The 61,828-nt window shown below is 37.3% G+C and overlaps 1 long non-coding RNA gene across 1 annotated transcript; it reads right to left on the bottom strand.

Annotated features, from left to right (window-relative positions):
* Positions 1 to 54,032: 54,032 nt before the first annotated feature.
* Positions 54,033 to 60,360, bottom strand: LOC118346104. Its single transcript, XR_004799483.1, has 3 exons — positions 60,325 to 60,360; positions 54,380 to 54,383; positions 54,033 to 54,146 (listed from the first exon to the last, which is right to left on the bottom strand). It is a non-coding gene; the product is annotated as an uncharacterized LOC118346104 (long non-coding RNA).
* Between the last annotated feature and the right edge of the window lie 1,468 nt (positions 60,361 to 61,828).

Genomic DNA, 61,828 nt, shown 5'->3' on the forward strand with positions numbered 1-61,828 from the left:
GTTACGTCGATGCATGCTCATGTCAAGGGGGCACATATGATGTATGACCCACTCCTCCGACTGGAGTGGCACTCTCCGAGCAAGTAATAGCCGGCTGATGATGACACCGTATGAGAGGTTGTTCATGGAGACGATGCTAACCTCGTAACAAATCCTCTCAAAGATGCGCAGTGACAAATCGATGTGATCTCCACGTGTCACTCGTATCCAAATTTGGAAATTTTTCGCTCGATTTCCTCAACTCTGTTATGATCTGAAACGTTCGAACATTAAAATTTTTTGTTCGAATGTTAATTGATGAAATTTACTGGAAAATTTATAAACGTTCAAACATTAAATTTTTGCACGTTCGAACATGAAAATTAAAGTGCCAGAAATTTCTCGCTAGATTACGGGCTTTGTCATAGGAAGATACGTTCGAACATGTATATTTAACGTCCGAACATTATCTGCCAAAAATTTAGATGAAATTTTTTAACGTTCGAATGTTTCATCTAAAAATTAGACAGGATATTTTAACGTTCAAACGTTCCATCTAATGATTTGGTTTTTGCATGAATACACGCAAGGGAGGAAGCAGACTCATTTCTGTTGCTTCTCCCGTGCACAAAAATAACCTTCAGAGACTAGAAGGAAAGAATACGCAGTGAAGTTCAAGAGCAAGTGCAACGGGAGATGATGGTACAAATGGAGCGTGTTATGTCGTTGCAATAAAATTTCATCCGGCGACAAACGAAGAAGAAATGAATTTTACCTATGTATATAACTAATTTGAATATCTAATTTTGAAATTTTATAGGACATTGTTAGTTGTTAATTGATGGTGTGTAATATGATACAATTTGTATGTTTTTTAATTTTATGAAATTAGTATTTCTAATCTGTACATTCGAATATAAATAAATAAATGTTCGAATATTGGTTCATGTTCGAACCTTGGTTCGAACGTAAATACACAAAATTATATAATAACATTCGAGCGTAGGCCTCAATGTTTGAACGTACGCACCCTCAAACGAACACAACGTTTGAATGATTAAATGATTAACGTTCGAACAAACTTCTGAACGTACCACTTGCATTCGAACGCTTCTTCCTTAACATTCGAAATAACGTCCGAACGTTAAACCCGTTACGTTTGAACATTGGTTCGTTAAAGTTCGAACGGAAATTCGAACGTTTATTGCAATTAATGTTCGGACGCATAAACGTTTGAATGTAAATATGATACGTTCGAACTAGAATCAACGAACGACAACTTCTGTCATTCAAACGCCACTCGGTCGGGTTGACGTTCGAACGTTCAATTGGATGTCTGAACGTTACTTTCTGTGACGAATCTCAGCCGTCACTAAAAAAGGGAACATTCAAACGTTACACCAAACGGAACACATCCAACCACCATCGCCAATTGTTTTCTGTGATGCACATTAGGTGATGGTCATGGTGACGGTTTCACATATCTTTATAACATTTTGGTTATTTTTGGTGACAATTTGCTCTGTCACAAAAGACAAATTGTGTTGTAGTGACATTTCCTTTAGCCATATAACGTCTCACTCAAAATCATTTTCATCAGTTATCTATAATTACTAAATAAATCAATATAGATTTAGCTACCTACAGACTTGTCAACTATGGGAATAAGTGACTGCAACACTTTAGCCACATTGAACTTGATGTTGGGAACCTTGAAAGATACAATTGTCAGCACTCCAGTCCAAGTTATTGTAAACCATTAGAAAGATATTCAGAACCACAATTCACACATAGAACCCATCAACTTTACCTATCTTTTGATGCATTTATGACCACAGGTAGAAGTTTGGAACAAGTAATTTCTGGGGCACAATGAAATGAAAACAACAATGAAAAGTATAAGTAAAGAAAAAATCAATGACAAAGTCAAATCTAGATAGACATCATGACCTGATCACTTGACTATGGAGCTTGGTTGGCAAAGAACCTTACATCAAGATCTGAATTCTCACTAAGTTCGACCAGACAAGGACGAATTGTCTTCTCCACCACTTGCATTGTTCAAAAATAATCCCAAACAATACTCAAATCATTATTAGACAAGGCAAGTAGGATAATGAAGTCATTTCAGTGGACTGCCTTAGTTATCCATGTCTCCATTGCCAAATGGGAAGGATATGGGAGTATTGGTAAAGAAGACATCCCTACTCTAATTCCAAGTGCGTCTGACCATAAGATACAAATTGTCCCGACAGCTTAAACCAGAAGGAAGGGATGAATTTAACCATTTGGTTAATATTGTAATATTGCTCCTTATGTGTTGGCCATATTTCCTCTTAATAAATGGGCCCAACACAGAAAAATTATTTTGACGTGAGGGTATAAACTCATAAAATGTCTCTAGTATCATGTTAAATCACCAATTGTCTAAAAAACTGTGTAGTAGAAATAGGTGAATTTTATCTGATGTTAGAAGAAAAATGCTATCTAAACTTACAATTTTACTCTTATAATCATACGTGCTAATGTGTCAGCTATTGAAATAGTGAAGATTTCGAAATTCAAATAATAATAATAAAAAAATAATAAAACGGGACTGCCACACAATATATTTAAGATTGTACATAAAGTTATGCATACTTGTAGCACTACGTACTCATGTTAGAATAACATTAGTTCTAAATTCAAAACAAACTACAACATAATTACTTTTTAGTGACGGTTGGAAAATTGTGACAACCCCCAAACTGTCACTAAAAAGAATTTTATGTGCCGATTTTTGGAAACCGTCATTGAAGACAGATGACATTTTGTTTACGTTCGAACGGAGAGCAAAATTATGTTCTAACATCACATATACGTTCGAACATTGTGGCTACCTACGTGCAAACGTGAAATGCTAATTTGCCACCAACATTCAACGTTAGTAACTAACGTTCGAACGTTAATTGTAAATTTAAATTAAATATGACTCTAATTTAAAAATTATGTAGCTTTTATAGTACTTAATTTGTGAACAAGTCTAAAAAATTCTAATATATATTTACATACACACAATTTGTAAAAAATAAATATATAATTATATATATAAATTTATATTTGGGTTTATATATATTTGAAGTGCAATGATTTAGTATTAAAGTTGAAAAATCTAACATTAAAAAAGATTGAGAATTGAAATAAAAAAAACAATAGATATATTAAAATAATATTGTTTCTTACATGTATTAAAAGCAAAATACAAAATATGATAGAATTTCGTCAACAACACTCAGACAAATGAGTTGTTCACAAAATTTGTACCCCACATCTCCTCAGTCAAGCTATCAACCATCTCGTTGAGGATACCTAAACGATGGGTTATCTCGGCGACAGACTCCTCTACAACCATGATTTATCAATCGATATGTGCAGACAACTGTGAGATCACCGCATCCACCCAAGTAGGCCGCACATCTCCCAAAGATGTACTAGTCGGTTGTTGACTACTACTCACCACATCAGGCCCGGGCTGCTTCGAAGGAGTTAGATCCGCTACAGGGGGTGGCTGACTTCGAGGATACCCCATCGCCTGTCCAATGTTACGTCGATGCAGCTCATGTCAAGGGGGCACATTTGATCTGTGACCCACTCCTCCGATTAGAGTGGCACTCTCCGAGCAAGTAATAGCCGACTGATGATGACACCGTATGAGAGGTTGTTCATGGAGACGATGCTAGCCTTGTAACAGATCCTCTCAAAGATGCACATTGGCAAATCGATGGGATCTCCACGTGCCACTCGTATCAAAATTCGGGAAATTTTTCGCTCTATTTCCTCACCTCTGTTATAATCTGAAACATTCGAACGTTAATCAATGAAATTTACTGGGAAATTTATAAATGTTCAAACGTTAAATTTTCGTACGTTCGAACATGAAAATTAAAGTGCTGGAAACTTCTCGCTAGATTACAGGCTCTGTCATAGGAAGATACGTTCGAACATGTATATTTAAAGTCCGAACGTTATCTGCCAAAAATTTAGATGAGATTTTTTAACGTTCGAACGTTTCATCTAAAAATTTGGCGGAATATTTTAACATTCAAACATTCCATCTAATTATTTAGTTTTTGCATGAATACATGCACAGGAGGAAGCAGACTCATTTTTGCTGCTTCGTGCACAAAAATAAACGAGAGAGAGAGACGGTAAGAGAGGATCGTGGGTTAGAGAGAGAGAGAGGGTTAGAGTGAGAGAGAGTTGAGTGAGAGAGGGTTAATATTTTAGAACTCTAGCTCCATTGATTTTGGTCTTTTTATTTTTTATTCTTTTGAATTTTATGATATTTTTCTTGTGTTTGTTTATATATATATATATATATATATATGTCTTTAACAAGTTAGTGTTGTATTTTTTTTGAAAGATTGATTGTTTTAGCACGTTGAAAGCTTTTGATTTGTAAGAAGATATTGTGAGTGCTAGGTATATTTCTAAACTTTAGCAATATTTTTATACATTTTGTTGTGATTTTATTGTGGATAGTGGTGAATATGGGATGTGTATAATGCGAGTTTTTTGAAGAACTTTGTGAATTTGATATGGGTAGAGTATTTTGAGTTGAGTAGTGAATTTTGATTGAATATATACATAGTGAATGTGTATCAATTGGGTATTGATGAATTAGAAGGAATTAAATTGTTTATATTGATGAATTAGAAGGAAATCTTTGTGATATGGATTGTGTAATATGATGAATTAATATGGAAAATTGTGTTGTGTTTATGCTTACTCTTGAAATATTGTGATTATTGTTTGTGAATTTTGTGAATATTTTGTGAGTTTATGATGTTCATTGATGAATTAATATGTTTAGAAATATTGTTGTGGGAGTATTGTGAATATGTTGTGATATGGATTTGAAATATTGTGATTATTGTTTGTGAATTTTTATTGAAAATGTTTATATAGTTAGAAATATATTGTGTTTAGTTTGTAGATTTATGTGAATTTTTTGATATAATATGTTTTGATGTTTTTTGAATTTGTTCTTTAACATGAAAATTATAAGTTTAGGAACTTAATTTAAGTTAAAATTAAAAACATTTAATATGAGAATTAATATTTAATATTTAATAAGTATATATAATATATTCATACTAATATAGTTAGAATATGATTATTATTCAAATTATAAGTATAATATATAACTTAATTTAAAAAAAAAAGTATATAACTTAACTATATAAAGTATAATATACATATAATAACTATAATTAATAATAACTATATAAAGTAAAATACTCTTCAAGAAAAAAGTCTCGAACCTACCAAATAAGTAGAGAGTTAATACCAATGCTCTAAGAGATTCAATATGCACCTAATGACGTTTTTACCCTTTTCTCTCTAAAGAATAGGGTTTCTTGCTGCCGCTGTGTCTGGCCTTACGTAAGGCTGCATGGCAGCCGTTGATGGTAGCTCCGGTCGGCCTTCTCTTGCCGATTTGGTGGCTGCAGTCCCTCAACCTATACCTGAGATGGTTCTTGCTCCCAGACCTCCGAAGATGGTGGAAGGAGAGGTTTATTTTCAATTCACTAAAGAGGAGATCGCACGTTCGGCAGAGCCTTTCCGCTATTCGGTAGTGCTGAAGTTTCTGAAGAACAGACCTTCATTGGATGCAGTGAGGGCCTTTATTCACAGTCGCTGGGGTCTTACAGCCATTCCTGTTGTATCATCCATGAGAAGGCCTCGTAATGTATTTGTCCGAATGGCTAATGAAGTTGATTTCACCAAGGCTTTATCCCGGGAAGTTTGTGAGATAAATGGAGTATTTTACCGTGCTTTCAGATGGTCACCAGAATTTAATGAGGATGCAAAGCCTTCTAGGGTCCCGGTATGGGTTACCTTGCCGGGTCTTCCTCCAAATTTCTATCAAGAAGCGTTCTTGAACATATTTATGGCACCTATTGGCAATTTCATCCGCCGTGACAACCCGACTCGATGTGCAACAAGAACGGATGGTGCTCGCCTCTGTGTTGAAGTGGATGCTGCGAAACCACCGCTGTCTCATTTTTGGATTGGAGCGCCTGGGCTTCCTTCAAGTCGTAGGCAGGAAGTTATCTATGAAACACTCCCGGCATATTGCTCTTCTTGTAATATGCAGGGGCATAATGAAAGGACTTGTAATCCGGGGAAAGTTGGTAAGATTGGGGGAAGAAAAGTGTTTAAAAAAGTGCATCCAGAGACAAAGATTCTGGTAGATGATCAGGGGGTGGAGCAATCTGTTGATAATGTGGATGTTCCTTCGCTGGTTGTTGTGGATAATATTGTTCATGCAGAAAATAGTAGGAGGCTGGAGCTGGAAACAGAGGATGCTGGGGTGAGTAAGGAATCGGAGAGAGTTGATATAGATCAGGTGCAGTTGGTGCCTGAGACGGAAGTGTCCTTGCAGTTGGGAGATCAAATGGTGCAATTGATTCCTGAGAAGGAGGAACAATCGATACACAGGATTGATTCTATTACTCCTATGAATAACAGTGTGGTGCAAGTATTGTATCCTGAGGAAACAGAGGCGAATACTGAAGAAGTATTAGATGATGTTGATCTGAATGGTGCTGGGAAGATTATGGGGATGGGTTATGTGGTGAATTCTATGGATGCAAATCATGAGTTGCATGCGGAAAGGATTGATAATGCTGGTCTGGAGCAGAATAAGTCAGCGGTGGAAGAGAAATCTGATGAGGAAGATGCAGAAAAAATTCTATTGGATGAAAATTGTGTTTCGGAACCGGAATTAGAAATGCAACCAGAGGTATTCTCACAAGTGAAAGATTATTTTACTGAATCTGAGGTGAATGAAGGTAAAAAGAGGTACAACAAAAAGAAATTTATAAAAATGCGTAGCTCTTCTCGGGTGCTAGCCCGAAATTCTAACATTGATTAATGATTGATTCCATCTTGGTATGGAATATTAGAGGGGTTGGTACCTCTAGAATCAGATTAAAGAAGTTAGTGGGAAGATATAAACCGAAAATTGTTGCTCTTTTAGAACCTTTTCAAAATTTAGAGGGTGCCCGTAAGTTGGCTACAAGTCTAAATTTTGATAAGATTATTTCTAATGAGATGGAAGGGGGGAAAATATGGATTTTGTGGAGTAGTTTGTATAAAGTGCAAGTTGTCAGGATGGGAATGCAATTTATTTCAGTTATGATAGAGAATGGTATGGAGAAATTTTTTCTTCATGTGATTTATGCCAAATGTTCCTGGATGGAGAGACGCTATCTGTGGGAAGAACTCAACATTAATCAGTTGGGTTTAGATCCTTGTGTTGTTGTAGGGGATTTTAATATTATCCGGAATGATTCGGAAAGGAGAAGAGGAAGGCCTAGACCGATTGTGGCTATGGATGATTTTAATGATTGGATTCATCAAGGGGGTCTTATGGAAATGGCTAAAAAAGGGAGTAGTTTCTCTTGGTGTAATGGGCAATCGGGTTTGGCTCGTTCATGGGCTCGGCTTGATCGTGCTCTAATGGATAGTTCTTTTAATATGTTGTTCCCTAATTCTATTTGCTCTTATTTGTCTAGATCGACATCAGATCATGCTCCCATGGTTATTGAGTTCAAGAAAGATCCTTTTTCTTATGGGCCGTCTCCATTTCGGTTTCAACAAATGTGGGTGGATCATCCGGATTTTCTGGATTGTGTTCGAGCTGCTTGGAATTTACAAATGGAAGGTTCTTCGATCTTGCGTTTAAGTAAGAAATTAAAACTTACTAAGGTGTAACGCCCCAATAGAAGACCCAAACTACATAGCCTATACTCCAAAAGGACTAGTCAATGATACAATTAGAGCTCCATTGGAACTTTATAAAGAGCAAGAACTTTTCATTTCCAAGCAATGTGGGATCCCATACACCACCTACCCTCATCCATATCATATGGGGTATCACAATCTACCCCCTCTTAAATTCCCGACGTCCTCGTCGGGCCTGTGCATTGTAGGTGGCACGGCTCAGGTCCCACATTTCTGGTTGGGATAGGCTCTGATACCATTTGTAACGCCCCAATGGAAGGCCCAAACCACATGACCTATGCTCCAAAAGGACTAGTCAATGATACAATTGGAGCCCCATTGGAACCTTATAAAGAGCAAGAACTTCTCCTTCCCAAGCAATGTGGGATCCCATACACCACCTACCCTTATCCATATCATATGGGGTATCACAATCTACCCCCCTTAAATTCCCGACGTCCTCGTCGGGCCTGTCCATTATAGGTGGCACGGCTCAAGTCCCACATTTCTAGTTGGGATAGGCTCTGATACCATTTGTAACGCCCCAATAGAAGACCCAAACTACATAGCCTATACTCCAAAAGGACTAGTCAATGATACAATTAGAGCTCCATTGGAACTTTATAAAGAGCAAGAACTTTCATTTCCAAGCAATGTGGGATCCCATACACCACCTACCCTCATCCATATCATATGGGGTATCACATAAGGTGATGCTTCGGGAATGGAATAAAAGAGTATTTGGTCACACACAAGGGTGTATTGAGGCCCTTGAAAATCAGGTGGAGGAGATTGAGATTCAGTTTCAATCTAATTGGGAGATGAACTTGGAGAGTGCTCTTAATGAAGCGGTTTCAAATCTAGCTGGTTGGAGAAAGCGGGAAGAGATGAGATTGGCTCAAATGGCTAAGCTTAAATGGCAGTTGGAGGGGGATAGTAATTCTAAATTTTTTCATGCTTGTCTTGCCAATAAGAGAAGGAAGAGGGTGCTTGAAATGAGTTCTAATGGGGTCAATTATGAGAGTCCGGAGGCTATACACCTAGGGGCGGTGGAGTTTTTTCATAATTCGCTTCGTGGAGAACCTCCTTTAGAGCAATCTAATCTGGAAGGTCTTATTGATCCGGTTATTATTGAGGAGGAGAATGAGTTTTTGCTTAGACCACCCACGTTAGAGGAAGTGTTTGAGGCGTTATCTTCCATTCCTAATCAAAGCTCTCCAGGTCCTGATGGGTTTGGATCGGGCTTCTATAAAAATTGTTGGGAGGTGGTGAAGGTTGATGTTTGGATGGCTGTTGTGGAATTTTTTATGACCAAGAATCTTCCCAAATTTTTCACAGCTTCATTTTTGGTTCTTATACCAAAGTTGGAGTCTCCTACAGGTTTTGATAAGTTCCGTCCTATCAGTCTTTGTTCTGTTTTTTATAAAATTTGCTCCAAGATTATTGTTTCTCGATTAACTGGTTTTTTACCTCGCCTAATTTCTTCTGAGCAAGGTGCCTTTATTCCTGGAAGAAGTATATTTGAGAACATTAGTCTCACTCAGGAGTTGGTGCAGTCGATCAATAATAGAATTCATGGGGGTAATATTTTGTTAAAAGTGGATATGGCGAAAGCTTATGATCGGGTGGATTGGGGTTTTTTGATATCGATTTTGCAAAGGTTTGGATTCTCCTCTTAGTTTTGCACATTGATTTATTCTTGTATTTCTAGCCCTTGGTATTCTGTCATGATGAACGGCACTATTAAGGGTTTTTTTCCGGGTGGTCGTGGTCTTCGCCAAGGTGATCCTTTATCTCCTTATTTGTTTATTATTCAACAAGAGGTCCTTTCCCGTTTGATTCATAGGAGTGTGCAAGGAAATCAGTTTGGCCTTTTCTCTCAGGCCCGGGGTACGCCTATTATTTCTCATTTAATGTATGCTGATGATATTATGGTTTTTTCTAATGGAAGCCAAAGAGCTGTGCGGGTTCTTCAACAAATTTTGAAGCAATATGAGAGGTGGTCGGGTCAAAATATTAATGTTCAAAAATCTGCTTTGTATTGTTCTACTAAAATTCCACATCGGCGTAAGCAATGGATTTTACGACAAACGGGTTTTATGGAAGGGTCTTTTCCTTTCAAATACCTAGGTGTGCCAATCATTCAAGGGCGGTTGACTCAGGCTCATTTAGAAGATATGGTGAATAAAGTGAGGCAAAAGATTAGTGGATGGAAGATGAGGCTTCTTTCTTCGGGTGGAAAATTGGTTCTCTTAAGACATGTTATTTCTAGTATGCATATTCATCTTCTTGCTATTTTACAGGTGCCTCAAGTTACTATTGCCAAAATTCATAGATTGATGAGCTCTTTTTTTTGGGGAGAAACTGATGGGCGGGAAAAAAAAAATGGTTGGGTTGGAATAAGATTTGTAAGCCTGTGGAAGAAGGAGGTCTTGGGTTACGAAGCCTTGGTGACATTCAGAAAGCCTTGCATATGCGTTTTGCTTGGAGCCTTTTTCAAGGTAATTCTTTATGGGCTAATTTTTTTAAAGCCCAATATGTTGGAAACCGTCCGTGGTCGCTTATTGGTAATAATAAAGGTTCTCGTTTTTGGAGAATGATTGCTAATTGTATTCCGTTATTGTTAAACAATTCTAAACGGAAGATTAAAGAGGGTGATCTTTTTTTCTGGTATGACAATTGGAGGGATAATGGTCCTTTAATTAATGAGATGGATATTATGGGTCTTCCTTTCTTGAAAGTAAAAGATTGTAGACTTTCGGAATTTTGGGATGTGGAGTTATTGGAGGAGATGGTAGGGCAGGATAAGGTGGATGAGATTGCATTGATTTAGCTGGCTTGAAGAATGGAAAGGATGTTTTAATTTGGACTCCAACGGATTCAGGTACTTTCTCTACTAAATCTGCATGGAATTGTATTCGTGTGAGAGGTGATGTTATGGATTGGCATGCATGGATATGGCATAAAACTCTACCTTTAAAAATGTCTATCCATTTTTGGAGGTCATGGTTTATGGCCTTGAGTGTGGATGATAGATTACGTCGCATTCGTATCCCGCTTGTATCTAAATGTGATTGTTGCAATCGTGGTCATATAGAAGATATTAATCATGTGCTTTTTGAGGGTGAATTTCCTCATAGAGTGTGGTCTTTTTTTGGTTCTCTTATTGGAATACCTCTTGGTAGGACTTGGAAACAAAATGCTGAGGTTTGGTTTAGACGTGCTAGCTCTTCCTCACAGGTGGGTGTTATTGTTGGCATTATTCCCATAATTATTACTTGGCGTCTTTGGAGGAGGAGATGTCTTGCTAGAATGGAAGGAATCTTGGAATCTCATAATACTGTTGTTCATTCTATTTGTGGGTGGTTAGGGTCTCTTTCTCAGGTGGCTAAGCAAAAGAACAAGTTATCTCGTCGTGATGGCTTGTTATTGGAAGCCTTACGGATTATTCCGGTGATTCCGAAAGCTCCATGTTGTAGGGTGGTGAGGTGGGAGAAACCGCCTTTGGGGTGGTTTAAACTGAATACTGATGGTAGTAGTATTGGTAATCCTGGTTTTTGTGGCATTGGTGGGGTTATTCGGGATGATTCTGGTGGGATGGTTCAGGCTTATGCTTCTCATATTGGTTTTGGTTCGAATAATAAGGCGGAGCTTGTAGCTCTCTTGCATGGATTGAGAAAATGCAAATCTTTGAATATTTCAAATGTGATTGTTGAAATGGATTCTATGGTAATTATTTCTTGGTGGCTAAGAGGAAGATGTGTAGTGTGGTACCTTGAGGATTTCTGGGAGGAAATTGTTGAGTTAACTTGCTCGGTTCAATGTCAGTTTCAGCATGTCTTTCGTGAAGGTAATAGGGTGGCGGATTGGCTAGCTAAGGAAGGGGCTTCGGGTTCTGATTGGGATTTTTTTAATTTTTATAATTTGCCTCGGGTTCTTCGAGGATTGTGTCGTTTGGATTCTTTGGGTTTTCCTTCGTTAAGATGTTAGTTTTGGGTTTTGTTTTCGTCTTTGTTTTTGTTTGGGTTTCTGTTGGGTTGTGTTTTTTGTTAATTGGTTTGATTAGGTTTTGGGCCATGTTTATGGTATTTTCTTGTTTCCACGGTATTCCTCCGCCATAAGTGAGGGTATTTTTAATAAATTTTGGAAGGGGTCACTATTGGACATGTGACTGCCTGCTTTTCATTAAAAAAAAAAAAAAAAAAAAGTAGAGAGTTGGAATAAATAAATATACTTATTTAAAATAAAATAGAGAATAAAAAAATAAGGATCAAGCAAATGCTTATTTAGAAATTATGTTGTTATTGTCTGTATAAATAAATAAATCACTCAATTAAGTATAACAATTAAAATTATAATTTAGGAATGACAATAATTAAAATTATATAATAACCTTTAAAATTATATAATAACAATTAAAATTACATAGGTATCAATTAACAATGTCCTAAGATATATAATAACAATTAAAATTATACTTTAAGAATAATAATAGTAAATGATCTTGACTAAATTTTAATCTAATTGTGTAACTGTCGTAGTCTCTCCAACCTTGAGAGTTGTCAAGGCCGGAGAGTTTGTGACAGTTAAGTAATTTGACTAAAATTTAGACATTTCTTCAAGATCATTCTCCCTCGTTACCTACTAATGATAGAAAACTTGTGAACATATTCTTACATCTCTCTCTTGTTTAACAATATAACATTACTATTTGTTTGACATTGTTAATTCAAACAACATGAAGATATTGTTTGTAGTGTTTTTTGATAGATATTGTGTGACATTGCATAAATAACCTTAGACCCATTTGGGAATTAGTGTAAATTTATGTGTCAATTAATTTCTGAACTGTCCAGTGTGGACAGTTTAAGATTATATTATCTGTATTGTACATTTTTGTTACTCATACTCTACACGCTTAATATGAAGTTTCGGTATCTTCCTTTACTATTCTTCGAGTATACTGTTCTTAGGTCACAATCCCTCTATGTGAACATGTATACTTAGAGAACCATGGCGAGATGCTGTCGAAATTTCTACTAACATGGAAAGTAGTAGAGTGACGAGATTTGTGCAATATGGATAATATATTCTCGAATGGGATAGGACCAGCTACCTTATCAAAAAAGCAATGAGAATTGGAGCATGACATGCATGTAAATTTTCTATGTACGTGTTATTAACAGATAAATGTTTTTAGAAATGGTCAAAAGTTGGATGCATCTGAGCGATAGACTTGGAAAGGATTACGTTCCCTATGCGCGTGGAGTAAGAACCTTAATTGATTTTGTATGGGCCTCTACTGATAGTCGTGGTTACATTAAGTGTCCATATCGGGGGTGTAAAAATTTGTGTACGATAGGGTTGGATGAAGTTGAAAGTCATATATTTTTGAATGGTATGGATCTGGGGTATACCCGATGGGTACTGCATGGTGAACCGTATAAACAGTCAGCAGATGTATTGATTGATCATCTAAATTATTTGCGGCACATGGATGATGATTATGAGCAGGATGAGATGGAGGAGATGTTGGGTGACATTGGAGCTGGGATGTTTATGGCCGAGGGACGGATTGTGAAAATTTCGCTGCAATGTGAGAAGATGCAAAGCGTGAGATTTATCCAGGCTGTACAAAACATTCCAAAATGTCGTTTATTGTGTGGTTGCTTCACATTAAGTCATTGTGTGGAATGTCGACGAAAGCAATAAACATGGTATTGGACTTATTTAACGAGGTGCTTCCGAAGGATCTGCATTGCTGAAGAACTTTTATGAAGCGAAACAATTGAGAAATGGATTAGGATTTGAGTACAAGTCCATACATGCATGCAAGAATGATTTTTTTTTTTTTTGTTTTGGAAGGAGAACGAGGAGAAACTAGCATGTCCTGTATGCGGAGAGTCGAGCTGAAAGGGTAAGAAAAATATGCTGGTTAAGGTGTTGTGGTATTTTCCCTTGAGAAATAGGTTGCAAAGACTATATATGTGTAAGAAAACAGCTCATGATATGAGGTGACATGAGGAGAAAAGAATTAAGGATGATGCATATATGCGGCACCCAGTTGACTCACTTGCGTGGGAATCTTTCGATAATCAATACCCAGAGTTTGGGATAGAAGTTCGGAACGTGCGCCTAGGACTCACAACCGATGGATTCAACCCTTTGGGAAATATGAGTACAAGTTATAACACTTGGCCCGTAGTGTTGATTCCGTACAATCATCCACCATAGAGGTGCATGAAGGCGCCCAACTTTTTGTTAACTTTACTTATCATCGGCCCAAGATCACCTGGGAATGATATTAACGTATTCATGCAGCCGTTGATTGAAGACCTGAAATAGTTATGGGAAACAGGCATCACAACTTATGATGCATCCACGTCGACATCTTTTCAGATGCATGTTGCTGTAATGTAGATGATAAATGACTTTCCGGCATATGGAAATCTTTCCTGCTGGAATACGAAAGGGAAGATAGCGTGTCCGACGTGTAATAAAGAAACTACTAGTGAGTGGTTAAAATATTCTCCAAAGTTGTGGTTCATGGGTCATCGATGTTATCTACCAGCAAATCATGCATGGAGAGGAGAATGTGCTAAGTTTGATGGAGAATAGAGGACAAAATTGCACCGAATGAGTTGTTTGGAGAAGAGATAGTGGAACAATTGGTGCATGTTAGATCGAACAATTTTGACAAAGGTTGAGGAAAGAACAAGAGAAAACAAGGTGCAACAGAATTGAATTGGACAAAGCATAGTATTTTTTTTGACTTACCGTATTGGTATTCCTACATGTTGTGACATAGTTTGGATGTAATACACATAGAGAAGAATATATGTGATAATATACTGGGTACATTGATGAGTATTAACAAAAAGACGAAGGACACGATCAAGACAAGGAAAAATCTTGAAAGAATGGGAATTAAACATAATCTACATTTGCGGGTGGAAGGCAATAGGGTGGTCATGTTGCATGCATGCTTTATGATGATGAGGGAGGAGAAAATGAACTTCTGCAAATAGTTGTAAGGTGTGAAGTTGCCAGATGGTTATGCTTCAAATATCGGTAAATGCGTGAGCCCTGATGACTGGAAAATCAGTGGATTGAAAAGTTATGACTGTCACGCATTTTTGCAGAAGTTAATACCTGTGGGAATTCGTGGGAAGCTAACATCTAATGGTCGTGTCGCCATATCTGAATTTTGTATTTTTTTAAGGATCTGTGCGCTCGGGTAGTAAATCGAGATATGTTGCAGAAACTGGAACAATATATTGCTACTATACTATGTAAATTCGAGCAGATCTTTCCATCATCATTTTTTGATGTCATGGTCCATTTAGCAATACATTGATCTAGAGAGGTACTGTTGGGTGGACCAGTGCAGTTCCGTTGGATATATCCAGTTGAAAGATATTTGGGTCGACTGAAGCACATTGTTGGGAAAAAAAGCCAGAGCTAAGGGTTCAATAGCAGAGGCCTATATACACGATAAATGGTTAACATTTTGCTCTCTATATTTTCGTGGTGTTGAGACAATTTAATCGTCAAGAGCGAAATGCTGATCTTGCTACTCCGCCTCCTCGTGAGCTATTAGTGTTTTCGTAGAATGTACGACCATTGGGTGCACAAACGGGTTACGATTTGATTGATGGAGAGTTGGATAAAATTCGGTGGTATGTGTTAAATAATTGCCGGGAGATTGATGACTATCTCAGGTATGTCGTTTCATGCTTCGAATAATTCTAGTTTCTTGAAGTTTAACTATAATTGTTGTGCTTGTGATCCCGGATTAATTTCTCCTGAATTGTATGCATTGGCTCGTGGTCCCTCAAATAGAGCACTTTGATACACTACATGCACGGTTCGAGGTTATAGATACTCTGGACCGTGAACGTTATAGAAAGATTCAAAATTTTGGTGTGTTGGTCGAGGGGAGTCATGGAACAGATGATATTGACTATTATGGTGTCATACGTGATATTATCGGATTGAAATATCTGGGTGGGATTGAGTTAACACGCAAGAGAACGACAACCAGTCGACACCTACCAATAAGGAAATGTCGTTGATAATTAATTATATAGTTAATACTTTTGTCTCAATAACTATATAACTATAATTATACTATTATCATATAGTTGATGCATCTGCTCGTCGCGATCATGGCTATATACGTGGTATCTCTCTTTAAAAAAATAGAAGGCACAGAAAACTCAAGATTACTATTCTTGATAATTCCACTGGAGGAGTGGATGATGGTGCAGCAGTGCTTTCTTCCTATATTGGCACAGTAGTTCGTTTGGTCCATTTTATGTGCGCTCATGGCGAGATGTTCTGAATGAAATTAAGGAGTACATTCAAAGTCATGTGCTGGTGAGTTTTCTTTGAGAGTATATTTTTTCACCTAGATTAGTATATCATATTTTTTATCTAATTCACTCATTAGGATGAATTCGACCTCAATTTTGGCCGTAGGGAGGATTTGAGAACTATGAATGAGTTGATGGCTACACTATTCTGACTTCACAAGGGGCGATGTCATGACCGCTTCAAGAAGTTGGAGACGTTGGAAGAGGCTGCACAATCCCCTTTCCAGTAGAGGAAGTTAGATGATTGGAGAAAGTGTTGTGATCTTTTCGCATCTCTAGATTATCAGGTATTCTACATTTATATCCTTTAATTATTTACATTTATATTCGTTCTATATATTATATGTATATATATTACAATTAACATTCTTAATTAATTTTGTAGCACTTAAGTTCTACAAATGCACAAAATAGATCCGCTCTGACTGTCCACCATCGTGTCGATTCAAGGTCATTCCACCGTCTTGTTGAAAAAATGGTAATTAAAAAATTATAGAATTAATTTACTTTTCTGATATTCTTTTATTTAAGTACTAATATTATCTTTTTAAAATTGTTAATGTCATTTTGTTAGAAATGTGTTGATCCTGAAAACTTTTTCCTCATTCATATCTATGTTACTGCTCACACTAATGAGCATAGTGAGTGGATGGATCCTGCCGTTGCAGATAATTATGTAAGCAGTGTTAATTTTATAAAATAAATTATACAACTTGTGAATAATTTATTTTTTATTTGTATTTCTTTTAATATGTTACTTATTGTGCTTTTTCTTTCAAATTATAGGAAAAAATGATGGAGATGTAGTAAGCTTCTGGGGAATCCTCTCCTAGTAACATAGACATATTCACGCAAGTGCTCGGACCGCAGTCTAGTATGACAAGAGGTATGGGAGGATCTTTCAAGTATAGATGTTCATCCTCCCCAACCTCATCGACTTTACAAATTAATAATCTTACTAAAGATTTAGAAGCTGCATGGCGCGGTAATGAGTATATGAGGTCAAGACAGCAAGAGTTAGAGTCTCTCTTAGAGTGACAGTCTCATTTAGAGATGCATTTGCAGGACCAACAAAGAGACTAGAAGGAAAGAATACGCAGTGAAGTCCAAGAGCAAATGCAGCGGGAGATGATGGTACAAATGAAGCGTTTTATGTCGTTGCAATAGAATTGCGTTGAGCGAGGAAAGAAGAAGAAATGAATTTTATTAATTTTATCTATGTATATAACTAATTTTAATAATATCTAATTTTGAAATTTTATAGGACATTGTTAGTTGTTAATTGATGGTGTGTAATATGATACAATTGATATGTTTTTTAATTTTATGAAATTAGTATTTCTGATTGGTACGTTCGAATATAAATAAAAAAACATTTGGACATTGGTTCACATTCAAACCAAGGTACAAATGTGAATACACAAAATTATATAATAACATTCAAATGTAGGCCTCAACGTTTGAACGTACTCACCCTCAAACGAACACAATGTTTGAATGATTAAATGATTAACGTTTGAACAAACTTCCGAACATACCATTTGCGTTTGAACGCTTCTTCGTTAACATTCAAAATAACGTACGAACGTTAAACCCGTTATGTTTGAACTTTGGTTCGTTAAAGTTTGAATGGAAATTCGAACATTTATTGCAATTAACGCTCGGGCACATAAACGTTCAAACGTAAATATGATACGTTCGAACTAGAATCAACGAACGACAACTTCTGTCATTCAAACGCCAATTGGTCAGGTTGACGTCCAAACGTTCAATTGGATGTCTGAACGTTACTTTCTGTGACAAATCTCAACCGTCACTAAAAAAGGGAACATTCAAACGTTACACCAAACGGAACACGTCCAACCACCGTCACCAATTGTTTTCTGTGATGCACATTAGGTGACGGTTTCAAACTGTCACCAAATATCTTTAGTAATGTTTTGGTTATTTTTGGTGACAATTTCCTCTATCACAAAAGATAAATTGTGTTGTAGTGACATTTCCTTTAGCCATGTAACGTCTCACTCAAAATCATTTTCATCAGTTATCTATAATTATTAAATAAATCAATATAGATTTAGCAACTTACAGACTAGTCAACTATGGGAATAAGTGACTGCAGCACTTTAGCTACATTGAACTTGATGTTGGGAACCTTGAAAGATACAATTGTCAACACTCCAGTCCAAGTAATGGTAAACCATTAGAAAGATATTCAGAACCACAATTCACACATAGAACCCATCAACTTTACCTATCTTTTGATTCATTTATGACCACAGGCAGAAGTTTGGAACGAGTAATTTCTAGGGCACCCATCATGAGAGCTGTGACGCCTCGACTCCCACGTATAAGGACGCGAGAATCGTGACGTCGGGATGATGACAACATGGGTCACGCATCCCAACAAAATGTGCCCAACTATGTGCAACATGCAAAAGTGCACGACAAAAATCGTAGTGGATAATAAAATAAGTCAACTAAGTACTAGAAATTTAAATACAGGTATCCAAAATAATTTACTTTTAAAAAGTTATACAGTTATCCCAAATATATTAAAAAAGATAAATACATAAAAAAATAGGATAATAAATCTCGATACACGAGAGCGATCCCAGATCGCTCTTCCAACGGAGCCAAAGTCTAAGGCTCGTCATCCTCATCTGCATCAAAATCTGCGATACCATAAAACGGTAGCGCATGTAAGTAATAATCCAAACAACCCTCGAGATAAAAACGCATTAAAGCAACCAACTAACAGATCCCAAAACCTCATTTTCCCCGAAAGTGAATATTTTCCAACACACGCTAAAAATCCCATTTTTAGCCAAAACATATAATCCAGCATTTTTCCAGAAAATAATTTACACAAAACTCAACAATTCATCGGACACTGTAGGCGGGAATCACAGGCGGGACTATACCACCATCCCTGTTTACCACCATCCCTACCGCGTGCTCCGTAGGCGGGAATCACAGGCGGGACACAACCACCATCCCTGCTTACCACCATCCCTACCGCATGCACCGTAGGCGGGAATCACAGGCGGGACTCTACCACCATCCCTGCTTACCACCATCCCTACAGTTCCTTTCCACACAATGGTCATAAACTTTCTTCACGTCCAGCTTTAATAGAATGCATGGCACTCTAGTTTTAAATCTACTCTCCAAACATTCGTTTGCTATGAACACCCCAAGGTTCTAGCCAATAGTATGAGTACGGTCATGGAGAAAAGAATCTCAAAGTCTCAAAATGCATTTATTAAGGGAGACAAAGGCATTTTCTTCCCAACAAATTCTTCCCTTCCCTTCTTCTCTCTCCAGTGTCTCACACCCCAACACCTCTCTCTCCCATTTTCTTCTTCCCGCACGCCATCCACACGTCGATGCCATCATCATTCGTCGCTGAAGCCACCGTCAACATGTTACTATTGGACTTTGAGCTCGGGTTATAGAACCATCAAACCCCCTAGCTGGTTCTCTCTCCCTCTTTAATGATTTGTGTTTTGACGACCTCTACCCAACACAGTGTCAAACCCTCTGTGTCAAGCGCCACCTCCCCCACCATCTCGCACCTCTAATCGTAGCCTTCGTTTCATCTATTGTGCCCTAGCTCCATGGCCCATAAATAGGCCGGATCTCTACCCTTCAAAACCCATCCTAAGCCACACTTGCTCTCAATCTCATCCTCCATCACTGATCTCTTAAGCTCTGCCTCTCTAGTTCTCGTTTTTGTGAATTAGGAAAATTTCTCCCTAACCTCCACCACGAGCCGCAACGGGCCACCCCCTTCCAGCAGCTTCGCACTGGTCGTCCGACTCCTCTGCCTCTGCTAGACCTCTTTCCCTCTAAGATCCACTCAACTCGAGTCTAGATCCTCCTTTATTGTTTTGTGCCGCCGCCTACCACCACCCTCTATCGCGACTCCCTCCAAATCACGTGTTGTAACGCCCCGTTTCCGGAGGTCCGGAGAGTTAGCTCTTGTAACCCAAATCCAACTTACATAACATATTTAAATACTCCAATATTTCCTAAAAGTACAAATCCATTTATTCAAAATTCAAAAATCATAAACCTACTCAATAAGACTCTCCAATAAACTTGTACCATCAAGCACTTATTCTACTACAATCATAATACCTTGCTAAAACTTCTTACTCTTGTTCTCCAGCTGAACCATCAAAATTATCTGAAACATATTTGGAGATAAGGGGTGAGTTATCAACAACTCAGTAAGTAGATGATATATACTAGTGTGTAAACATGAGCATTTACAGATATCAGAATGCAGAATAAAACATTTTCATTTTCAAAGTGCGGAAGCAGAACATGTTATCAAAATATCAGAGCGAAGATTCAGAAATAAATTCATTCAAAAATATCCATTGGCATAGCATAAATGATGATCATCATCATCAGAACATAAGCCATGTATAACCCCCGTGGTAGGCTTGTGCATCTACGGATAGCCAAGCAGAACATAAATCACTCTGTCACCAAGATGTGTACTCAAAATAGAGACTACTACTATAACCCGTGGCAGGGCTATATCCACTATTATAACCCGTTGTTGGGTCGTATCCACTATTATTACCCGTGGTTGGGCCGTATCCACTATTGTAACCCGTGGTTGGGCCATATGCTACTATTATCACCTGTGGTAGGGCCATTTGCTAGCATGATCTCTTTGCTAGCCATAGCATTGGTTATTCCAAAGCGAGGAACTTTTGAGGAAGAACAGGCAATAATTTGGCGTTTGTTTGATGGGCAATAGCGTGACTTTTTTATGAACATCGGAAGCGGAGAATAAGGGTGAGAAGTAGTAGAGAGTAATTGGGGAGTTGTACTGTATGCTTTCAAATTAACTAGCATCATCATCTTGATCATGTTGGTGGCCATAGATATTATAATTGTCTATTACGTACAAAACGATAGACGTTATAAGAAACTTGAAAGGTTTGGGGGAAGATCAATTGATCAGAAAATAATAAAATTGTCTACGTAGTTGGTTGTGCAATATATAATGGAGTGGCGTCTTGTACGTTGTGCAAATATCATCTTTAATGAATACAACAAATTATTGGTTGGTATTTGTTAAAATGAATATATTATATGACTCTTAAACAATGAAAATTTTAAGTGTCAGAATATTGCAATATTGGTAATGATACCGGCCTTACACCTCCTTAATTTACTATTGTTTTATACAGTCTTGATTAAAAATCTTAGAGCACGACTTTATTGTATAATTTATAAGAAAATAAATTTTATTTTATTAAAATTGACCTTCTTTTGCATTTGAGTTAATTTTTATAAAATTAAATTTATTTTAAAATAGTTTATATGATTACGTTAGTTGATTAAATTTAGTTTCTTCTAAATTAAGCAAGAAGATCATATTTATGAGATTTTTAATCTAGATTCAAATAGCAAAAGGAAAAAAAATAACTGGATAATAAAATAGTAGTAAAGATTGTATATTTTTACTGTTTACAAGTCTCATGTATTTGCTTTGAAAAACAAAAAGTATTTGCTTTGAAAAATAATAAGATCCACCATCAACAAGTCAATTTCTTTTATATTAATCTCATATTTTTTTATCTTTAAAGTGTGGAAGTTTATACACCCAAAGATTATACACTTATATTTTTTTTTTGGAAAACGGACTTTCCCTGGCTTGTTTTAAATAGGCTTCGAGATTTTGCTAATTAAACATTTGATTTCTACATGTCAGATTTTTTTATTTAATAGAGGGAGTTATTATATAAAGTTGTAGAGTACGTAAATAAGATGTAATTTTTTAAAAAAAGAGTAGAATTTATATTCAAAAATTAATTTTTTTCATAAAATTTTATATTTATTTGCTTTTTCGTAAAGAGATTGCACTTATGCTCTACAAATATCATTATTTCTCTTTAAAGAATATAACAAATTATTGGTTGGTAGTTGTGAAAATGAATATGACTATTAAACAAAAATGAATATGACTATCGCGTGGTTATGTCAATATCCACCGTCCATTAATGTCAACGTTTGCATCTAAATCAACGTCCATTTCAGATGTGCAAATTGCATATATTCTTTTAAAAAAAATAGAGAAGCCTGCTATGAAAAAGTAGATTTTTAACAGTAGGAGCGTATTTGCAGCAATTGGAAATACTGTAATCCTTTGCCGACATTGTAGTAATACTCTAATGTTAGAAATTTCCTTCCCTCTTCCATTAACAAACAAATTAACAAAAACAAAAAAAGATTACTAGAACAATAAACAGTAAAATTAAATGTGATGATCACTTACTGTAGTAAAAATGAAAACTATATATCTTTTTACATGATCCAACAAAATTGTTCTTTAGATTAGTCATTTAACATATAAATGCAAATTAAATGACTAACCCATCACTCTTAGAAATAAATTGTTTGGCTATGGGGAAAAAAATATTATTAACTATAATACATTTATCATTATATTCGCTCGAATATTGGACAGGATAACAATATTGAAAAATAGAAGAAAAATCTAATGACAAGTTAAATCTAGGTAGACATCTTGTCCTGATCAGATGACTGTAGTGCTTGGTTGGCGAAGAAACTCACATCAACGTCTGGATGCCCACTGAATTTGACCCAACTAGAACGAGTTGTCATATCAAATTTACGTAGACACCATGACGTGATCCTTGATGGAAGAGCATGGTTAGAAAAGAACCCCCCATCAACATCACGTGGGATCCTCGTTGAGTTCGACTACACAGGCACGAATTATCTTCTTAACTACTTGTTGTAATGTCGAAAAATCGTCTAAATCAGTGGTCAGTCTTTATTAGAAAAGGTAAGTGGGATAATGAAGTCATATCAAGGGACCACCTATCTATTGATGCATTAATGGGCACAGACAAGTGTTTGGAACTAGTAATTTATTAGCCCATCCTAAGAGCAAGCGTAGAAATTGCATGTAAAATGGTGATTTAAAATAGATCATCTCGAAGATTCGGCTGAGAATTTTCAAGTTGTTGAAAAGAATTGCAGCAGAGAAAAAGTAAATAAATAAATCAAATGCAATAAAAATTTGGAATGAGTTACTGCCTCCGTTTTTCATAGAGCTTGTAATAATAATAAAAATTTAAAATATCAAACTGATTAAAAGAGTTATAGTTCTGTTGAATATTTTTCTTTTTGGTATATTTTCTTTACTAGCTTATAGATCTCTTTCTGTAGACAACATCTCCAGATCACATGACTGTAGAACTTGGTTCCCGAAGAACCTCACATCAACGTCTGGATCCCTATTGAGTTCGACCCAACTCGAATGAGTTGTCATATCAAATCTACATAGACACCGTGACGTGATCATTGATTGTAGAGCATGATTAGCAAAGAAACCCACATCAACATCATGCAGGATCCTGTGGACCAAGCGTAGAAATTGCATTTAAAGTGGTGATTTGATATAAATCATGTCCAAGATTCAGCAAAGAATTTTTAAGTTGTTTAAAAGAATTGCAGCAGAGAAAAAGTAAAAAATAAATCAAATGCAATAAAAATTTGGAATGAGTTACTGCCTCCGTTTTTCATAGAGCTTGTAATAATAATAATAAATAATTAAAATAACAAATTGATTAAAAGAGTTATAGTTTTGTTGAATATTTTTCTTTTTGGTATATTTTCTTTACTAGCTTATAGATCTCTTTCTATAGACAACATCTCCTGATCACATGACAACTCATTCGAGTTAGGTCGAACTCAATGGGGATCCAGACGTTGATGTGAGATTCTGATTGTAGAGCATGATTAGCAAAGAACCCCACATCAACATCATGTAGGATCCTCGCTGAGTTCGAGCAGATAGGGACGAATTATCTTCTTGACTAATTGTATTGTTGATAAATTGTCTAAATCAGTGGTCAGTCTTTATTAAAGAAGGTAAGTGGGATAATGAAGTCATATCTGTGGACCACCTATCTATTGATGCATTAATGGGCACAGATAAGTGTTTGGAACCAGTAATTTACTAGTCCATCCTAAGAGCAAGTGTAGAAATTACATTTAAAATGGTGATTTGATATAGATCATGTTGAAGATTCGGCTGAGAATTTTCAAGTTATTCAAAAGAATTGCAGCAGAGAAAAAGTAAAAAATAAATCAAATGCAATAAAAATTTGGAATGAGTTACTGCCTCCGTTTTTCATAGAGCTTGTAATAATAATAAATAATTAAAATAACAAATTAACAAAAAGAGTTACAGTTTTGTTGAATATTTTTCTTTTTGGTATATTTTCTTTACTAGCTTATAGATCTCTTTCTGTAGACAACATCTCCTGATCACATGACTGTAGAACTTGGTTCTCGAAGAACCTCACATCAACGTCTGGATCCCTGTTGAGTTCGACCCAACTCGAATGAGTTGTCATATCAAATCTACGTAGACACCATGACGCGATCCTTGATTGTAGAGCATGGTTAGCAAAGAATCCCACATCAACATCATGCAGGATCCTCGCTGAGTTCGAGCAGACAAGGACGAATTATATTCTTGACTAATTGTATTGTTGAAAAATTGTCTAAATCAGTGGGATAATGAAGTCATATGATAGGAACCAAGGTGGGCCTACTCTTAAAGATCCTTTGCAAGTTCCAGATGAGCCAATTATAAGATCAAGGGCCAAGAAGATCACGGAAGCAATGCAAGGATTGGTGCAATCCACTTGGGATGAAGCCAGCAAGAGCCCAACACTGAAGATGGGTCTGAAAGAAGAAGAACCAGCTTTGATCCACTTTATTCAAGTTGTGGAAGACATGACTTAGAGATACGGCCTATTGTTATTAGAGGCTTCCAATTTGGTTAAATGATTTATTTTATTAGTTTAGAATAAGTGGGCTTGAAGATGCTTGGCTCACATGTCTTATTTCTTTTTTAACTATGTTTTTGGGAAGGCCTTGTATTTTGGCCAACGGCTTATTTGGAAAGTTACATTTTAGGAACTAGGGTTTCATTAATTTATTGTAGGGGTTACTGTAGCCGCGCGTACTATAGCCGGTACTGTTCATCAAGGGTTTTTTTGGGTAAAAGGGGCTTTATTTTGGCTAGAGTTTTGATTAGGTTTGGCTTTAAAAACTCTTTGTAGCCTCATTTGAGAGATTAGACAATATTGAATTTTATTTGTGAGTTGAGTTTTCTCCTCTTGTTCTTGATTGAACTCTTGAACTTATCAAAGGTAAATCACAACTTTTGTGGCGTTCCTCCTTTATAATCTGGGTTCTTGAGAAGGGTTCTTCAACGGTTCTAGATTTTAATATAATCTAGGTTCTTGAAACGAGTTTTCATTGGGTCTAGATTCTCCATCCTTGACTTGATTTTTGGCTTTCTTGGGGAGTTTTCAAATTGATTGTGGGTTCAAGAGAATTCATTCCCATGGGTTCATATCATTTGGTATTCAGAGCAAGGTTTCCAATCAGGTCTTGATTCTATCTTTTATTTCATTCCGTATTTAATTCTAGGGCTTCATTGTTCTAGGATTGATTACAAAAAAAAAAAATAGTGGTGGCTAGCAGATTTCTTCACTATTGTTAGGGTTGCTGAAATTCATTGTTCTAGGGTTTGTGTTGGCTGAAATCTCTTGTTCTAGGGGCTGCCGTATATCACTTGCCCTAGGGTTTTTGAGTTATTGTTAGGGTTTTCTCAATGCTTATTCTTGATTGTGATCAAATCAGTTGGTGAAAGGAAAAGAAAAGAAAAAAAAAGAAAAAAAAAATCGAAAAAGAAAAAAAAAATCGTGAAAAAAAAAAAAATCCCGAGATTTTTTCTTCAGCCTTATCATCAAAAGGGGTGATTCTAGTTGGTATCTTGTCTTATAGTTACTGTTTCATTCATATAATTTCCTTGATTCACGTGCCATTTTTTTTTCATTCCTTCCGTGTTTCTCTTGTTCTTGTTTCTTGGACCTAATTACTAGTTGGGATAAAACAAGGTTGCTTTGTCTTGATTGAGTCAATTAGTTCTTAAAGAACTTGAGTGGGAAAACTCTTGAGGTAAAAGGCAAGAGAGTGTGAGACTATTATCGAAAAAAAGCCAATTAAGAGTGAAACACGAGTGGAGTGTCATTATTCGAGTGTAAACACGTAAGGGAGTGTGTGAGGTTTACATTTTTTTTTTGCCACTAACATTCTTTTGTGTAGCACCTGATAATGTCTCATCGGAGTAGCGCATCACCAAGGGGGAGAGCAGATAACTCATCCTTTGTGTTGCAAGCCATGCAACAACAGTTTGAGCGGTTGAACTTGGTGTTGGGTGAAGTGAGGGATAGGATGGATCATCAAGAAGCAGCGATTAGAAATCTACAAGGTAGGAGGGATAGGAGGCGACGTGAGCATAGAGTTGAAAATCAGTATGAGAATGAAGGAGATGGTGAGGAAGAGGAAGATTTAGCATCTGACGTTGGGTCGGGTAGAAATAGAGGAGTTAGGCATGAAAGAGGACTTGAGGGGAATCTAAGGGGTCGGGATGGTGTAGATAGAGACCTTAGTAGCATCAAAATGAAAATACCATCTTTCCAAGGTAGAACTGACCCTGAGGTTTATCTAGAGTGGGAGAAAAAAATAGAGTTGGTGTTTGATTGCCATAATTACTCTGAGGAGAAAAAAGTGAAGTTGGCGGTAATTGAGTTCACTGATTATGCTATTATTTGGTGGGATCAATTAGTGACCAATAGGAGAAGGAATTATGATAGGCCTATAGAGACATGGGGAGAGTTGAAAGCTCTCATGAGGTGGAGATTTGTTCCTAGCCATTACTATAGAGACCTTTACCAGAAATTACAAAATTTTACACAGGGGTCTAGGAGTGTGGAGGATTACCATAAGGAGATGGAGGTGGCGATGATTCGGGCTAATGTAGAGGAGGACCGAGAGGCCACCATGGCTAGATTTTTGAGTGGGTTGAATAGGGACATAGCCAATGTAATTGAATTGCAGCATTATGTGGAGATAGAGGATATGGTGCACATGGCTATGAAGGTGGAGAGGCAATTAAAGGGAAAAGGGACAGCAAGGTACACTTCGGTTTCTAGCACTACTTGGAAATCAAAATGGGATAGGAATGATCCAACTGAAGCAAAGAGAAAGACCGAACCACCTAAGGGAAAAGATGAGGGAACTAGCAACAAACCCAAGGTAGAATCCCAACCTTCACGGAATAGAGATATCAAATGTTTTAAGTGTTTGGGTTCAGGGCACATTGCTTCTCAATGTCCAAATAGGAGGGTGATGATTATGCGTGACAATGGGGAGGTGATGACTGAGAGTGAGGATGATAGTGATGAGGTGCCCGAGTTGGATGATGGAGTGGTATACCCTGTGACAGGTGAGTCTCTTGTTGCTAGGCGTGCTCTTAATGCACACATTAAGGTGGATGATGCAGAGCAACAGAGAGGGAACATTTTTCATACTAGATGCCATGTCAACAATAAGGTATGTAGTATGATCATTGATGGAGGGAGTTGTACTAATGTGGCTAGCACTACTTTGATTGAGAAATTGAATTTACCAACCTTAAAAAACTCTAGACCATACAAATTGCAGTGGTTGAATGATTGTGGAGAGGTTAGGGTGGATAAACAAGTGTGGATAAACAAGTGTTAGTTACTTTTTCTATTGGGAAGTATCAGGATGAAGTGCTTTGTGATGTTGTGCCTATGCATGCGGGCCATATTTTGTTGGGGAGGCCGTGGCAATATGATAGGAGAGTGACACATGATGGGTTCAAGAACATATACAGCTTTGAAAATGAGGGCAAAACAATTAAGCTTGCTCCTTTAACTCCAAGCCAGGTTTATGAGGACCAACTCAAATTGAAAAGTGAGGTTGCTCAAAAAAGAAAGAGTGAAAATGAGAGTGATCAGAAGAGAAAGAGTGTAAATGAGAGTGATCAAAAAATGAAGAGTGAAAAAGAGATTGAGCAAAAAAGAAAGAGTGAAAAAGAAAGTAGAGAGGTGGCTGAGAGTAAAGAAAAAAGAGTGGAGCCACGAGAGAAAAAAAGAAAGAGAGTCTTTTGAGAGAAAAGGAAAGGCAAAAGTGAGTTTCTATGCTAGAGAGAGTGAGGTTAAGAGGGCTTTCTTCGCAGATCGCCCTATGATTTTTCTTGTCTATAAAGTCTTATCTTACTCTTAATGAAACTAACCAGTCTCTTCCTAGTTTGGCTGTTTCTTTGTTGCAGGAGTTTGAGGATGTATTCCCGGAGGTGATGCCAAATGAGTTGCCACCCATTAGAGGCATTGAGCACCAGATTGATTTTGTGCCCGGGACTGCTATTCCAAACCGACTAGCCTATAGGAGTAATCCAGAGGAGACAAAGGAGCTTCAGAGGCAAGTTGAGGATTTGATGAACAAGGGGTACGTGAGGAAGAGCATGAGCCCTTGTGCAGTACCAGTGGTACTAGTGCCAAAGAAGGATGGGACGTGGAGGATGTGCATTGATTGCAGGGCGGTCAACAATATCACGGTAAAGTATCGCCATCATATTCCTAGATTGGATGATATGCTTGATGAATTACATGGCTCATGTATTTTTAGTAAAATTGATCTTAAAAGTGGGTACCATCAAATTAGAATGAAAGAGGGTGATGAATGGAAAACTGCTTTTAAGGCTAAATATGGGCTTTATGAATGGTTGGTTATGCCATTTGAACTTACAAATGCGCCCAGTACTTTCATGAGATTAATGAACCATGTCCTACGTGCATTCATAGGCAAGTTTGTGGTTGTGTACTTTGATGATATCTTAGTGTACAACAAGAACTTAAATGAACATATTGAGCATTTGAGATATGTGTTTGATGTGTTGAGATGTGAAAAGTTGTATGCTAATTTCAAGAAATGTGCCTTTTGCATGGAAAAAGTTGTTTTTCTTGGTTACGTTGTTAGTACAAAGGGTATTAAGGTGGATGAAGAGAAAGTCAAGGCCATCAAGGAGTGGCCAATGCCAAAAAACATCACTGAGGTAAGAAGCTTTCATGGCTTAGTTAGGTTTTATCGGCGTTTTGTTAAAGACTTCAGCACCATTGCTGCACCACTCACTGAGGTAATTAAAAAGAATGTTGGGTTTCATTGGGGGGCTAATCAAGAGAATGTTTTTGCCACTATTAAAGAAAGGTTGTGCTCTGCACCTGTGTTAGCATTACCTGATTTTAACAAAGCTTTTGAGATTGAATGTGATGCCTCAGGAATAGGGATTGGAGCCGTTTGGATGCAGGATAGGCGGCCCATAGCCTTCTTCAGTGAAAAGTTAAGTGGGGCATCCCTGAAGTACCCTACTTATGACAAAGAGCTTTATGCTCTTGTTCGTGCATTAGAGACTTGGCAGCACTACCTATGGCCAAGGGAATTTGTGATCCACACCGATCATAAATCATTGAAGCATCTCAAGGGTCAAGGTAAGTTGAATAAAAGGCATGCTAGATGGATGGAATACATTGAGACATTTCCCTATGTCATCCGTTACAAGAAAAGGTAAGGAGAACATTGTTGCTGATGCTCTATCCTGGAGGTATGTACTTCTTACTTCTATGAGTGCTAAAATGCTTGGGTTTGAATATGTGAAAGACATGTATGCCGATGACGCTGATTTTTCTAATGTGTATGTGGCATGTGATAAGGCGGCATTTGGTAAGTTTTACAAGCATGATTGTTATTTGTTTAAAGAAAGCAAACTTTGTCTGCCAAATTGTTCTATGCGTGAGTTATTGGTGCGTGAGGCACATGGTGGGGGATTAATGGGACACTTTGGTGTCAAGAAAACTTTAGACATTTTGCATGAACATTTCTTTTGGCCTAAGATGAAGAGAGATGTTAACCGTATTTGTGGAAGGTGCATTACATGTAGAAAGGCCAAATCTAAGGTTTTGCCACATGGGTTGTATACACCCTCACCCGTTCTTAGTGAGCCATGGGTAGACATATCTATGGACTTTGTTTTGGGGCTGCCTAGGACCAAAAGGGGTAGAGATTCTATTTTTGTAGTTGTAGATAGATTCAGTAAGATGGCACATTTCATTCCATGCCATAAAACAGATGATGCAACAAACATAGCTGACTTGTTTTTCCGGGAGATAGTGCGACTCCATGGTGTACCTAGGAGTATTGTTTTTGATAGGGATGTTAAATTCCTTAGCTACTTTTGGAAGGTGTTGTGGGGGAAATTGGGTACTAAGCTCTTATTTTCCACTGCTTGTCATCCGCAGACTGATGGTCAGACTGAAGTAGTTAATAGGACTTTAACTCAGCTTTTACGCACTGTTGTTCATAAGAATTTAAAAACTTGGGAGGATTGTTTGCCATTTATAGAGTTTGCATATAATAGGACAATGCATACTACTACTTCATGCTCTCCTTTTGAAATTGTTTACGGATTTAATCCACTTGCTCCTTTGGATTTGATGCCTTTACCTGTTGATGACAGGAGTAGTTTGGATGGACAAAAGAAGGCGGAGTTGGTGAAGTCACTTCATGAGAGGGTACGGCTTCAAATTGCCCAAAAGAATGAAAGGGTTGCTTCCCAAGCCAATAAAGGACGAAGGCATGTCATCTTTGAACCAGGAGATTGGGTTCGGGTTCACATGCGCAAAGAAAGATTTCCAGCCCATAGAAGGACTAAGTTGCATCCTCGAGGAGATGGACCTTTCCAAATTCTTGAGAAAATTAATGACAATGCATATAAAGTGGATCTTCCAGGTGAGTATAAAGTTTCTGCAACTTTCAATGTTTCTGATCTTTCTCCTTTTGATGTAGGTGAAGATTCGAGGTCGAATCCTTCTGAGGAGAGGGGGAATGATAGGAACCAAGGTGGGCCTACTCTTTAAGATGGGCCAATTACAAGATCAAGGGCCAAGAAGATCAAGGAAGCAATGCAAGGATTGATGCAATCCACTTGGGATGAAGCCAGCAAGAGCCCAACACTGAAGATGGGTCTGAAAAAGAAGAACCAGCTTTGATCCACTTTATTCAAGCTGTGGAAGACATGACTTAGAGATACGGCCTATTGTTATTGGAGGTTTCCAATTTGGTTAAATGATTTATTTTATTAGTTTAGAATAAGTGGGCTTGAAGATGCTTGGCTCACATGTCTTATTTCTTTTGAACTAAGATTTTGGGAAGGCCTTGTATTTTGGCCAAGGGCTTATTTGGAAAGTTACATTTTAGGAACTAGGGTTTCATCAATTTATTGTAGGGGTTACTGTAGCTGCGCGTACTGTAGCCGGTACTGTTCATCAAGGGTTATTTTGGGTAAAAGGGGCTTTATTTTGGCTAGGGTTTTGATTAGGTTTGGCTCTAAAAACTCTTTGTAGCCTCATTTGAGAGATTAGACAATATTGAATTTTATTTGTGAGTTGAGTTTTCTCCTCTTGTTCTTGATTGAACTCTTGAACTTATCAAAGGTAAATCACAACTTTTGTGGCGTTCCTTCTTTATAATCTGGGTTCTTGAGACGCGGGTTTTTCAACGGGTCTAGATTTTAATATAATCTAGGTTCTTGAAACGAGTTCTCATTAGGTCCAGATTCTCCATCCTTGACTTGATTTTTGGCTTTCTTGGGGAGTTTTCAAATTGATTATGGGTTCAAGGGAATTCATTCCCACGGGTCCATATCATTTCTGTGCACCACCTATATATTGATGCATTAATGGGCCCAGACAAGTGTTTGGAACAAGTAATTTATTAGCCCATCCTAAGAGCAAGCGTAGAAATTGCATTTAAAATGGTGATTCGATATAGATCATGTCCAAGATTCGGCAAAGAATTTTCAAGTTGTTTAAAAGAATTGCAGCAGAGAAAAAGTAAAAAATAAATCAAATGCAATAAAAATTTGGAATGAGTTATGCCTCCGTTTTTCATAGAGCTTGTAATAAACAATTAAAATAACAAATTGATTAAAAGAGTTATAGTTCTGTTCAATATTTTTCTTTTTGGTATATTGTCTTTACTAGCTTATAGATCTTTTTCTGTAGACAACATCTCCTGATCACATGACTGTAGAACTTGGTTCCCGAAGAACCTTACATCAACGTCAGGATCCCCATAGAGTTCGACCCAACTCGAATGAGTTGTCATATCAAATCTACGTAGACACCATGACGTGATCCTTGATTGTAGAGCATGATTAGCAAAGAACCCCACATCAACATCATGCTGGATCCTCGCTGAGTTCGAGCAGACAGGGACGAATTATCTTCTTGACTAATTGTATTGTTGAAAAATTGACTAAATCAATGGTCAATCTTTATTAAAGAAGGTAAGTGGGATAATGAAGCCATATTTGTGGACCACCTACATATTGACGGGCACAGACAAGTGTTTGGAACCAATAATTTATTAGTCCTTCCTAAGAGCAAGCGTAGAAATTGCATGTTAAATGGGGATTTGATGTAGATCATGTCCAAGATTCGGCAAAGAATTTTCAAGTTTTTTAAAAGAATTGCAGCAGAGAAAAAGTAAAAAATAAATCAAATGCAATAAAAATTTGGAATGAGTCACTGCCTCCGTTTTTCATAGAGCTTGTAATAATAATAAATAATTAAAATAACAAATTGATTAAAAGAGTTATAGTTCTGTTCAATATTTTTCTTTTTGGTATATTTTCTTTACTGGCTTATAGATTTCTTTCTGTAGACAACATCTCCGGATCACATGACTGTAGAACTTAGTTCCCGAAGAACCTCACATCAACGTCTGGATCCCCATTGAGTTCGACCCAACTCGAATGAGTTGTCACATCAAATCTACGTAGACCCCATGACGTGATCCTTGATTGTAGAGCATGATTAGCAAAGAACCCCACATCAACATCATGCTGAATCCTCGCTGAGTTCGAGCTGACAGGGACGAATTATCTTCTTGACGAATTGTAATGTTGAAAAATTGGCTAAATCAGTGGTCAATCTTTATTAAAGAAGGTAAGTGGGATAATGAAGTCATATATGTGCACCACCTATATATTGATGCATTAATGGGCACAGACAAGTGTTTGGAACCCGTAATTTATTAGTCCATTCTAAGAGCAAGCGTAGAAATTGCATGTTAAATGGTGATTTGATATAGATCATGTCGAAGATTCGGCTGAGAATTTTCAAGTTGTTCAAAAGAATTGCATGAGAGAAAAAGTAAAAAATAAATCAAATGCAACAAAAATTTGGAATGAGTTACTGCCTCCGTTTTTCATGGAGTTTGTAATAATAATAAATAATTAAAATAACAAATTGATTAAAAGAGTTACAGTTCTGTTGAATATTTTTCTTTTTGGTATATTTTCTGTACTAGCTTAAACATCTCTTTCTGTGGACAACATCTCCTGATCACATGACAACTCATTCGAATTAGGTCGAACTCAATGGGGATCCAGACGTTGATGTAAGGTTCTGATTGTAGAGCATGATTAGCAAAGAACCCCACATCAACATCAAGCAGGATCCTCGCTGAGTTTGAGCAAACAGGGACGAATTATCTTCTTGACTAATTGTATGGTTGAAAAATTGTCTAAATCAGTGGTCAGTCCTTATTTAAGAAGGTAAGTGGGATAATGAAGTCATATCGGTGGACCACCTATATATTGATGCATTAATGGGCACTGACAAGTGTTTGGAACCAGTAATTTACTAGTCCATCCTAAGAGCAAGCGTAGAAATTGCATTTAAAATGGTGATTTGATATAGATCATGTCCAAGATTCGGCAAAGAATTTTCAAGTTGTTTAAAAGAATTGCAGCAGAGAAAAAGTAAAAAATAAATCAAATGCAGCAAAAATTTGGAATGAGTTACTGCCTCCGTTTTTCATATAGTTTGTAATAATAATAAATAATTAAAATAACAAATTGATTAAAAGAGTTACAGTTCTGTTGAATATTTTTCTTTTTGGTATATTTTCTTTACTAGCTTAAAGATCTCTTTCTGTGGACAACATCTCCTGATCACATGACAACTCATTCGAGTTAGGTCGAACTCAATGGTGATCTAGACGTTGATGTGAGGGTATGATTGTAGAGCATGATTAGCAAAGAACCCGACATCAACATCAAGCAGGATCCTCGCTGAGTTCGAGCAAACAGGGACGAATTATCTTCTTGACTAATTGTATGGTTGAAAAATTGTCTAAATCAGTGGTCAGTCTTTATTTAAGAAGGTAAGTGGGATAATGAAGTCATATCGGTGGACCACCTATATATTGATGCATTAATGGGCACAGACAAGTGTTTGGAACCAGTAATTTACTAGTCCATCCTAAGAGCAAGCGTAGAAATTGCATTTAAAATGGTGATTTGATATAGATCATGTCCAAGATTCGGCAAAGAATTTTCAAGTTGTTTAAAAGAATTGCAGCTGAGAAAAAGTAAAAAATAAATCAAATGCAATAAAAATTTGGAATGAGTCACTGCCTTCGTTTTTCATAGAGCTTGTAATAATAATAAATAATTAAAATAACAAATTGATTAAAAGAGTTATAGTTCTGTTCAATATTTTTCTTTTTGGTATATTTTCTTTACTGGCTTATAGATCTCTTTCTGTAGACAACATCGCCTGATCACATTACTGTAGAACTTGGTTCCCGAAGAACCTCACATCAACGTCTGGATCCCCATTGAGTTCGACCCAGCTCGAATGAGTTGTCATATCAAATCTACGTTGAAAGCATGATGTGATCCTTGATTGTAGAGCATGATTAGCAAAGAAACCCACATCAACATCATTCAGGATCCTCGCTGAGTTCGAGCAGACAGGGACGAATTATATTCTTGACTAATTGTATTGTTGAAAAATTGTCTAAATCAGGGGTCAATCTTTATTAAAGAAGGTAAGTGGGATAATGAAGTCATATCTGTGGACCACCTATATATTGATGCATTAATGGGCACAGACAAGTGTTTGGAACCAGTAATTTATTAGTCCATCCTAAGAGCAAGGGTAGAAATTGCATTTAAAATGGTGACTTGATATAGATCATGTCCATGATTCGGCAAAGAATTTTCAAGTTGTTTAAAAGAATTGCAGCAGAGAAATTTGGAATGAGTTACTACCTCCGTTTTTCATATAGCTTGTAATAATAAAAAATAATTAAAATAACAAATTGATTAAAAGAGTTATAGTTCTGTTCAATATTTTCTTTACTAGCTTGTAGATCTCTTTCTGTAGACAACATCTCCTGATCACATGACTGTAGAACTTGGTTCCCGAAGAACCTCACATCAACGTCTGGATCCCTATTGAGTTCGACCCAACTCGAATGAGTTGTCATATCAAATCTACATAGACACCATGACGTGATCCTTGATTGTAGAGCATGGTTAGCAAAGAATCCCACATCAACATCATGCTGGATCCTCGCTGAGTTCGAGCAGACAAGGACGAATTATATTCTTGACTAATTGTATTGTTGAAAAATTGTCTAAATCAGTGGTCAGTCTTTATTAAAGAAGGTAAGTGGGATAATGAAGTCATATCTGTGCACCACCAATATATTGATGCATTAATGGGCCCAGACAAGTGTTTGGAACCAGTAATTTATTAGCCCATCCTAAGAGCAAGCGTAGAAATTGCATTTAAAATGGTCATTTGATATAGATCATGTCCAAGATTCGGCAAAGAATTTTCAACTTGTTTAAAAGAATTGCAGCAGAGAAAAAGTAAAAAGTAAATCAAATGCAATAAAAATTTGGATTGAGTTACTACCTTTGTTTTTCATAGAGCTTGTAATAATAATAAATAATTAAAATAACAAATTGATTAAAAGAGTTATAGTTCTGTTGAATATTTTTCTTTTTGGTATATTTTCTTTACTAGCTTATAGATCTCTTTCTGTAGACAACATCTCCTGATCACATGACTATAGAATTTGGTTCCCGAAGAACCTCACACCAACGTCTGGATCCCCATTGAGTTCGACCCAACTCGAATGAGTTGTCATATCAAAACTACGTAGACACCATGATGTGATCCTTGATTGTAGAGCATGATTAGCAAAGAACCCCACATCAACATCATGCTGGATCCTCGCTGAGTTCGAGCAGACAGGGACGAATTATCTTCTTGACTAATTGTATTGTTGAAAAATTGTCTAAGTCAGTGGTCAATCTTTATTAAAGAAGGTAAGTGGGATAATGAAGTCATATCTGTGGACCACCTATATATTGATGGGCACAGACAAGTGTTTGGAACCAATAATTTATTAGTCCATCCTTAGAGCAAGCGTAGAAATTGCATGTTAAATGGTGATTTGATGTAGATCATGTTCAAGATTCGGCAAAGAATTTTCAAGTTGTTTAAAAGAATTGGAGCAAAGAAAAAGTAAAAAATAAATCAAATGCAATAAAAATTTGGACTGAGTCACTACCTCCGTTTTTCATAGAGCTTGTAATAGTAATAAATAATTAAAATAACAAATTGATTAAAAGAGTTACAGTTCTATTGAATATTTTTCTTTTTGCTATATTTTCTTTACTAGCTTATAGATCTCTTTCTGTAGACAACATCTCCTGATCACATGACTATAGAATTTGGTTCCCGAAGAACCTCACATCAACGTCTGGATCCCTATTGAGTTCGACCCAACTCGAATGAGTTGTCATATCAAATCTACGTAGACACCATGACGTGATCCTTGATTGTAGAGCATGGTTAGCAAAGAATCGCACATCAACGTCATGCAGGATCCTCACTGAGTTCGAGCAGACAAGGAAGAATTATATTCTTGACTAATTGTATGGTTGAAAAATTGTCTAAATCAGTGGTCAGTCTTTATTAAAGAAGGTAAGTGGGATAATGAAGTCATATATGTGCACCACCTATATATTGATGCATTAATGGGCCCAGACAAGTGTTTGGAACCAGTAATTTGTTAGCCCATCCTAAGAGCAAGCGTAGAAATTGCATTTAAAATGGTGATTTGATATAGATCATGTCCAAGATTCAGCAAAGAATTTTCAAGTTGTTTAAAAGAATTGCAGTAGAGAAAAAGTAAAAAATAAATCAAATGCAATAAAAATTTGGAATGAGTTACTGCCTCTGTCTTTGTTAGAGCATGTAATAATAGTAAATAATTAAAATAAAAAATTGATTAAAAGAGTTATAGTTCTGTTGAATATTTTTCTTTTTGGTATATTTTCTTTACTAGCTTATAGATCTCTTTCTGTAGACAACATCTCCTGATCACTTGACTATAGAATTTGGTTCCCGAAGAACCTCACACAAACGTTTGGATCCCCATTGAGTTCGACCCAACTCGAATGAGTTGTCATATCAAATCTACGTAGACACCATGACGTGATCCTTGATTGTAGAGCATGATTAGCAAAGAACCCCACATCAAAATCATGATGGATCCTCGCTGAGTTCGAGCAGACAGGGACGAATTATCTTCTTGACTAATTGTATAGTTGAAAAATTGTCTAAGTCAGTGGTCAATCTTTATTAAAGAAGGTTAGTGGGATAATGAAGTCATATCTGTGGACCACCTTTATACTGATGGGCACAAACAAGTGTTTGGAACCAGTAATTTATTAGTCCATCCTTAGAGCAAGCGTAGAAATTGCATGTTAAATGGTGATTTGATGTAGATCATGTCCAAGATTCGGCAAAGAATTTTCAAGTTGTTTAAAAGAATTGCAGCAAAGAAAAAGTAAAAAATAAATCAAATGCAATAAAAATTTGGACTGAGTCACTACCTCCGTTTTTCATAGAGCTTGTAATAGTAATAAATAATTAAAATAACAAATTGATTTAAAAAGTTACAGTTCTGTTGAATATTTTTCTTTACTAGCTTATAGATCTCTTTCTGTAGACAACATCTCCTGATCACATGACTATAGAATTTGGTTCCCGAAGAACCTCACATCAACGTCTGGATCCCTATTGAGTTCGACCCAACTCGAATGAGTTGTCATATCAAATCTATGTAGACACCATGATGTGATGCTTGATTGTAGAGCATGGTTAGCAAAGAATCGCACATCAATGTCTTGCAGGATCCTCGCTGAGTTCAAGCAGACAAGGACGAATTATATTCTTGACTAATTTTATTGTTGAAAAATTGTCTAAATCAGTGGTCAGTCTTTATTAAAGAAGGTATGTGGGATAATGAAGTCGTATCTGTGCACCACCTATATATTGATGCATTAATGGGCCCGGACAAGTGTTTGGAACCAGTAATTTGTTAGACCATCCTAAGAGCAAGCGTAGAAATTGCATGTTAAATGGTGATTTGATGTAGATCATGTCCAAGATTCGGCAAAGAATTTTCAAGTTGTTTAAAAGAATTGCAGCAAAGAAAAAGTAAAAAATAAATCAAATGCAATAAAAATTTGGACTGAGTCACTACCTCCGTTTTTCATAGAGCTTGTAATAGTAATGAATAATTAAAATAACAAATTGATTAAAAGAGTTACAGTTCTGTTGAATATTTTTCTTTTTGCTATATTTTCTTTACTAGCTTATAGATCTCTTTCTGTAGACAACATCTCCTGATCACATGACTATAGAATTTGGTTCCCGAAGAACCTCACATCAACGTCTGGATCCCTATTGAGTTCGACCCAACTCGAATGAGTTGTCATATCAAATCTACGTAGACACCATGACGTGATCCTTGATTGTAGAGCATGGTTAGCAAAGAATCGCACATCAACGTCATGCAGGATCCTCGCTGAGTTCGAGCAGACAAGGACGAATTATATTCTTGACTAATTGTATGGTTGAAAAATTGTCTAAATCAGTAGTCAGTCTTTATTAAAGAAGGTAAGTGGGATAATGAAGTCATATATGTGCACCACCTATATATTGATGCATTAATGGGCCCAGACAAGTGTTTGGAACCAGTAATTTGTTAGCCCATCCTAAGAGCAAGCGTAGAAATTGCATTTAAAATGGTGATTTGATATAGATCATGTCCAAGATTCGGCAAAGAATTTTCAAGTTGTTTAAAAGAATTGCAGCAGAGAAAAAGTAAAAAATAAATCAAATGCAATAAAAATTTGGAATGAGTTACTGCCTCTGTTTTTCATAGAGCTTGTAATAATAGTAAATAATTAAAATAACAAATTGATTAAAAGAGTTATAGTTCTGTTGAATATTTTTCTTTTTGGTATATTTTCTTTACTAGCTTATAGATCTCTTTCTGTAGACAACATCTCCTGATCACATGACTATAGAATTTGGTTCCCGAAGAACCTCACACCAACGTTTGGATCCCCTTTGAGTTCGACCCAACTCAAATGAGTTGTCATATCAAATCTACGTAGACACCATGGCGTGATCCTTGATTTGTAGAGCATGATTAGCAAATAACTCCATATCAACATCATGTGGGATCCTCGCTGAGTTCGAGCAGACAGGGACAAATTATCTTATTCATCTTACCTTTTGTTATCCCCGATCACACATAGTATAATGTGGCAGATTTTTTGTGCGTGCCAATTAAGTGGTTGATAAAAACAAATTACTTCAAATATGACACATAATCATATCTCTCGAGATGATAGTATTAAGAAGAAGAGTAGTATCCATTCATACCCCATCTAGCTAGTTCCTCTCCCTAATGTTAGAAATTTCCTTCCCTCTTTCATTAAAATAATAATAATAAAATACCATAACAATGAACACTAAAATTAAATGTGATGATGACTTACTGTAGTAAAAATGAAAACTGTATATCTTTTTACATGATCCAACAAAATTGTTCTTTAGATGAGTCATTTAACATATAAATGCAGAATGACTAACCCATCGCTCTTAGAAATAAATTGTTTGGCTATGGGGAAAAAAATATTATTAACTATAATACATTTATCATTATATTCACTCGAATATTCGTCTGGATAACAATATTGAAAAATAGAAGAAAAATTTAATGACAAGTTAAATCTAGGTAGACATCTTGTCCTGATCACATGACTGTAGAGCTTGGTTGGCGAAGAAACTCACATCAACGTCTGGATGCCCACTGAGTTTGACCCAACTAGAATGAGTTGTCATATCAAATTTACGTAGACACAATGATGTTATCCTTGATGGTAGAGCATGGTTAGAAAAGAACCGCACATCAACATCACGTGGGATCCTCGTTGAGTTTGACTAGACAGGGACAAATTATCTCCTTAACTACTTGTTGTATTGTTGAAAAATCGTCTAAATTAGTGGTCAATCTTTATTAGAAAACGTAAGTGGGATGATGAAGTCATATCAGTGGACCACCTATATTTTGAAGAATTAATGACTACAAACAGGTGTTTGAAACCAGTAATTTATGAGTCCATCCCAGGAGCAAGCGTAGAAATTGCATATAAAATTGTGATCCGATATAGATTGTGGGGGTTAGTGATCATTTCCAAGATCCGAAAGAGAATTTTCAAGTTGTTTAAAACAATTACAACAGAGAAAAAGTAAATAAATAAATTACATTTAGTAAATAAATTACATTTTTCAAAGAGCTTGTAATAATAATAAATAATTAAAATAACACATTGATTAAAAGAGTTATATTTCTGTTGAATATTTTTCTTGTAGGTATTCTTTAGTAGCTTATAGATCTATTTCATCCAAAAATATACCTTTCCTAAATGAAAAAAAAAAAAAACCCAGTATGAAAAAATAAAAAGTCAGAATTAACGACTCTCGCACATAAATTGCGGAATTACGACAAAGAATTTGTTATCAATCAAATGTTACTAAGGAATGAATATAACCTATGTGAGATTCATTCTTAAAAAGTACATTTTGTCAAATTAATCTCAAGTTTATTTAACTTTTTTATTCTTAAGAAAGTGTGAAAGTTTATACACCCAAACGTTATACATTTATTTTCTTTAAACATTTGATTTATGTCTGTCAGATTTTTATACTTAATGAATACAACAAATTATTGGTGGGTAGTTGTGAAAATGAATATGACTAATAATCAATGAAAATTTTGAGTGTCAGATTGTAGTATACACGTGGTGTCAATGTCAAACGTCCATTATAAATGTCGATGACATCATTGCAAAGACTTCCTATGCTAAATGCAGTTTTTAATGATGCTAAGTACAATGTAAAAAATAAGTTGATGTTAGTGGGTCCACAAGAATCACTACTATCTATGGGTCAAATCAAATAATATAAATGTAACACCTTGATCCCGAAGATTCGGAGAGTTAACTCGTATAACTTGATAATCAACTCTAACAAATACTAATCTATTTTCAAATCCAAGAATATATACTTCCAAAACTTCAAATCAAACATAAATACTTCAAATTAATAAACCATACATACTCACATATCAAATCCTCAACACAACAACCAAAATAAAATATCAAATTTTCTTTATGTCTCAAATAACAAACTAGAATAAAATAAAATTGACATAAATCTCCATAAACCGTCTAAATCCATTGAAATCAACTTAATAAATAAATAACATCCAACAACAGCACTAATACCGCGAGATACCCAATAACTATTCAAAGCTAATATTGTCCACAAACTCTAATACTGATCCTCAATTGAACCATCAATATCATCTGAAAATATTATGAATAATAAGGGAGAGTTATCAACAACTCAGCAAGCAGAGAGCATATACTAGCATGTAAACATGAGCATTCATAACGTTTGGTATGCAAACAAAATATTTACTTTCAGAATACAGAAACAACATATTTATTTTCGAAATGCATAAACAAGACTTGGTACAAAAATATTAGAGCAAAATTTCCATAAAGACAAACTTATTCTCAAAAATAAAGACAATTGGCATATCCAAACTGAAACAATATACTCATATCATCTCATAGCATTACATCGGGACAAATATCATGTTTAATCTCCGTGGTAGGGTTATAAACTACCATTATACCCGTAACTGGGGCCGTATACCATGTTTCACCCCGTGGTAGGGTTATAAACCATCATTATACCCGTGGCTAGGCCTTATACCATGTTTCACCCCCGTGGTAGGGTTATAAACCAACATTATACCCGTGGCTGGGCCGTATTCCATATTTCACCTCGTGGTAGGGTTATTAATCACCATTATACCCTTGATTGGGCCTTAACAGAAACAGAACGGAACATCATCGGAATCAGATCACATTCAGATAAAGAATCAGAACTTCATGCCAAGATTTTCAGATGACACATCATATCAAAACAAAATACTGAATAGCTTCAGATCATTTCACATGTTCTGTAACACCCCGTATTTTAGTGTATTTTTAATGAAAGAATTATTTTTAATGATTCAGAATTTATTCTCTTGTTTTAAAATTATTGGATTTTTAATTGGAATATTTTTATGATTTTTAATTTTCAAAAATTATTTTTGAAGTGCTTTCCTTAAATTAATTATTGTTATGTGTTTAAATTTCTTCTTGAATTAAATTAACTTATTATCGGGTTTAATTATTTATTTTCATTTTGATCACTGCGTTTGAATTATTTTATTTCACTTGTTGTTTTAAAATCGTTTCCGTTGAATCATTTTTGTGACCCAAGATGTGAAAATTAAACCTCATTTCTTTCCATATATTTTCTCTTTCCTCTTTTCTTTTTCCTTCCTTTTTATTTTCTTCCTTTGTTTTCTTTCTTTTATTTTTCTTTTCCTCGCTTCCTTCCCGCGCTACCCAGCCCCCTCCCTCTCTCCCGTGTGTCATTCTTCGTCCACCCAGCCCCGCCACGTCGCGCCGCCATGCCCGACACTGCCCGGCTCCCCAACTCCCCCAGCTGCCAACGACCACCACCCTCTGATTTCAGCCCCAACCGTGCCGCCGTTAGCCCCCACGCGCCACACGAAGCAGCGGCACCTATTGTGCTCGCGCACCGCCATCGCACCAACATTGGCCGCCATTTCTTCACCACATCATCCTCGACCTCCAATCAACCCATTGGACCCAACCTCACCTCCAATCCGTCACCGGTGAAGCACATCCAATCTCATTTTCGATTTGGGTGTTTTTGGTCTTCAACCACCATTTGCGCCGCCACCCACGGCCAACCTTCACCACCACTAGCTTCACCGATCTTCCTAGGCCCTACCTTATCAATCTCGGGTCTTCGTTTGCACCCGTTGAAAAGTGGGTATCTGTGACCCACGGCCATAGTGCATTTTGCACTGTTCTGCAGCTGTATTTCCACTTCTTGCACCTCCGTGATCCTTTGGAAATTATTATATAGCGCTGTAAGTATTTTTCAAAGAATTCTTGTGAATTTAATATATTTTTGCACTAACACGTTACATTGTATATAAACTGTTGATTCGTTGTGCCGGACTGAGTCCGAGGAATAAGGGGGTCGGTTGGATTGGATAATAGAGTTGTTTGTGTGATTGGTTTATGCTACGAGATTTGTTGGCTATTTCGGATTCAAAAATTTTGATGTTTTGTGTTTGACGTGAGTTATGGTGGATATTGGTGATTTTAGGAAATGATAATATATTTTGGGATTATGAAGGTTTTAAGTTTTTAGGAATTAAAATAGGTTATTTAAGAAGTTTAGGCTTAATTATCGAAATCTGTGATTGATTGGAAACTTACGGAAATTATGTAATTATTTTTATAGGTGACGATTTATAGTTTACTCGACATTTTTGAGGAAAATTCTGAAAAGCTAAGTTGTCCAGGTAAGCGGGGTTTCTATGCTAGGTTTTTATACGGACTATTGAGATTGAGGTTGACTTTCTAAAAACTCTGCATATTTTGTGATGAAATGAAAACTTGAGAAAAATCAACCTCGGTCGTTTATTTGCATCACTCATGAAATATGTACGAAAAAGAGAAAATATTTTCTGACATGCATTGTGTAGACATGAGCAATATTTGACATGTTTATGAAATATGCAAAAGAGCGAATATGATATCATTGAGATTTTTATGCATGTCATATGAAATGATTTGGATCTGTTTTTGATCAAATGGAAATGATATGAATATGTTTGGCACGTGTTTTGATATGATATGGATATGATAAAACTTTGGCATACTTATCTGTTCTGAATATGGTTCTGATATGATGATACTGGTTCACGTGATATGGTTGGTACCACCATGATATGATATGATATGAGTGCACCCACTTTGGAAACAAAGTGGTCTTTTTACGTGTTCTTTCCTATGTGCACACTCGGGGCTCCGAGATTGAAAAATGGGAAGTTCACCACATGATACTGCCTGGTTCTGATATGATGATACTGGTTCACGTGATATGGTTGGTACCACCATGATATGATATGATATGAGTGCACCCACTTTGAAAACAAAGTGGTCTTTTTACGTGTTATTTCCTATGTGCACACTCGGGCTCCGAGATTGAAAAATGGGAAGTTCACCACATGATACTGCCTGGTTTGGCCACCGGGGATAGCACAACCCTACCACGGGGGTTAAACATGGTATATGATATGATATGATAAGATGAAGATGTTCAGTTATGTTATGCCAAAGCGTTTTTGAATATGAAATTGATCCTTAAATACGAATTGTTGATTTTGAGTATGAAAAGATTGAAAAGTCGCTCTGATTTTCTGATAACACGTTTTTCTGAGATCTGCATATAAAAATAAAATGTTTTTGTTTCTGCATACTGAACTTTCTGAAAAAGCTCATGTTTACATACTAGTATATGTCTGTTTACTGAGTTGTTGATAACTCACCCCTTATCTCCACAATATTTTTCAGATGATTTGAATGTTTCAGTTGAGGATCAAGGATATAGAGCATAGGTGAGAAGAGTTAAGAATTGTGACGCCCGCAAATTCCGCTTGGGATCGGACGGACATTTGAAGCGTCGAGACATGCAACACAAGGTTACCTGCCCCCGTTCATGACATATAAGATGCAATATTCCTAACATGCATCTAGCATTATGCAATATTCGCAGCGGATAATTTTTCTTTTTAGCAATACTATGCACCAAACCGAAATATCCCAAATACTTAAAACATACTTCATACATAATGACATACTAAACAACTGAGATCACAATATTAATCCATATGGTTGTGATCAAAAGAGTGATGGAGATTGAACTCTATAAATACAAGTAGTAATCTGAGGTAACTACTGTATTAACACCTACATCGCATCGTCGCTTAGTCGACCATTTCCAGTTGGTCGATTCCCGATTCTCCTTCAGATCCTGTAACAAAATCTACCATTCGGGGGGAATGGTAGTTGGGACTACCACAGTGAGATTTGATTACAAATCTCAGCAAGTTAACAGGAAACTTCCACACAGGTTAATGATGCATGCATGGCAGTAAAAGCATGAATGCATAATCAAATCGTAAGTAATCATAGCATAATTTGACATACAACATAACATAACTGGCATAACTTAAACTGAAACTGAAGCTTAGCATGAACGTGACTTGAAACATAACATGGACTTGAAACATAACATGAACGTGAACATGCATAATTTGAACTTGAACTTGAGCATGACATAACATAAATGTGAACTTGGAACATAACGTAAACGTGAACATAACATAACATGAACTTGGAACATATTCTTGTCTTATGGGATTACCATGATTGCGTGAACGTAAACTTGAACATAACATAACGTGAAACATGACTTGAACTTAGAATCTTATTCAATAGACTTAATCATTAACGTGACCATATGGGTGCTACACAGGTCCCCTTGAGCCGTGTGTCCCTGCCGATTACCGCATCACATCACAGGTTTCTATACCAGCTGTGAGTGCGTTAATACGTACTCCACAGTTGTTGTGGCCCCACGTATTCTACGTGTCACAATTGTTGTGTCTCACGTAGTGTATGCTCCACAGTTGTTGTGGCCCCATACTTCATGCTCCACAGTTGTTGTGGCCCCATGACTTATCTGTTTGTGCCACACTTGCTGTGGACACACATAACATAATGTGTGGCACCATCGGCGTTAGTGCCTGGCGCGCTCCGGTGACCAGCTAATTAGGCCCCATTCGCAACCTGTTGACTGTACTTCGTCAACCCAGGGAATTTCACACCTATTTAGACACTCCAGCGTGAACAAAGGAGTTCCACTAGGATATTACCCCATCCTAGCGCTTAGGGTCGTGATTGACATGAATGACTTAACTGGCAGACATGACATTTCGTAACGTGACGTAACATGAACGTGACATAAAAGACAGAAATCTTGACGTAACATAACGTGACATGAACGTAGGACGACAGACATGACATACTTCGAGACATAAATGTAACAGAGAACATTTCATAACATGTCATACATGTAACATGCAACATTTCGTAACATGGCATACCATATAACAGACAACATTTCTTAACGTGGCGTAACATGTGACAATGAATATTACATGACAAGAAATACATGTAACAGATGGCATGCTTAACTTAACATGACATACTTGCAATGTATAGCATGTATAGCAATACGTGACAGAATATCTTGTGTAACAGATGAATAATTCATGACAGAATAAATTCTGTGTAACAGATAAATATATAATGACTTGGCATGGCACATATGATAACATGCATACATACAATTTAGTTCCCTTACTTATCACACATACACATTAAATTGATAGTAAGTTAAAAGCTAACTTACCTCGATCTTCGCGCTTCGAGACAAAACTCAAGTGCGATCACGGGAAACTGAAAGTAGTGATTTCTAAAAATTAGAACTTAATCACTAACAATTAGGAATATGGAAAAATATCAACTTAGAGTAAAATTACCATTTTACCCTCTACATGTGGGAAAATGACCATTTTACCCCTAACTTAAGGATTTTGCATCATAACTTCAAAAATCACCAAAATTTACATACCTTATGTAAATTTTGTCCTAAACTCAAATATCAATTCATAAAAATTTAAAACTAAACACAACCATCAAAACTCTATATGGCCGAAACTTACAAAGGCTATTTCCTTTGCTTTTTGTTGTAATTCTTTCAAATCTCAAAACTCATGATTAAACCAAAATTTTTCTTCTACTACACTCATAACATATTCTTAAGAATAATCATGTTTTGAATCATGAACAAAAGTCATCAAAATCACTAAAACCATACTTGAACTTTTTGGTTTCTCTTCTAAGTTCAAAACAGAATTTTGTTTCTAACTTGTTTTGATCAACCTCTTGATCCATGACTTATAAAGAAGTGATCTTCAAACCAAAACATCACATGGTTCAAAAAGGTGTCCTAAAACAGATCCAAGCTTCAAACTCAAGATCACATGGGTAAACATCAACCAAAACATAAATTTAGCCAAGAACATCATCACTTTGGCCTAACCGAATATCTCCTTCATAAAATTTCATATGTTCGAAACTAACATCAAATATCTTCAAAATAACATTCTAACATGTATATAAGATGCTTAGGATCTTCCAATAAAAATATCAAAGCCATTGGAATAAGATTAAACCATAAAAGATTTAAACTTTCTCAAAACAGAAACTGTTTTTCCTCTTCCAGTTTCTAAGTTTCTAGACCTAAGAAAATATTTCACCAAAACTTTTAATCATGCAACAAATCCTCAACCAATAATCATATACACATGTTAACAGTACTCCATAAAAATTTCGGACCAAGATCTATTCATTAGCTTGGTCAAAACTCCAAAATATAACACACTCTCCAGTTTATCGCCCAGAATGACCTTTCTGGGGTCTAAACAACTTTTTACCAATCAAATGATCTCCAAATGGAACAAATAAGATATCCACGTAAACTAGACTCCAAAAGAAACAACTTTCATGAAGGAAACGTTGCGAGGAAACACTTACAAAAGCTTCGAAACAGGCATTCAAAAGAGGTACGAAAAACTGTCCGAGAGTGTCTTTTGTGTTCTATGAAGGAAAAGTGTAAAGGAGAGTTGCTTTTTCGTGGGAAGTGGACTGAAGAGCCTCTTACACAAGTTATGGGAAGTGATATGACTGAAGGAATGGTTGAGTGTTGGCCTTTTCTTCTCATAAAAATCAGACCAAGATCTTTTCTCAAGGTGGAGTGTGAGAGTGAAAGAGTGAGGTGGCCCTTTTGCTTTGTCTTTCAAGAACCTTCTAGGCTCTTCTTGTACAGATCTGGCCAGCCAAGTGGGGGTACAAAACTTAGCCATGAAGCAATCCTATGGTGACCAAATTCGTGGGCCTTAATGGGCCTAAACCGAATGGGCCTAAAATTTGGGGTTTAAAGAGGGTTTGGGTTGCTATGAAGCCCAAATCCAATATCACTTGGCCCAATCAATTTTTCAAGGTTAACAAGGTTGGATAATGATGTTCTAACACAAATTTGAAGGATTAATAGCATGTGGAAGTGATTTAATCAAGTGATTAAACACAATGCTAGAAATCGGATTAGAAAATATTTAGAGGCCAACTTTAGGGTTTTGGGGAAACCGTTTAGGGTTTCGATTTCAACAAAGCTTTTGGGCTTTCAATTGGATTCCCACCATTTAGGGTTTCACTAGGATTGAAAACCTCTTTGGTCTGGCACAATTTGGTTGAGCAGATGAAACAAGGTTTTGCTTAAGCGACATGATCTCACACCTTCATTCCTTCAAATCCAACAAACGTTCCTTATGGTGCCAAGTGTCTAAAATTATTCACTAAGTGTGGCTAAGATCTTGCCAAGTGTCCAAATAAAACTTCTCTAATCCAATTTGGACATTCCACACTGTGATTTCGAAACACTGCAATCGGTGCGCTTACCGAGGTTACTATTCACTTCGAAAAAGTGAATCATAAACTTAGTACTAAAAATTCCTAAATATTCATATTAACTTATAGTGAAAATCTTTTACCGAAATTTAACCTCGAAGTATCCCTAAAAATAATTTCACAATTTCCAACAGACGTTTTGTCCGGAATTATGAAAATAAGATATTGTGCCATAAAATCCTAAATAATCCACTGAGTGTAATGGCGTAGACCATAAAGCATTCTGACACTTCTAACCACCTCAAATAAATAAAACTCATATTTCTAGCAGCATAGTGAGTGATAACACTGACTATGTTGACAGACTAAAACCTATGCAATAGGTCGATTCGTAAAAACTTATGGGATTTTCACGAGATTCCTAAAGTCAATAGAAATTTCGCCAATGAATTTCTAGCGGGCTGTTACATCCTCCCCTCCTAAAAAAAAGATTTCGTCCTCGAAATCGACGTAAGTACAAACATAAAATACGCTCAAAAGAAAAAGTTGCTTACCAACTTATTGCCCATCACTGGATGCCTCATCACGCCCAAGGGGCAGGTCTCGTTCTTCTTGAAATAACGCCTCCTTCTCGTAGTCAACACTATTCTTATCTATAACCATCACATGGTTATACAAAAAGACTATCACTATAACATTAAGGTATAACAATCCCAAAGATTACTGCCTAAACTTAATGACTTCTAGACTTTTTAGGATACTGACTCCTTGCTTAAAAGAAATCACTATTCTCTTCACTATTCAATGAATTACCACAATGTGTATATATATCTACCATTCTTAACTCTTTCTCTCTCAAATCATATCAATTTGTACTGGAGTCCTTCCACAAGGTAGGTCAAATCGTACCAGCATACTCTCTAAATCTAAAACTTCAAGTATTCATGCAGTTCAATTTGGAAGAATTTAATCCATACACAACTGAATTCACATTCTCTATTTCCTCAAGGAATTATATCTGCCTAGGACTAGCTTACTCCTTCATAATCACCATGAATCGTTCCTCCTCCTAGGTGGTACCTTGATAAACGATCAGCTATTAACCTCAACTCAAGAGTTTCTCTCTTATGATTAACATAGCTCTTCTATCCATCATGAGTTGCCTCTTATTCTGACTCTAATCCAAAGAATTTGTTCTTACTGCTCACGTAAATCCTTAAGACAAGCTTTTACTCCCCATATAAAAGTCTCCAATATAAGGGCAATCTAGGTTTCCAAAAACACGGTGCTTCGCCAGAAACCATTTATTCGCGATTGGATAAAACTATTATCATAAGTGAATCCTACTAAGGCCAAAGCTTCTCCCACACACTGTACTCTTCCGAACACAAATTTCATTGTAACCTTCGAATCAAAACAAACTCCAAATACTTGGGATACTAATTCATCAACCTTGAATATCCTTCCTCGTACTACTAAAAGGTATTCCATATCTACATTGGTATGAATAGAAATACTCTTAATGAAAAATGTTACTCTTACCACCTGGTAACAATTCAGAGTACGAACTAAACGTACAATACCACAATCACTAAAAATAGGGCCTCGCTTGAATCAAACTGCGTACAAGTTATAAACCTCAATGATTTAACTTACCCAAAGTATCAATAATGCACTAGTACTATCAATTGTAATCTAATCAACCTTAGATAAGCTTAACAATATAGAGGTCTTAGAAAAAAAATACCAGTGACGGCGCCAACTCCTTTAGTTCCTGGGGCGTCAGCATCTGCGTCTCTAGAAGTACCTGCATACACTTAAGCTAGTACTGGAGGTCGTGGCTTTGGTTTGGAATCTCCAATGGGAACAGTTCCATTTCTCTGGCCTCTTTTGGGACAATTTCTGATGAAGTGGTCAGGTTGGCCACATCTAAAACAGAGTCCAAAGGTAAGTTTGCACTTGCCTCCATGGTTCTTTCCGGACATCCCACATATTGGATACGTGGTCAGTATTGAGCTTCCAGTCTCGATGCCTTCTCCCTTATCTAGTCTAGTAGACATCTTCTTCATTTCTAGATTTTCTTTAGTAGCATACAATGAAGTTCTCTTTCGCTCGGTATTGATCTGGATCGCTAGACCTCTCTGCTCAGCCTCTGCTATCGCGGCCACGTTTACCAACTCTTGGTAATTCTTTATTCTTAGGCAAGCTACTTGGCTATGGATCCATGGTTGAAGTCCAGCTTGAAACTTTCGTGCCTGCATCTTTTGAGTAGAAATCAAGTGTGGTGCAAACCTTCCTAACACCATAAACTTAGCAGCGTACTGCTCTACGGTCAAACTACCTTGAGCTAAAGTCACGAACTCCTGCGCCTTTAGCTGTTTGATAGAATCTGGGAAGAATCCGTTGTCAACTCTTCCTTAAATCTCTCCCAAGACAATGCATCCAAACTTCCTAGTTCCCTAACTAGAAGTTGCCTTTGTGTATCCCACCATATTCCAGCTTCTCCTTAGAATAGGTATACAACATATAGAACCTTTTGGTCCTCAGTACATCCACAGATCTCGTAAGTCCTTTCGAGATCCATAATCCATTTCTCAGCTTTTAGTGGCTCTTCATCACCAGAAAAAGTTTGGATAACGATGGATCAAGAACTTCTCACACAGACAATCCCTGACTTTGGGTCTGGGTACATGTGCTTGCTGATGTTGCTGTTGTCTAAGCATGTCAGTCAGCAAACGTACGGCTTCAACTAATCCTCCATCGATCGGGGGATTCTGATTATCCTAATTTGTAACTCCCTCAGGGTTTTGAGGTATCCTACCTCGAGTCATGTCACTTCCTAAATCACACGAGTACACGTGTTACAGCCACATACTATCTCTTATACTTCAAGAAATTCAAGCCTAGTAAAGACTAAAATTTCAAGCCTAATATTTGGTGCATTTCCTAAGGACATGTGGATTTAAACCCAGAGACGTATTGCTCTGATACCACCTTGTGACGCCCCAAAATTCCGCTTGGGATCGGACGGACATTTGAAGCGTCGAGACATGCAACACAAGGTTACCTGCCCCCGTTCAAGACATATAAGATGCAATATTCCTAACATGCATATAGCATTATGCAATATTCGCAGCGGATAAGTTTTTTTTTTCTTCAGCAATACTATGCACCAAACTGAAATATCCCAAATACTTAAAACATTCTTCATACATAATGACATACTCAAAAACTGATATCACAACACTAGTCCGAAATGGTTGTGATCAAAAGAGTGATGGAGATTGAACTCTACAAATACAAGTAGTAATCTGAGGTAACTATTGTATTAACACCTACATCGCATCGTCGCTTAGTCGACCATTTCCAGTTGGTCGATTCCCGATTCTCCTTCAGATCCTGTAACAAAATCTACCATTCGGGGGGAATGGTAGTTGGGACTACCACAGTGAGATTTGATTACAAATCTTAGCAAGTTAACAGGAAACTTCCACACAGGTTAATGATGCATGCATGGCAGTAAAAGCATGAATGCAAAATCAAATCATAAGTAATCATAGCATAACTTGACAAACAACATAACATAACTAGCATAACTTAAACTGAAACTGAAGCTTAGCATGAACGTGACTTGAAACATAACATGGACTTGAAATATAGCATGAACATGAACTTGGAACATAACATGGACTTGAAACATAGCATGAACGTGAACATGTATAATTTGAACATGAACTTGAACATAACTTGAACCTGAGCATGACATAACATAAATGTGAACTTGGAACATAACGTAAACGTGAACATAACATAACATGAACTTAAAACATATTCTTGTCTCATGGGATTACCATGATTGCGTGAACGTAAACTTGAACATAACATAACGTGAAACATGACTTGAACTTGGAATCTTATTCAATAGACTTAATCATTAACATGACCATATGGGTGCTACACAGGTCCCCTTGAGCCGTGTGTCCCTGCCGATTACCGCATCACATCACAGGTTTCTATACCAGCTATGAGTGCGTTAATACATACTCCACAGTTGTTGTGGCCCCACGTATTCTACGTGTCACAATTGTTGTGTCTCACGTAGTGTATGCTCCACAGTTGTTGTGGCCCCATACTTCATGCTCCACAGTTGTTGTGGCCCCATGACTTATCTGTTTGGGCCACACTTGCTGTGGACACACATAACATAATGTGTGGCACCATCGGCGTTAGTGCCTGGCGCGCTCCGGTGACCAGCTAATTAGGCCCCATTCGCAACCTGTTGACTGTACTTTGTCAACCCAGGGAATTTCACACCTATTTAGACACTCCAGTGTGAACAAAGGAGTTCCACTAGGATATTACCCCATCCTAGCGCTTAGGGTCGTGATTGACATGAATGACTTAACTGGCAGACATGACATTTCGTAACGTGACGTAACATGAACGTGACATAAAAGACAGAAATCTTGACGTAACATAACGTGACATGAACGTAGGACGACAGACATGACATACTTCGAGACATAAATGTAACAGAGAACATTTCATAACATGTCATACATGTAACATGCAACATTTCGTAATATGGCATACCATATAACAGACAACATTTCTTAACGTGGCGTAACATATGACAATGAATATTACATGACAAGAAATACATGTAACAGATGGCATACTTAACTTAACATGACATACTTGCAATGTATAGCATGTATAGCAATACGTGACAGAATATCTTGTGTAACAGATGAATAATTCATGACAGAATAAATTATGTGTAACAGATAATGTAACATCCCGTATTTTAGTGTATTTTTATTGAAGGATTATTTTTACGTTATTCAAAAAATTATTCTTTTGTTTTAAAATTACTGGATTTTAATTGGGTTATTTTTAGGATTTTTAATTTGGTGAAAATTATTTTTGTGCTTTTAATATTTATTTATTGTCATGTATTTAAATTGCTTTTAATATTTAAATTAATTACTGGGTGATTTAATTATTTCAATTTGACTTTACCATTACGTTTAAATTATTTTATTTAATTTGTGGTTTTAAAATCATTTCCGTTGGATCATTTTCGTGACCCAAGTTATGAGGACTGGACCTCATTTCTTTCCCTCATTTTTCTCTTTCCTCTCTTTCTTCTTTTCTTTTTCTCTTTTTCTTTCCTTTTTCTTCTTTCCCGCTGCTTCCCCCCCCCCGTGCCCGAGCTCTCTCCTTCTCTCTCTCCCCGTGCGTCCGTCCACCTCCCTGCCCAGCCGCCGTCGCGCTGCCGTGCGCGACACCGCCCGGCCGACTAGCACCCCTTCCCTCCGGCGACCTCACCCCCCAAATCCCAGCCCCTATCTCGCCGCCGGTAGCCCACACGCACCCTCCAAAGCCGCGGCCACCATTCGCTCCAGCGCCGTCGTCGCTCCACCTCCGGCTACCATCTTCCTACCACTTCATCCCCGACCTCTTGGCAACCCTTTGGACCCAACCCCAGCTCCGATCCGTCACCGGTGAAGCCACACTAAGTACATTTCCGATTTTGACTTTTTGGCCTTAAAACCGCCCCTTGCGCCGCCACCCACGGCAAACCACCACCACCATTGGTTTCACCGACCTCTCTAGGCCCTACCCTACCATTTTGGGGTCTTCGTTTGTCTCCGTTGAAAAGTGGGTATTTGTGACCACGGCCACAGTGTATTTTACACTGTGGTGTTGCTCAGACGTCGCCTTTTTCAGCTTCGTGATCCTTCGGAAATTGCTTTATTGCACTGTAAGTATTTCTCCAAAGTATTCTCATGAATTTTATGTATTTTTGCACTAACGCATTTCACTGTATTCTTTGGCATGCCGGACTGAGTCCGAGGAGTTCGGGGGTCGGATGGATTTATGATTGGAGTTGTTTGGGTTGGTTTGATTGGATTGGTTATTGGTTATTGAGGAATGTGGTTTTGTGTTGGTACATGTGCATATCATTATTTCATGCATGATCATGTTTGTAAAGGAAAACTGGGTTTTCGTGTATTGCATTCATGTTCATGTGTTTATGAAAACTGGGTTTTCATGTGAGAATGGAATTTGGGTGCGTGCGTATCACGACCCCAAGCCGAGATAGGGCATTATCTCGGTGGAGCTCCTCTGGTTACTCGGGAGCGGAATAAACTGAGTAACGTCCCCTGGATTGTCGCTGGGCGACAATGGGATCGGACGAGAGATTCGTGCCGACTCCGTGGTCCTTCTGCTGGCGGGGACTAGAGGATGTCTGGCCATGTACGCGCTGGGCGCGGAACTGGGCATCGCTTGTTGCGTAGTGGGTGCTCGGCCATGTACGCGCTGGGCGCGGAACTGGGCATCGCTACGAAGCCAGGACGTGCGGATGGTCCCTAGGGGAGGCCATGGTGCATAGGGTATTGACGGATTAAATGGACTATTTTCTAGGAAAATAGTGTGAGTTGGATTTTGTGTAAATCATTTTCTGGGAAAATGTTTTACGGATTATTTTTGGGCCAAATGGGATTTTTGGCGTGTGTTGGAAAATTATCATTTTCGGGGAAAATGATGTTTTGAGGAAAAATGCATATTTCATCATATGCATGCATGTTGGTGGCATTAATGCATTTTTATTTCTTGAGGATTATTTTGGGTTATACTTACCTGCGGTACCATTCTGTGGTAACGCAGATTTTGATGCTGTTGAGGAGGAGGAGGGCGAGCCTGAGGAGACGGCTCTGCCCGATGAGTGATCTGGGATCACTAGCTTGTTATTTATTTTACCCTTTGTATTTTTGGGACATGTGTTAACTTTATTTTGGATGACTGTATAACTACTTTTAAAACTTTACTGATGTTTACTTGTATTTTAATTCTGGTACTTAGTTGACTAATCCGCTGCGTTGTTGTTGTACACCGTTGCATGTACACACACTTGGCACTTTCGTTGGGATGTGTGACCGTGTTGTCATCATCCCGGCGTCTCGATCCCCGTGTATTTCTATAATGGGGGTCGGGGGCGCCACAGGTGGTATCAGAGCAGTTCGGCTCTGGGTAAAACCACATGTCCCATAGGGGCAGTACCAGAAAGTTTTAAAAGTTGTGATTTGAAAATTATTTAATTTAAAGTTTGTGGTTTTTATTGGTTTTATTTAGTTATTGTATATTACTTGTTTGTTTATTTATTTTATTGATTTATTTATATTATGTTATTTTATTGTTTTAATCATTTTATTGTGAGCTACTTCATTGATTTTATGCATTTTGTCGTATGCTATTTTATGTATGAAATTTTATTTGATATGATTTGATTTTGTTTTGTTTTGTTTTGTTTTGTTCGGAATTGAAATGCGGGTTAAGGGTTGTGCTATGACAGGAAGATGGTACGACTGAGAAGGCCATTGTTAGGCTTGAACATTTGGTGTAATAGGTTTGAACTCTTGGTGATTGGTTTGTTTTAATATCGAGATTCGAACATCTTGGTCAGAGTGAACTTTTTGGAGTAGGAATTCGAATTGCTGCTAAGGAGGGGAATAATTTTAAATTGCTTAGGATAATTAAGGTCTTAGGTTCCGTAGAATTTATGTAATGAGTTTTTGGGGTAGGAGGTTGTAAGTTCAACAAATTTCAAGGTTAGATTTATGATAAGTTCATCTGAGGTTTGAGGCTTCATAGTTTTTAGGAAATAAGTTATGAGATTTAAGGTGGTAAGTTCAATAAGCAATTTGATAACATTTGGGGTTTTAGAATTTACAAGTTTTATAGGGGGAATGTTTTAGATTTGAGGTCATCGATTTTAAGGATTTCGGAAAATGATTTTTATTTTGTTTAAGGTTTTAGAATTACAAAGTTGAAGGACTGAATTAAAATAGGATTGATGAGAGTTGAGTTACTGAGATGAGAATTTTTTTTTTAGGATAATTTCTTTGGAACTGAAGGGAATTATCTAGTTCGTGTATTTTCTGAGGATTGAGAATGTTGATCTAATTCGAAAGATTATTGCTTTTAGCTCGATGTTTCAGTGATAGGTTGGGGATTTAATCCGTATCAATTTTAAGGATAATAGATGGTGCAGATTTAGGAAATGATTCTTGTTGATTTCGAGGATATAGGTCTAGTGATGGAAATGGTAATGATGATCATCTGCACGTTTGGAGGATTATTGGTTTTGGCTAAGGGTGTGTGACATTGATGTATAGTAGTGGTGAGTGGTTATGGATTTCGGAGAGTATAAGTCCTAGTCTCATTTTGGTTTGGAGGAAGAGACTTTGGTAGGTGTTGAAGAGGAGTCGACACAATAGTGGTAATTTAAGAGACATTGGCTTGGAGTTTTTGGTGAGTTGATCGAAGTGTGCAGTTGAAGTGGGTTACTCAATGAAGCATGGTTGGGAATAGTTATTGTGATTATCTTCAGGAATTAATTGTGACTTGAGGTCACCTAGGAATTTAAATTTTTGAGGTTATACTTTCTTTTGGAAATTGAGCATCCAGTTGGTTGAATTAAGGACATTGTTATTTAACCGGAAGAGAGATTGTTGGGACATCATGTACGGTGTATGATAAGATCTTCGAAGTTGAACCTTAGGTATCAACAGTGGATAAGATGATCAAGTATGCGGTTAATAAAGCATTAGGATCCTTGGGTGCTTTGCAATGACTTTTGGTGGATTGAAGATTTGAGCAGTATGGTTTGCCTTGAGGTTTAATAATGATGTACTATTGAAGGAACTAGTTGTGTTAATGCTAGCTTGTAGGAGTAGAGATAAGTGGGTGAGTTACCAAGAAGGTTTTGATAATGTTTTGGTGTAGTCTATGGTGGTTCGTAGTGAGTTTAGTCACCGCTAGATTAGATGTTCAGAATGTAAGGGATGAGCTTTTGGGTTGAGACTGCTTATTTTCAATTTGGGAAGCCGAGGTTGTTTGAGTTTGGGTTTCTGTCAATGATCATGGATGTATTGTATGGAATTGATTTTGATTAAGGCTGCGAGAGTTAATTGAGGAATTTGAGTTTTAATTCGTGGTTTTTGGAAATGGAGTTTTTTTCTACCAAGATGTGATAAGAGTTTTTGGTCAATAGGAATGGAGCTACCTTGTACTCGATGGTGTTAGTTTCTTGAGGACATAAGTTTTATGCATGTTGCGAATATCAGAGTGCGCAGCAGGAGCGTGGTATTTTTGGTTGTAGTCAGGAGCTCAGATTGTGCTGATTTTGGGGAATTAGTGGTGACTTGAATTTTGACAAGATACTTGTAATTGGAGATTAATAATTTAGTTGTGCAATTTGTTATTGATGGTTAGCTTTGGAAGTGGCTATTAGGTTACCAAAAGTAGAATTCAATGGAGGTTTAGAAGTTGTAGCATAGGTGTTGATTTGGAGTTGGCGGCAATAGTTTTTGCTCTTAAGATTTGGCGGCATTATCTGTATGGTGAAGCCTGTGAAGTTTTTACTGACCACAAGAGCTTGAAGCATCTATTTACTCAGAAGAATCTCAATATGAGACAGAGACGGTGGTTAGAGCTGATTAGCGACTATCAATGTGAGATTAAGTATCATCCAGGAAAGGCAAATCTAGTCGCTGATGCTTTGAGTAGAAAGTCTCAACAAGTGGATGAAGCAGAGTCATCAGATTTGGACTCTCTCCTTTATGGAATGAGGAGACTTCTTATCGAGAGTTCTCAGCAAGAGGAATTTCTGGTGGGGAGGAATGAAGTTGGACATCGCTTTGTTTATTGAGAAATGTGACACGTGTCGTCGAGTAGGCTGAGCATCAAAGACCTGCTGGTAGACTTCAACCTCTCCCTATTCCTGAGTGGAAGTGGGATGATATTTCTATGGATTTTGTTGTAGGTTTACCGAGGACTCCTAGTGAGAAGAACTCAATTTGGGTGATTGTTGATCGGTTGACCAAGAGTGCCCATTTCTTGCCTGTTAATAATACTGACTCTTTGGGTAAGTTGACTCGGTTATATGTCAAGGAGATAGTGCGTTTGCATGGAGTACCCAAGAGTATCGTGTCAGATCGGGACCCGCGGTTTACGTCCCATTTTTGGAAGAGCTTGCAGGCGGCTTTAGGCACTAAGTTGAAGTTTAGTAGTGCATATCACCATCAAACAGACGGTCAATCAGAGCGTACTATTCAGACTCTAGAGGATATGTTGCGGTCTTGTGTCATAGGATTTCAAGGAAGTTGGGAGAATCATCTACCGCTTATTGAATTCTCTTATAATAACAGTTTCCATTCTTCCATCCTGATGGCCCCGTATGAAGCTTTGTATGGAAGGAAGTGCAGATCGCCCTTGTGTTGGGATGAAGCCGGCGAGAGTAAAGTAATTGGGCCTGAGATAATTCAAGAAATGAAGGATCAAGTTCAGTTCATAAGGACTAAAATGGCAGAAGCGCAAAGTCGCCAGAAGAGTTACGCAGATACAAGAAGAATAGACTTATCCTTTGAAGAAGGTGATTGGGTTTATCTTAAAGTCTCTCCTATGAAAGGCGTTAAGCGCTTTGGTAAGAAAGGAAAGCTTAGTCCAAGATATGTTGGCCCTTTTCAGATCGTAGAGAAAGTTGGGCTTGTTGCTTATAGAGTTGCCTTGCCGGATTATTTTAGGGATGTTCATGATGTGTTCCATGTGTCTTCATTGAAGAAGAGTTTTGGACAGCAAGAGCCACGTTTTGTTGACCCTGAACGCATTCAACTTCAGCCTAACCTTACTTATGAAGTTGCCCCGACGCAGATTGTAGATTGGAAAGAGCAAAGATTAAGGTTCAAGACAATACCTATGGTGAAAGTGTCATGGGGTGATCCGTTGGCTCAAGATTTCTCTTGGGAAAGAGAAGCCGACATGAGAGAGCATTATCCTTACTTGTTTGTTTGATTTTGACGGTATGTTCTAAGTATGCTCTCGGTTGAATCTTGTTCCTGTCTTAGTTTAATGTTTGACCTTGCTAATTTCGACGACGAAATTTTTTTTAAGGGGGGGAGGATGTAACATCCCGTATTTTAGTGTATTTTTATTGAAGGATTATTTTTATGTTATTCAAAAAATTATTCTTTTGTTTTAAAATTACTGGATTTTAATTGGGTTATTTTTAGGATTTTTAATTTGATGAAAATTATTATTTATGTGCTTTTAATATTTATTTATTGTTATGCATTTAAATTGCTTTTAATATTTAAATTAATTACTGTGAGATTTAATTATTTCAATTTGACTTTACCATTACGTTTAAATTATTTTATTTAATTTGTGGTTTTAAAATCATTTCCGTTGGATCATTTTTGTGACCCCAGTTATGAGGATTGGACCTCATTTCTTTTCCCTTCTTTTTCTTTCCTTTCCTTTTCTTTTCCTTCCTTTTTTCTTTTCTCCTTATTTCCTTCGGTTTCCTTCTCTCCCGCGCGAGCCCGACCCTCTCTCTCTCCCCGTGCGACTTCGGCCTCCACCCCAGCCCGCCGCCGTCGAGCCGCCGTGATCGACACCGCCCCCTCCATTTGGTTCCCCTGCCGCCGGCGACCTCACCCCACCAACCTCACTTCCATCCAAGCCGCCGTTAGCACCCACGAGACCCACGAAGCCGCGGCACTCTTTCCGCCGTTGCGCCGCCGTCACACCACCATTGGCCACCATCTTCCTACCACTTCATCCCCGACCTCTTGGCAACCCTTTGGACCCAACCCCGGCTCCGATCCGTCACCGGTGAAGCCCCACCAAGTCCATTTTCGATTTGTACATTTTTGGCCTTAAACCACCATTTGCGCCGTCATTCACGGCAAACCACCACCACCATTGGCTTCACCGACCTCTCTAGGCCCTACCCTATCATTTTGGGGTCTTCGTTTGTCTCCGTTGGAAAGTGGGTATTTGTGACCCACGGCCACAGTGTATTTTACACTGTGGTGTTGCTCAGACGTCGCCTTTTTCAGCTTCGTGATCCTTCGGAAATTGCTTTATTGCACTGTAAGTATTTCTCCAAAGAGTTCTCATGAATTTTATGTATTTTTGCACTAACGCATTTCACTGTATTTTTTGGCATGCCGGACTGAGTCCGAGGAGTACGGGGGTCGGATGGATTTATGATTGGAGTTGTTTGGGTTGGTTTGATTGGATTGGTTATTGGGTATTGAGGAATGTGGATTTGTGTTGGTACATGTGCATATCATTATTTCATGCATGATCATGTTTGTAAAGGAAAACTGGGTTTTCGTGTATTGCATTCATGTTCATGTGTTTATGAAAACTGGGTTTTCATGTGAGAATGGAAATTGGGTGCGTGCGTATCACGACCCCAAGCCGAGATGGGGCATTATCTCGGTGGAGCTCCTCTGGTTACTCGGGAGCGGAATAAACTGAGTAACGTCCCCTGGATTGTCGCTGGGCGACAATGGGATCGGACGAGAGATTCGTGCCGACTCCGTGGTCCTTCTGCTGGCGGGGACTAGAGGATGTCTGGCCATTACGCGCTGGGCGCGGAACTGGGCATCGCTCGTTGCGTAGTGGGTGCTCGGCCATGTACGCGCTGGGCGCGGAACTGGGCATCGCTACGAAGCCAGGACATGCGGATGGTCCCTAGGGGAGGCCATGGTGCATAGGGTATTGACGGATTAAATGGACTATTTTCTGGAAAAATAGTGTGAGTTGGATTTTGTGTAAATCATTTTCTGGGAAAATGTTTTACGGATTATTTTTGGGCCAAATGGGATTTTTGGCGTGTGTTGGAAAATTATCATTTTCGGGGAAAATGATGTTTTGAGGAAAAATGCATATTTCATCATATGCATGCATGTTGGTTGTATTAAATGCATTTTATTCCTGAGATTATTTTTGGGTTATACTTACCTGCGGTACCATTTTGTGGTAACGCAAATTTTGATGCAGATGAGGAGGAGGAGGGCGAGCCTGAGGAGACGGCTCCGCCCGAGGAGTGATCTGGGATCACTGTTTATTGTTATTTTATTTTACCCTCTTGTATTTTCGGGATATGTGTTAACTTTATTTTTGGATGACTGTATAACTACTTTTAAAACTTTACTGATGTTTACTTGTATTTTAATTCTGGTACTTAGTTGACTAATCC

The sequence above is a fragment of the Juglans regia genome, unplaced genomic scaffold (genome assembly GCF_001411555.2).
Source record: "Juglans regia cultivar Chandler unplaced genomic scaffold, Walnut 2.0 Scaffold_678, whole genome shotgun sequence".
Taxonomy (NCBI): domain Eukaryota; kingdom Viridiplantae; phylum Streptophyta; class Magnoliopsida; order Fagales; family Juglandaceae; genus Juglans; species Juglans regia.